Source organism: Leguminivora glycinivorella, chromosome 18, assembly GCF_023078275.1.
Source record: "Leguminivora glycinivorella isolate SPB_JAAS2020 chromosome 18, LegGlyc_1.1, whole genome shotgun sequence".
NCBI lineage: Eukaryota > Metazoa > Arthropoda > Insecta > Lepidoptera > Tortricidae > Leguminivora > Leguminivora glycinivorella.
In genome coordinates this window covers 11672211-11744299 of record NC_062988.1, presented here as the reverse complement: position 1 = coordinate 11744299, position 72089 = coordinate 11672211, and the positions used below count along the sequence as shown (strand labels likewise).

The following is a 72089-nucleotide window of genomic DNA, read 5'->3' as shown; positions in this document are numbered from 1 at the left end:
CATCAAGCCAAACAATAAGTTTCCTGCCCGGCATGACCACGCCGCCGCCACAACCTTTCACCTTTAAAGCTACCGACTGGGAAAATTGGATCATCCGTTTTGAACAATATCGTGAAACAACTCGTTTGAAGATGCTACCAAGCGAGACACAGGTAAACTCATTACTATACATCATGGGTGCTCAAGCCAATAACGTCATCACTTCGATGAAACTGAGCGAAAGCGACATGAAATCTTACGATATCGTCAAAGCCAAATTTGAATCCTACTACTCAGCCCGAAAAACTAAAATGTATAGTAGAGCAAGATTCAACCAACGCATTCAAAATGAAAACGAATGTATAGACGACTTCATAACAGACTTACATAATATAGCAAAAAAATGTGAGTTTGGAACACTCGAAGAGGAACTTATACGCGATCGTATCGTCGCCGGCATGAGGGACACGGAGCTCTCGAAGGCTCTTCAAAACCTTGAAGAAGAACCAAAGCTGGAAACTGTAATCAACAGAGTCAGACATGCGGAGATCGTAGAAGCCAATAGAGCTACACTTAACCCAACAACACAGACCCCAGAAGTAAATTTCATTAATAAAAGGGTGAGTGCTAAAAAGCCTATAAAACAAACGGGAACCTCTGAATCCTGCAGAAAATGTGGACGAACACCGAAGCACAAATTCGCAGACTGCGAAGCTGCTAATTCGACCTGCAAAGGCTGTGGACTAAAGGGACACTGGCTGGTTGTATGCAAAAAGAAAAAAGAAGGCAAGAAAGAATATAAAACTGTCAACGAAGTAACAGAAGAAGATTTTTTCTTTGGAAGCATAGAAACTTCAGAAAAGATCATCGACTCAGTAAATTCTGCACCACGAGCAGCCCGCTCCAAACCCAAATATGCCACTATATTTGTAAATAGCCAAAAAGTGAAATTTAAAGTTGATACAGGAGCATCAGAGACCGTCATAAGTCCTGAACTGCGTATTAAGCTACAACTGCCTCAGCCAATTGTAATAGAGGAAAAATTGTTAGGCCCTTGCAAAATAACACTCCCCTCAAGAGGTGTATGCCGCAACATTAAATTGACATGGCAGGGCAAAAGTATGCTCACAGATGTGTATGTGCTTGCCGACCAACACACACCATTACTAGGTCTTACAGAGTGTGACAATTTTGGCATTGTGAAATGGCATTCTAAAATCGAAATTATGCAAATATCCAACCAGATACTACCTGAAGAGGAATTCCAAGAACTCTTTACTGGACTAGGTGTCATGAAAGGCCAATACTGCATAAAATTGAAAGAAAACGCCAAACCATATGCTGTTACTACTCCACGGCATATCTCCATACCAATAAGACCAAAAGTAGAAAAAGCACTGCAAAACCTTCAAGACATAGGAGTAATCGAACCTATAACTCATCCAACAGAATGGTGCGCTCCAATGGTACCTGTCCCGGACAAAAATGACAACACCAGTGTACGTGTTACAGTCGACTATACAGAACTGAATAAAAGCGTCATGAGGGAATACCATCCTTTGCCAACCGTGGAAGAGTGTCTTGCACAACTTGCTGGATCCAAATACTTTTCAAAAATAGATGCTGTAAAAAGTTATTTCCAAGTTGAACTTACTGAAGATTCTAAAGATCTAACTACTTTCATCACCCCCTTTGGAAGATATAGATTCAATAGAATGCCAATGGGCATGAATTCATCAAGTGAGATTTTTCAACGAAAAATGGCAACAATACTAGCAGGAGTCAAAGGTTGTATAAATCATGTAGATGACACCTTAATACATGGGAAAACTGTACAAGAACATGATGAAAACCTCAAGCAAGTCCTTAAAGCCTTACAGAGAGGAGGAGTAACCTTAAACAAAAAAAAATGTATATTCAGAACTAACGAATGCACATTCCTGGGTTATAAAGTAACAAATAACGGAATACAACCCCTACAGGATAAAGTAAAAGCAATAAATAAACTTCCAATACCTGAAGACTTAACTGCATTAAGAAGCTTCATGGGAGCCGTAAATCAACATCTCAGATTCCTACCAAACATAGCAGATGTGACAAAACCTCTTCGTGACCTGCTAAAAAAGGATTCCTCGAGAGAATGGAATGCAGAACACACTAAGGCATTTCAAGAAATCAAAAAGTTGTTAACTACAGCCCCTCAGTTAGCACACTATGACCCAAACTTAGAAACCAGAGTCTCGGCAGATGCATCACAATATGGAATGGGTGCCGTGATTGAACAAAAACATGGAGATGTTTGGAAACCAGTTCACTTTTGGTCATCCGCATTCACACCTACTCAGCAGAGGTATGCAATGATTGAAAAGGAGGCATGTGCAACAACTATGGCATGCGAACGCTTCAAACTCTACCTACAAGGTTTACCAACATTCACTCTGAGATCTGACCACAAACCCCTACTTGCCATATTAGGATCAAAACCTATAGCAGACCTGCCTACAAGACTTCAAAGGTTCAGAATGAGAATGACTCCATTCAACTATAAAATAGAACATGTCCCAGGAAAATACATGTACACAGCTGATATGCTATCTAGAGCCCCACTTCCAACTGAAGAAGAAGACAAAGACATCCTTGAGAGAAGTGATAAGCTTGACGAGACAACATTCCTGAGCATTCACAAAGAATTGCCTTTCTCTGATGATCGTCTTAAAAAAATAAAAGAAGCTCAACAAGAAGATGAAATATGCAAGAAACTATATACATATATAATGCATGGATGGCCTAATTATAAAAATATTGAAGAAGAAATAAAGCCATTTTGGAAACATAAAGAAGACCTTGTTCTGACCAATAAATTAATTACATGTGGATTAAAAATATACATACCTACAACACTAAGAGAAACTATAATTGAAAAGCTCCACACTGGACACGTCACTGCTATCAAGAGCCAAATGCGAGCCAAACAAGCAGTATGGTGGCCTACATGGGAACATGACATCACCCTATGGTCAAACAAATGTGAGTTCTGTGCTAAAATGACCACACAAAGGCCCGAACCTCTCATACCAGGAGATGTACCTAAATACCCATTTGAAATAATAGCAGCTGATCTATGTACTTACAAAGGAAAAGAATACCTTGTCGTAAGGGATGTACTGTCAAACTACCCTGAAATAGTATCACTAACATCTACTACTTCTATGGCAATAATCAACCACCTAAAGTGCATTATGGCCAGACATGGTATACCCCGCATCTTAAGATCTGACAATGGCCCTCAATTTGCTTCAAAACAATTCAAGCAATTTGCAAGAGACTGGGAATTTACACATACCACCTCTAGCCCTCATTTTCCCCAGAGCAACGGAGCCGCGGAAATAGGAATAAAGATTTTTAAGACTATATTTGATAAAAATCCAGAAGATCCTCTACTTGGACTACTTCATTACAGGACAACACCCAATAAACTAGGAGTTGCTCCATCACAAATTGCTATGTCTAGACTTCTGAATACAAACATACCAACAACATCTTCAGCACTGAAACCAAAAACACAAGATATAGAGCACATAAGAGAACAATTACTGAAAAGAAGAGAAAAAGCTAAAGAAAACTATGACAGAAGGCATAGAGCCAAAGAACTACCTGAATTAGAAACTGGGAAAAGAGTATTCCTACCAAGTGAACAAATATATGGAACAGTCACTGGAAAAAGAGAAGAACCTCGAAGCTACAACATATTGACAGAAAAAGGAAGTGAAATGAGGAAAAATAGGAAAGCAATCATTGAACTACCTGATCAGACTAATGGTTTAAAGAAACAGAGCTCTACCCCTGCTCTCACACCATCTCTGCCATACTTGTCTTCATCACCAAGTCAAGAGCCCGTCATATGTATCATTCCAGAAGACTGCAATCAACCAAATACAACTACAGACCAAACAGAGACTATGAACCACTCGCCACCGACAGAAATACAACGTCGAACATCATCACCTGTAATGAGACCAAAAACACCATCAGCGGAGATCTCAGTAAGCAGTCCCATACAAGAGCCCAACTCTGAAACTGTTTATGGATCACCACAATCAACTCCTGTCAATACCCCAGAGTCATCATCATATTTGTCACTCACAAGTTCAGAGACCTCACCAGAAAAGGAAATCATTACCACCAGATCGGGACGGCATGTAAAACCCACAAAAAAGTGTTTGTGTAAAGACTGTTAAGAAGTGATTTCCCTATTTAAGTTTTAATATTTCATTTAAAATCAAGAACATTGATAGTGTTGTGTACTCAGTGAATTTGTACTTAAATTAGTATACATCGTAAATAAGGAGAAGTGATTAGTAGTGCAAAGTCAAACAGATAATTATTTCAAGACCTTTATTGTTATAAAATACAGAAATATCAATTTTGTTGATTAGCCTATTGTAAACTCTCGCCGCACTAAACTGCTCCTAGACTGAAATTGTTTGTAAATCATTTCTTATAACATCACGTAACAGATTAATTAATGTCCTAATGTTTACGTACTATGATTGTTAATTAGTAATAAAATACGTTGTTTACTACTTAATTTTAGGTTAGAATCTATTGATATGTAATGTCAACTAGTGATGTAACAGTCGTCTTCAATAACCGGTAACTAGTGATGTCCAAATTACTTTTGTTTAAGAAAAAGGAAGATGTGTGACTGAAACTTAGCTTGTAAGAGTGGCAACACTCAGGCTTTATGGAAAATAAAGTTATTATCTATGATCAACATACAGCAGATTCTCGCAATCTGCCACGAGTAGATAATATAATGCTCATGCAATTTATGTGCGAAAGCGATAGCTGTAACTCTGCGGCCGTTCGCGGAACAAAAACCCTTCTTTCTACCCCGAGACACCTACGTAGAAACTGCGATTGGATACGCAGAAGTGAGGAGAGAGAGGGTCATGTTTCGTCAGGTGTAGGGTCACACCCAAACATAACGTTATTCAGTGCTTGCACGAATCAATGAAGCCGAGGATATCATTTTAGATGTCAAATGTGAAAATTGTGCTGCAAGAGAAGGAGGATGCAAACACTCCGTTTGTTTCATCATGTGGCTGATCAAGCGGACCGAAGAGCCGTCAGTCATATGTCACATCGGGTCCGATGTTACTGGACTCGACCCAAGTTAAGTGAGACTGTGTTTCCACGAACGGTCTCATAGCGAAGAGTCTCAACCAACATCTTGAGATTTTCGCTAGGTGGTTGGATCAAGGGTCAGATGCAGAAGGCGGTGATCTTGGACACAGGACACTCTGCCGTTGCAACCAACATCGATATATGAAAAGCTGTAGTCATCGTCAACCACGGCCATTAGCATAGTAATAGCTTCCTGCTTCAAAGGGCGCCTTTATTACTATATGCTTCCCATCGATAGCGCCAGAACATCTGGGAAAGTTCCATTTATTTTTGAAACCCTCTTCAATTTTCTTCCACTGGTTTTCATCGCTTGGAACCTGAGACAGAAATTTTAATAATAAACATACTTTTCAGAACTCAGCGAAGACTTCGATGGAAGGGATCGCTTCAGGTGTCGATGAGTCTACCAGCCAGGTAGTTCCAGGTTCTAGCCAAGATTCTCAAGATACTCCCATTATACATGAAACAGAAGCTGCTAAGAAACCTGTGTATAGTCGCAAAAGAAACATCAAATGCTTAGAAAGTTTGGTGAACAAAGTCAAAGCTGTTGGAGAGATAGTTCAAACTCCAATGGCAAATAACGACAATGAGTTCGATATTTTTGGGAGGAGTGTCGCTGCACAATTGAATGCCATGCCTCTTATGCTGGCATTACGAGCGCAATCACATATTCAAAATTATTTAACATCTCTTCGGATGCATTCAATAGCGAACCCGTTAAACCTACAAGCTTATTCCCCTCCTCCTCCATCTCACACGACATAATATATTTCTGTACCTTCGCCAACGATAAATAGCTCCGTTTCAGGAGTTTCTATGGACAATAATAGTGTTCAGCTTTGACCTTGCATTTTCATTTTATAGGATTATTTTGCATTTATCGTGGCAACACTAACATTTTTGAATCGCTGTCAGTTGAAAACTGACAGTCAGTCTGTCACCGAACGACTTCCAGTGCACATCTCTCGCTATCGCTTTCGTTACTAACTTTCGCGCCGTTCAGTAAAAGTGCTACTGCCAAACATTTAAATTAGCTAGAATCAGTGTAGTGTATCAGGAGAGGCCAGGAGACCGTCGAGCGGCAGAATCGAGGGCTAAGTTGAACGACTAGAGGTAACGGTTCTTAGCCTACTTTCTAGCGAGCGACAAAGGACAGCCAGAATCCAGCCCGAGGTCTTCAACAGTGACCAGCGATTCAGTCCCATCATCGGCGCGTCGAAAGGTAATCTTCGCGTTACACTATTTCACACTTAGTTCATCCATCTAGTAACACCATTTTCGTAATATACCTCAACTTTCTTGCCCAACTGACTCCCTAAATCTTGACTCCCTGTCGCCCCCCAATTTTCTCGAATTTTCCTACAGTCCACTTAATGACGATAGATTAAACATTTTGGTCTTCGAACCGGATAATTTTTATATTTCCTCGCTTCATTGTTCGATATAATTATTAAGTTTACATTATTGTAGTTTATTTAATCTACTGGCAACATATTGCACGCTTATTTTAGAGATTTATAAAAAATAAGTATTTCAATTGGCTCTAAACCTTCCCCCCCACCCTCAGGTCGGTGTCAACCGGCGGTGGGATCCTCATTATTTTTTCGTGCACGGCAACAGACGCACGCGTCCACTGCACTATCTTTTGATACTAAGTTTATCTTGGTTGTTGGCAATGCCAAAGCGTAAAACGCACTAACCAAGAAAAACAGTGGACTAGTATTTTTATCATCATCTACGGATGATCACACAACGCGTACTTTTAACAAGACGCGAGCCTGGGGGTTGACCGTGAGTCAACACGAAGGCTGCCGGGGGTTGACCGTGAGTCAACACGAAGGCATAACTCATGTAAGACATGGTGATTCTATTACGAACACATGTTGATATGAACATTAGTTACTGAATGTTATCCGCGAGATAACACTAAGTAAGACGCGCATTCGCGCATATGGGTGAAATCTACACTGAGAGAAATTTGCATTGTGAATTTAACAAGTTCGACTTGTTGCGGTTTATCCGTTTGAATCAGCCAAACGTATGTTTAAAACAATATGTGTCAGGTTGTTTTTATAAAATCGACTTGTTGATTCAAATGACAAGTAGCTTGTTGTTTGAACCAAAAAGCACGTAGGTGCTATTTTAACCAAAAAATTTGTTGAACGAACATGAAACTGGTTGGTTGTATTTTCTCTCAGTGTACCCACAATTTTGGTACTATTTTTATTTTAGTTTTTATAAAACTAAATTATGGCTTGGTTTTTTGTTCTGTTCAGAAAGCATCGTTGCTTTCTCGAACAAGAAGTCACGGAGACCGAAATGGTACATTCCGGACAACCAACTCGATTACCAGGACTCGAATTCTCCATACATCGAGAATGTTCCGGAGATCTTACCTGAAGACGCAACACCTTGCGGGTACGGCGCCAGGCTCAACTCCTGAAAATTCAGCTCCAAAAGTACCTGATTTGGACCCAGACCTGGTTACCGTGTTTAGGTGAGGCTATATACCGAACATACACCCATACTTGGGGAAAAATTCACGGTAACTTAGCCTCCCTTTGGCTATCATTAGTCCGCAAGGGTTTACCAAATATTTGAAGGATAAGATATTAAAAGAATACCTTATCTCCGAAAATTGTACGCATTTAGATGCTTCATGCAGAAATTTCTGCGGCCATTACAGCCATGCTGTTTGTGGCAGCTGCCAGTTGGGTGTAGGCATTACAGCCATAAACCGAGCTATTACTGTTCTATTGACGTCTGATGATATATAAGATCACTGCTATCAAGCTGTTAAGCGACAGTTGTCGCATCTTATCAGACTTGCATTATTGCAAAACCCAAGCACGTACAAGGCTTGTCACACCCAGGTTATAAAAACCCTTCTTGACCATAATTCAAGATGCGGGCGATTTACTCTATGGAAGTAAACTCCCGGAAAACATAAAAGCCTCAAAAGTAATTGAGAAACAATGGCTACAGATAAAAAGTCTGTATATTTGGGAAAGAGCAACACGGCTCCATCAACTTCGACAACAACGTCGGCGCGCAACCAATACCAGTTTCAGGGAAACGGGTCAGGCCCTCCTCATTACCAGTCGAAAGGCGGGGGGGCCCAGAGAAAGGACAGCAGTCAACCAACCCCGAACCCTCCAGCTAGACCAGCGGGCCAGGGCAAGCCCCGTGCCACTCCTCAACAATGAGTCAGTTACCTCACGCTGGTAAAATAAAATATTTTTTATGATTGCTGGTCAAAAATAACATCAAATGAAGTTATTTTAGATTCGCTTAAAAACGGTTGCTCTGTAACTTTTGAACGTCCGGTTTTTTCAAGACGTTGTACCCCAAAAATAAATTTGAGTAGTGGAAAAGCCGTTATGGAGGTACGTCCAAAATTTAATTCAGCTGGATGCAGTTGTCCCTTGCATCCCACAGCATGACCAGTTTATTTCGAGAACGTTTTTGTCACAAAAATCTATGACACCAAACGTTTTATTCCAAATCTCGAAAAGCTGAACAAATTTATTCCTAGAGAACATTTCAAAATGGAAAACTACAGACCAACTGTTAAGCTTATACTTACCAACAGGTAGCTTCATGGCTACAGTTGATTTGAAGGAAGCTTACCCACTGATTCTTATTGCGAGATATTGCCGCAAATATCTGAGCGTCCATTTTGAAGATGAAAACCCTAGTTTATTAACTTAAATGAATTTACGGCTTTGTCTTATGGTCTTTTTTAGCGCGGTATTTTATGTGTCGGTATACTCTTATGTAGAGTGTTTACGAAACGTAAACGTTAACCTACTAGAATGCTTGTGCTTTGTCATAAACTATACTAATAGGACATTAAAACCACGACAGGTTTGTCGAGACTTAGGTTTTATGTTCAAACTCAGTCGATTTTTTTTACCTACGGGAAAAACGAAAGAAAATCAACGTGATGGTTAGAAAATCTCTGTCACTACACTCTTGTTCCGTTAGAGAATTATCTCAACTGATCGGAGTACTTATTAACGCATGCCCTGCAGCTAAATTTGGGTGGCTATATACTAAAATTCTAGAACGCCAAAAATTTCTAGCCTTGCAACGCGACTCAAACTATAGTAAGAAAATTAAATTACCGAAACTAATATTAAATGATCCGAACTGGGGGATGAATATTATATTCTCTTGCACACGGAGCGTCGAGATCCGAGGAAAAAGCTTTCCACATAAACCATTTGGAAATGTTAGCAGTATGTTTACCTCTTAATATTTCTCAAATGACCGTCGTTGTGACTGTTTTATATTAATTCGTATAGACAATACGAAAGCTATAACTGATATAAGCGATGAAAATCGCATGGGCAGCGTTCAATTTCGAAATTTGAACGACCCTTTCAGACGGATTTGGCAGTGGTGCGAAGAAGCGAAACCTTTGGTTTTTTTTTTGCATCGTATATAAATATTAAATATACGAAAGACAATATAGAAGTAGACCGGGTATCACGAAATGTGAATCTCGATACTGAATGGTAACTATCTCATGAAGCGTTTATACTGCTACGCATAATGTATACTGCTGGTGAGCTTGATATTGATCTTTTCTCTTCTCGCTCCAATGCCAAATGTACACTTACTTATCATGGTGGAAATACCCAGATGCATCAGCTGTAGATGCTTTTACACTAGACTTTTATAGTTTCCCTCCATTGCCGATCATTTAAAATCTTTAAAAAAGATAATTTATGACAAAGTAACAGGAAGTTTAGCTTCCCCGTCTGGCAATCCCAAGCGTAGTTTCCTTTGTTAATGTCACTAGTAAAATCCGATATTATTTACATGAGCCCCGAAGAACATAAGGTCTGTTCTGATCACAGCACCAGGAATCCGTTCCACGAGCGCCTTTTCCTGGGTGCAGCGGTGCTCTCCGGTAAAGGTTATCTGAGGAAACTTCATGTGATCGCATCTATTTCTAAAAATACCATTCAGCAATATAACGTTTCGTTTAAACGTGATTTAAACTATGGTGGACATTTTGATCACAGCAGGATCGTCATATTATGGATCCATAAACAATCATAAGGTCAGCATTATCCCTGTTTCGCAGGACAAAAAAAAAAAAAAAAAAAAAAAAAAAAAAAAAAAAAACAGAACATGTTAAACGTTTGTTAAAACGCATATTTAAAATGAGACCTAATTTTCCAAAATATACTTACTCACTCTTGGGATCCAAAAATAGTATTGGATTACATTGATGAATGGTATCCAAATACGACTATATCTTTAGAGCAGATTACCTAGGTACTAAAAAGCTTGTCGTATTATTGGCATTATGCACTGCCCATCGCGTGCCAACATTCTTACTGATTAAATGAGTGAATATACACTACCCAAATGGGGTAAAAATTATCGTGTCAGATATAACCATCTGCCCCGACATACTTATACTGTTCCTTTCGTACCTTAAAGAAACGTGTCGCGCGACTTCGGTCCTTCGCGAGTATCTCACTCTAACAAGCGATAAAAGGCCTCCGAACTCAGAACACCTCTTATTAACTGCGAAGCGCCCTCACAGGGACGCGATGGCACAGTCAATAAGCAGGTGGATAAAACAAGTACTAGCGGAGATCGGGATGGACGTGGCAACATTTAGTGCACACAGGCACTCGCCATACTACCACGTCTACTGCCGTTTCGGCATGGGTCAATGTTTGACATTATCAGAAAAACTGCGGGTTGGACCTCAACCTCGCAAATATTTCCTAAATTCTGCCATCGTCAAATAGTTGACGAAGACCTATTTGCAAGATCAGTTTGCTATAATTAATTATGAACTGTGTTACTGAATAAGACTGATCTTGTGTATAAATTACATAATTATGTAATTGCTAGTTGTTTAGTAATAATTATGTAACAAAATTTAATGATAAATATTTAATTTTGTTTTCACAATTGGCATCCGCAAAACTTTGTCTCTAAACAACTACAATAATGTAAACTTAATAATTATATCGAACAATGAAGCGAGGAAATATAATATATGATCAAACGAGCTTCGCAAGCGAAGTTCGATCGATATTATATGACTCGCTTCATTGGAAGATATAATTACCCTCCCCCCCGATACACCCAGATTCCAAAGTTTTGCTTAGAATAATCTCTGAAAATAATGAGGATCCCACCGCCGGTTGACACCGACCTGAGGGTGGGGGGGAAGGTTTAGAGCCAATTGAAATACTTATTTTTTATAAATCTCTAAAATAAGCGTGCAATATGTTGCCAGTAGATTAAATAAACTACAATAATGTAAACTTAATAATTATATCTTCCAATGAAGCGAGTCATATAATATCGATCGAACTTCGCTTGCGAAGCTCGTTTGATCATATAGAATAGTGACCGTTGGTTTTGTCGTTTCTCGTTTGTTGCTTATTCAAATTAGCTTGGTCATATCATTTGTTATTTTTGTTTAGGGTAGACTTATAAAAGTCATAAAAAAGTCGAGGGTGAGCAAGAAAGTTGTAGGTCGTGTAGTAGCGCCTTTACTGAACCATTCGTTCACCATAATTAATACTGGCAACATTGTCGCAGTTGTCAACGTCAATCAACTGTCAGTGTCAGTTGCTTCGCGGTGTTTTGTCGAAAGGTTATAATTGCTCTGGTTTATTTCTGCCGTGTTTGTGTTATTTACTGCAGTTTTAATTAATATGAGTGACCGCGAGGATACTGATATCGAGCCCGCGACAGTGGACATGTTCCGTGTAGCGCGGGGATATGCAATTTTCCGTCTTGAGAATATAGAGGCGTCGGGTTTGGAAGGTTATGTTATGACGAGTCCGACATTAAAGATCTGGAAAGAGACTTCCACAACGCGCAGTTACGGATTTTGCGGGCGTTGTTACCCGCCAAACGGGAAGAAGAGTACGAGGTCACTAAAGAGTTCGAAAGTAAGTTGAAATTAGTTAAGTGTAGGTTAAGGCAGTTGGCTAGAGGGAGATGACGTGTGGGGTTCCACAGGGGTCGGTTCTAGGACCACTCCTGTGGAACATTGGCTATAACTGGGTCCTAAGGGGGGAAAACTTGCGTGGAGTCTCAGTCATCTGCTATGCAGATGACACGCTCGTGACGGCCATGGGACCCAATTACCGCGACGCGGCCGTGCTGGCAACAGCGGCTGTTGCTCACTGCGTGAACAAAATCCGTCGGCTGGGCTTAGAAGTAGCGCTTACGAAATCGGAAGCCGCCTGTTTCTATGGACCAAGAAGAGCGCCCCCTGCTGGCGCAAAGATAGTAGTGGGAGGAGTTCCTATTGCTGTCAAGCCCACACTTCTCTATCTCGGTGTCACGCTTGACAGCAAGTGGAATTTTAGAGCACACTTTGAGCGCCTGGCACCCAGGTTGTTGCGTGCGGCTGCGGCTTTTGGGCGTATACTGCCAAATCTGGGAGGGCCTAAGGCATCTTGTCGCCGCCTGTACACGGGTGTCCTGCGCTCAATGGCTCTCTACGGCGCCCCGGTGTGGGCTGACGCCCTCAGCGACCGGAAGAATACATCACAGCTACGACGACCGCAGAGACTGATGGCCCAGCGAGTGATCAGAGGGTATCGGACTATAGGTGCTGACGCAGCATGCGCACTAGCGGCACTAGTAGTCGAGCAGGCTGGAACACCCTAGCGCAGGAGTCCGCACCATTGAGGCGATACGGCCAGTACTACATCAATGGTTAGACCGTGAGCATGGCGTGCTCACTTTCCGACTTGTGCAAGTACTCTCGGGCCATGGCTGTTTCGGCTCGTACCTGTACAAGATCGCTCGGAGAGAGCCGACGCCGGTATGCCATGCTTGCGGTGCGGGCGAAGACACGGCCCAGCACACGTTGGCAGAGTGTCCGGCATGGGAGGCGGAGCGACAGGAGGTGATAGCCCAGGTGGGGCCGGACCTGTCGCTGCCGGTGGTGGTGCGGGCCATGGTAGCCAGCAAGGAAGGGTGGGAGGCTCTGCTCTCTTTAAGCGAGCACGTCCTCAACGAGAAAGAGGCGGCGGAGCGCGAACGGGAAGCCCAGGCCGAGGCACCCCCGATGCGCCGCCGCCGCACAGGTCGCAGACGTGCCGCTCACGAGCGGAACCTGCCACCCTAAAGACAACCAGCGGGCGAGGGATGCATGAGAGCGCCCCCGCCCAATACGCTGGCTCTCGAGTTGGAGAGTGCGACCCTTGTGTCCGGGAAGCGCTCCCACAGTGAGGACCGGTCGACTCATGGCCCGACCAGCGAGGGATTCTGATCCAGGATGGCCGCTGCGGGGCCGCGGATGCACTTTACAGCTTCCCGGGACCCCGCACACAAAGCGGTGAGAGGACACCGTGGGGTTTAGTGGGTAGGGGGGACTCTTTACAGCCTCGAGCCCCACATAACCGACCGGGTCGCCCACCACCTCAGACCCGGCGGTATGCGTAAACGCATTCCCCACGAAAAAAAAAAAAAAGTTGGCTAGGGTAGGTGACACGTCGGAAGTGAAACCATTGGCGCTTGAAACAAATTTAGCTAAGCTTCCAAAGATAACTATAAAACCGTTTGATGGGAAATTAGAAAATTGGATCTCTTTCAAAGAGTTGTTCGACTCGCTTATCCACACTCGGAACACAATAAGCAGTGTGGAAAAGTTACACTATTTATTATCAAGTGTCCAGGGTTCTGCATATAATTTGATTAAGAGTTTCCCTCTGTCAGGGGATAACTATGGGTGCGCTTATGAGACACTGTCCAACTATTATGACCGGAAGAGGCAAATAGCTGCCATGTATTATGAAAAGTTGTTGCACTGCGAGCCGGTTAGGAATAAAACGGATTTGGAAAGAGTCGTCATAAACTTTAATGAGAACTTGAGTATTCTATCGAAATTTAACCTCCCAGACAAAAACTTTATGCTATACTACCTGCTGTGGTCAAAGTTAGATGTCGCCACGCGTGAGGCATTTGAGTTGCAGCTTGCGTCTAACAATGACATCCCGAAGTTCGAAGAGTTAAAGGTTTTTATTGAAAAGCGGAGTAGGGCTCTGGAGAACTCGAACCTTAGTGGTAGGCTTCAGGTCCCAAATGTTAAACCGCAAGCTAAGGGGAAAGTTGCGCTTGTTGTCGCTACTCCATCAACATTAAAATGCATTTGTTGTACGGGGCAGCATAGCCTCGACAAATGTGGCAAGTTCCTTAACTTGGGTGACGAGGCTCGGTTTAGCTTCATAAAGGAGAAGGGCCTGTGCATCTTATGCTTTTCCGATTCACATAGGGTGAAAGCATGTCAGGCTAGTCGCTGCAGGGTGTGCAACCGTTCACATCATGAACTGTTGCACTTCACAAAAAAGATTGAAGCGTCAGCAAAGGCTGTCGATGCTCCACCTAGTACTAGCAGTAATAGCAACACTAATAATAATACTGTCTTAACTGCAACGGCAGAAGACAATACCATTTTCTTTGCAACTGCCAAAGTGTTAATTCGGGACAGTTCTGGTATCTTTCGACCGGTGCGTGTACTGCTGGATGGGGCTAGTGCATGCAATTTTATGTCAAGAGCATGCGCAGAATGTAAAAGATTTTAGGTCGAAAAAAAATGAAAAAATTATAAAAAGTCGAAAAGAAATAGTAAAAAGTTGTATTAAGGGCAAAATAACAATTTGCGACTGTTTGCGAAGGTTAAGACAATTACTTAAGTATCGTTAGAATAAGCTCATTGAGTTTTTGAAAAATTTTGTAAATAATTAAATATTTTAAAAAATAACCTAAGTTTTTTCTGTCCTAAAAGGCCGTTTTCGCCCGAAAAAAACAGGCAACAATTTATCCTGACGAAAAAGGAATCTGACGAATGTGTCTTCTCTGTCCTAAAAGGAATTCCGTTTTCGTCAGAAAAAAACCAGGCTATAATTTATCCTGACGAAAAAGGAATCTAACGAATGTGTCTTTTCTGTCCTAAAAGGAATTCCGTTTCCTCAGAAAAAAAACAGGCTATAATGTATTCTGACGAAAAAGGAATCTGACGAATGTGTCTTACATCGTTGTACACAACTACAATCAATATATGGGAGGCGTGAGAATATATTAGAGCGGAAACGAGGTCTTAAGTGGTACGTAAAAGATTTTCGACGTTTCAGCAATTCCCGTCAACTTTGTACAATGCCACGTCAGCAAATTTTAATTGATCCTATTTTGTTACCAACATTTAGTAATATAATTCGACTTTCGTAAGATATATACAGGATAATTGTTCTAATTAAGAAAATATAGATACTAGAGAACCTTAATGACGAAATAAAACTTAATAAAATCTCAATTCATCAACAAAATCTTGGTAACAAAATAGGAATTAATAAAAACAAATTTAACTTTTCCCTTAATTTTTGTACAAAGTTGACGGGAATTGCTGGTTTGCTCAATTTTAGCATCCTCAATAGTTATATTATATTATATCTAGATGCAATGACAGAGGACGTAAATTGGACCATAGGCAGTTCCGCTTTAGCAGAGAGCCTATCTTTGGATAGAACACGCACACAGCGAATTAGACCTGCTGCTAACTTTGAACATGACAGGTATAACGGTGACCATTTTCCTGCTCATTTGGATATTGAAGACAATAGCCAGAAATGTAGATCAAATAACAGACGCACTTAGGTGAACATTATTTGCACTACATGCAATGTCTTCCTATCCTATGCGTAGGCCAATGCTGGCGTCAATACCATACCCCACCTAATTAGCATTAAATAATACCTCTAAATTGGCCTGCTTTTTTATGAATCTTATGATGACAAGTAAATTGTCTTAACTGTGTTAATGCACGATAAGTGAAAAATTGAAATAAAATCGATTAAAAAAAAGTTTATTTTATTACGTCAACCTAAATGTAGACCTATAGTCATAGAAACAAAACGGATTTTCAGGATAATGCCTATGCCTATGTATATCTGACATATCATCAGTTGACAACGAAAACTCACTATCATAACTATCACTACCTACTCTTGGTAATGTCACAGTATAATAAAGAGTACTATCGTACAGTATGGCCACTCTCGCTCCCCGCTGAAAGCGCCGCCCACCCCCTCTCGGTTACCTCACAGTTACCGCATGTCAAAAACGTGAACAGTCAACCTGTCATATCTCACTCATACAAGCATGGTAGCGTTCACCTACACGAGCTTAGAATGTGTGCCAGGAACGCGCATCTTTCATATATTTGATCGCCAGTTTCCGAGATGTGGTAATGTCGTATCTCGATATAAATCGGAACTGAGATAAGAGAGTTACTTCAAGTAGGTATTTGTTACTTAGTGAGTATTGGTTGTCACCTGACGATATAACCTGGCCTTAAATTATTTTTGTCATAAATTACAAGAAATAATAGCCTTTTTATGTTTTATTTCAAGATATAAATACACCCTGTACAGGCTATACATAAAGAAATGTTGGTTTGTGTTAGAACGCGGATACGCGCCGGCATATTGTAATTCCAGCAGCCGCGGCATACCAAAGGTTAATCAGATAGTTGTGATACACAAAATTAAATGAAGACTGAGTTTTCCTAAAATGCATTTATTTCTTCAGTATTAAAGTGGCAGCAGTTATAACAGTTAATTGTTTTGCGAGGGGGCAAAGTTGTTGTTTAACCGTGCACGTGAATATTTAACTTGAACAGGTAAAATGACTTGTTTTTTTCTTGGTTAATCTTGGTTACAGATTGCGACACGAGAATTAAGGAATTACTGAAGGAATTAAAGAAAGCTAAATCCACTAAATCCAGCATACAAAGTTGATAGGAAACTTGGAGTCGCCATTCCCGAAAGAAATTGTTAATTACTATGGCACTCCAAAACCAAAATCGCAAACCTCGACTTTGCCGATGGACAGCAAAATATAAAATCTTCTGTTTATCCATATTTAAGAGGTCTCTCCAAAAGCATATTGACATCTCCAACATTTGGTGCCAATACCTAGGTATTAAAAACGATTAAAATACTTAAAACGATACCAAATATTTTGCAGAAAGTCCCAATCTGCTTGGTGATGTATTGGAGTTTTTGCAGGAAACTGCGGCTTTCAAATGCATAAATACTGCTCATTAGTATTCGACGAAATAACGATAAACCGCGATTAATTTACAACGTAGGGAATGATAACGTGGACGGGTTCACAGATTTGGGCCACGGTGAATGGAGCGGCCTGCTAGCAGATCACGCAAACTCTGGAATTTTACTTTGTCAAAGCCAATATAACTTTGGATAAATTTGCTGCAATAGTGAAATCTAAAATAAAGGTTATAAACGAGACAGGGTTGCATGTGCTTGCCACTGTTTACAACCAGGGTCTAACAAACATGGGAGCGATGGCAATACTAAAGCAACAATCACGGATCACCTTCTGAGCAGGGCCCATCCATCGAAAATTATTTCCATGTAGGACTTTCAACCCCGCTGCCGAGTGCTCGGGCGCTCCGTCCTCTAGTGACGATGGCCCGCCCGTCGGCCAACGCCGCCTCGCCGCTGTGATGTAGTATGTATTTACCTATGTCAGTAGTACGTAAGCACTGCCTATATAATCGTGTACCTTGCCTAATATCAGTCAGAATAAATCATATATTCATCGAAGCTGTACTACCTACTAATGTAATATGTGTGTCTGCATTACTTAGAATACCCAATGTGAAATGTGATTTTTTTTTCTAAATAATCATTGTATGTAAATAATTGACGTGTAAATGTGAATATTTTACCAATAAACATCTATATCTATATCTATATCTGTTGTTTCTCTAATGCAATCCGTACATGGCGACCCTGCCAGGATGATCCCTAAAGTAGGATTTCGCAACCCGTCGGTGAACCTTTTTACCTAATGCTCCTAGCTGTAAGACAAATTGACCCTAACGTTGTAATCATAGTTAAGGATAAAGAGGTGTCGGTTCATAAAAACCGTACAAAGTTGTATTCACCTTAGCAAATTATGTTTAAGTACCTACCTTTCTTTTTTGTTTCTTTATTTCTGTAATGTTGAAAGAAAAAAAAAAAGAAAAATAATAATTTTCTTTTTTTTTCCTTTTTTGGTGGGGCGTGTGATGTAGTATGTATTTACCTATGTCAGTAGTACGTAAGCACTGCCTATATAATCGTGTACCTTGCCTAATATCAGTCAGAATAAATCATATATTCATCGAAGCTGTTGTTTCTCTAATGCCATCCGTACACCGCGCTCAAGTCCGGGGGTCTCCGGCTGATAATTACCTCCGTCGGCTTATGCCGAAAAGAGCAGCTAGCTTCTCCCGTCACCCCCATGACGCCCGACTCGGCGCAATCCAAGTCGTCCTCCTGGGGGACCTCCCTTGTTCGCCTCTGTCTCGCAAGATGCAGACCCTGTACCGTCGCGGCGCACAAAGGGTAGCCAGTCCTGCCAGGTCCCCTGCTGCCCCTGTCCTCCCCGCTGGTCCCTCGCCGCATAGCTGGGCATTAACTCGTTAATCCGTTAATCGTTAATTAACGAAGTTAACATTTCGATTAACGGATTAACTTTTAAGTTAACTTTAAAAAATGTTAACGGATTCGTTAACTTCCGTTAAATTTCACCGAGTCCGTTAATCGTTAATCCAGCACCCCAAGCGGCTCGCTGCGCCGCGAAAACCACGTTCTTACTGCTACTGTAAAAGCCCGTAGTACGGCAAAACCTAGGATTTATCGGTAAAAGTAGATCCGTCGGTTATAAACAGTCTAAAAACCAATTGGCAACTTTGGATCACTTATTCGAGATCTTCTAAATCTTATTAGGCGTGCTAAGATCGATCACTAACCTGGGAATAGAGTGCAATCATCAGGCATAACAGACAAATCGCGCAACCGACGCATCGAGTTAGAGTCCGGCGCGGGCCTTAGGTTACTCTACCAAATTATCGTGGCCCACAGCATCGAGTTGTCATCTCAAATCTCAATCTGAAGAACCGACGCATCACGATCGCGACCGCATGAATGACCCAATAATTACCAATCCGAAGTAAAACCTAGGATTTAGCCAACCAACGGCGGGAAAAGCCAGAAGAGACCGTAATTATTACATTTCGGTTTTTTACCGATTGGCGTTACAGGTTTAATGGTTTTTGGTGGATACTTAGTAAATACAAATACATAATACCTACAGTGAAGTCCTATTTTTATGACGTGTTAACGGATTATCGATTAACTTTAACTTCCGTTAAATCTACCGAAATGTATCGCTTTAACGATTAACGAAGTTAACTTTTTAAGTAACGGATTAACGATTATCGAAGTTAACTATTTGATTAACGGTGCCCAGCTATGCCTCGCCGGGTAAACGTCGTGGCGTCCCAGGGGGCCGACAAGTTCCTGAGGGGCGTCAGTGCGCTATGCCAATATTTCACTAAGAGCCGGCCCGTGGACCGCCACTTCGGGAGTCGGCATAACAAGGCAGGGAGGCTGAATGCCTCCGAAGCTAAGCTCTTCCTGTCCGTGTACGGTTTTTTCAGAGTGGACTCCCCGGCTACCACGTGTCCTCCGGACAAGGTGCCCGACCGGTGTTTTTTGTCGAAATTAGACAATGTTGATTACGGGTTACGTACCCACACAATGTCGAAAATACGAAGTACGAAATTCCGAAAGACATGATATCGAAAATCAAAATTGCTAATGTACGAAATTCCTAAAAGATGATGATGATGTTAACGCAAATCAAGTAGACTTTTCGCTGGTAAACTCATAACTCAAACACGGCGAATGTAATAACATGTCGCTCACTTCATTCGGTCAATTTGTTAAGTAAATTAAACACGCGAAGTAAAATTCAGTGCGTCACTTCATCCGTACGGGGCACGGACAACCCGTGAAGGTGTCGGGGCGACATTCCACCAATCAGCATTTCCAAGCTGAGGTGGGCTCGGGGCGGTGCCACAATCGTCGCAGCCGACGGGGACAGCAGGGGGCTGAGCTTCGAGGCTCGCGACTGGTAGCTCAGATACACGCAGTCGGCTGTCTGAGGCAGAGCGGCCTGGTGCGCTTCAGCACCACGTTGAGACGGGTTTGGCCTTGGAGGCAACATTTTGGTGGCCCATGAGGGGAGAGCGAACCAAGGCAAGATCATTCAGTGAATTCAGTGGGCATCGGTCGCCACTACAGTGTCATTGCGCGTCATTATAATGATTAGAATATGTGGGCGTCGGCCGCCATTATATTAAAATATCAGTCCAATCGGCCATTACTGGAAACATCAAACATTCACTCATTCATTCTATCGGTCATCATCTGCCGCGAACATATGTTAGAGACTTTAGTTAATTTAATTGTTCACTCATACTTGCCCATTCATTCGCTCACGTCAACATTTACTTGACACTGTCACTCACTCAGTTGTTAGTTGTTGAATTGTAAGATAAACTGAGACCGCCACTTTCAATCAATTAGAAGTTGTTGCAACAAGTAAATAAACATGTCCCTAAAATCAGTTAAGGTGCAGCTCCGCGCAAAATACCAAATGTTGACAGATTATGCCGGGACGGTGACTACGCGCCAGGGAAGCACAGTGGCGTCCGTAGCGAGACGACACTTTGATACCATTCACAAGGAATACGTCAAAGCATACGAGATGCTGCTGACGTTTGAGACCGAACTCGTGGAGGAGCTGCTCCAATATCAACCGAGCGAGGTCAACCGGCTGCTGATCCAGCTAGACGAGGCGTCGCGCCGGCTGGTGAAGCAGGTTCGAGATCATCAAATTCACGTGGAACCCCATGTAAGGCGAAGCTGCTTGCTGTACAGTTGCCAGGATTCAGCGGCAACTTACTAACGGGGTGCGAGAGATTTCTGGAACGCGTGCCACAGGGTCCGCATTCGGGGAAATTAAATAGTAATAGTAACTTTCATTGGTTGTTATCTCGCCTGCGGGAAGTCCCTGTATGCTGTATACCGAACGAGTTATCGACTAATGAAATTGCGCCATAAGGTGCGTCTTATGTATGCGTCTTACGTCTTTCCTATACAAAATGAACTGAGGAGACGTTTTTTAAATTACACTCAAGAGACGCGGCGCAGGCACGCAAGCGCGTCCGTTCCACGTCTTACGTCGCTCGTGTGTGGATCACGCTTTAGTTCAGTATAAAAAGTACATATTGTAAACTTCTTAGCTGAACTCCCATAAGCTTGTTCCCTAACTGCAGCCTTTGATTTTAAGAATGAATCGCTGGCTGTTTTTCACCTTCGATGGACAACATTTACTGTAATAACACGAAATTGTCAAAATAAACGAGTTTGCAAAAGTATAATAATTAATACTTACTTGAAAGAGCTTTGCCCACATTGGGCACCGAATTAAACTAAAAAGTAAACTACAAGATTACTTAGACTCAGTTTCTGCTACTGAAACTGCATCTTCCTTAGGAGATAGACAAAAGCAGTGGACTTATTTAGTAAAGTACGTCAAAAAGTTACCCAAAGCTAGATGTCTTAATCAGGACACTCCAAACAACCGCAAGTTTACTTACAAATATCATTTGCCTCTAGTTGGGAACTCCGATAATTTGCAAGTGTCTACTATCATATGGACGTTTGTAAAACCATGTTTATTACGTGACAGAACTGTATGAGACAAATACGATGCTATGACCGAAGTAGAAGAAGACAGAAGAGGTCGCAAATCATAGAGTTGTAATTAACGAAAGTATGATTCAAGGCGTCGATGACCATGTAAGGGCATTAGCCCCAGTAGAGTTTAGTAGAGCCCCATTTACGCAAATAGACAAAAAAACTGTGTTTAGAGGGAGCGCCGACTATTCCCTGTATGTTCCAGCTTTATACGGAATGGTTCGACACTGAAAAATACGACACAAAAGCAAACACAGAGACATTTTCCGTAGGGCGTTTTATTCCAAAAAAAGACCAGTGTAAAGTTTGCCATATCTTTAAGAATAAAAAAAATCCTACTGACAAAGAAATTTCTGGTCAGAACTAACGCCTCGAGAATAAAAATCTGGCGCGTGACAAGAAAGATAAAGATAAGCAGGAAGCTATTTCATCCAATGGAAAGATCTTGACTGCGGTTTTTGACTTTGAGAAAGTTTTGGTATGTCCTCATGCGAAAGTAAGTCTTCTGTATTATAAAAGGAAATTGGCATGTTTAAACTTTACAGTTTTTACTTTTTGACATGGGCAATAAAAAAGCTCTGTGTTACATGTGGGATGAGACTGTAGCCGGAAGGGGATCGAATGAAGTAAGCAGTTGTTTACTGAATTATATAGACACACATGTTCAAAAAGGTGTTGAAGAGTTAGTTAGGTTCTGGTCAGATAACTGTACTGGACAACATCTAAATCGCTTAGGCAGCTAATAAGTATGTATAACATTGATACATCACATACTTTTCTTGAGGTGTGACATACTCAGAACGAAGGTGACAGAGTTCATTCAACAATTGAGAGAGCCTCAATCACTAAAGACTATTTACACTCCTGAAGAATGGAAGCTTCTTGTCAGATGGGCTAGGGCCAGTGGCGATACAGCCATATAAGCCCAAAAGCCGGGCTTGCCCTAATAGCCGCTGTACACATGTGGCCAACGGTTCCCCCACCAACCCTTGGTGGAACCCCTTGGCCAATATAAGAGCCGCTGTTTACACATTGGCGAACCAATCACTTGGCATTGGCTCTTCATGAAAGATGGACGTGGAATGGAAAAGGCTAGGAAATTCTAGGTCATTTACGTTGTCAGCAAAATTTGATTAAAAAATAATAACCCCGTAGTAAAATTAAATTATTTGAAATATTATCAAATTTTTGAATATTCTGATAAGCACATTTATCTTTTTTAGGCAATACATTAAAAATTTGCAAGGTTATTTTATTTCCTAAAATCAACACTATTATTGGCATAGATAAACTTATTATTTACGTAAATATTTCACTACTGTCCTCTCTGACGGCTGACGACAAACTGAATGAAGCGCCAACGTGTAAACGCAGTTAGCCATTGGAGCCAAGATCCTTTGATGTGTGGACAAAAAACCGACACCAATTTGTTGGCCGGCAAGCTCTAGCGCCAACTGCCAACATACGGCCAAGTAGCCCTCTACACGCTTGGCCAAGAGGTTCCACCAAGGGTTGGTGGAACCGTTGGCCACATGTGTACAGCGGCCACCATTTTTAAAACCGCGCGCCAATATTAGGTATGTATTATTATGGCCGCTGTACACATATGGCCAACGGTTCCACCAGCCCCCTTGGCCAAGCGTGTAGAGGGCTACTTGGCCGTAAGTTGGCAGTTGGCGCTTGCGCTGGCCGGCCAACCGATTGGTGTCGGTTTTTCGTCCACACATCAAAGGATCTTGGCGCCAATGGCCAACTGCGTTTACACGTTGGCGCTTCATTCAGTTTGTCGTCAGCCGTCAGAGAGGACAGTAGTGAAATATTTACGAAAATAATAAGTTTTGTCGCCACCCTTCTCCTAGCCGCCTACGGTACATTTACGAGTCCGTAAAGGAGAAGGATGGCAACTTATTTGTGTGTGTGTGGTCAATATATATACTGACCACCAAACAGAATGCATGGTATACATACCTGACTTTTCTATAGATGATTCCTCATCCACGCTCACGCTGTCCCAACCTTCTCGGGGCCAGGTGAGCCTCTAATCTGCTTCGCTTGCTTTTATGTTACGGCGGCTGATTGTCACTCCGTGATCTGTGGGTTTTAAGTACTCATGAATATGGTATTCTCCTAACAACCGTCCCTAGAACATACATCATCGTCATACTACTCATACTAAGGATTGATCTTATTCAACCAGACAGGGTACACCAAATACAAAGTCCTCGGACGCCTACACGCCCAAGTGGATAGTCGAGACGTACCGCTACACTACGGCACGTCTGTCTGGAGCTCGGCGGGTGTGAGGACGTGCTGAACTGTCAACACCCTCGTACCTATCATACCGACTCTTCTGGAGAACTCGTCTTCCAGGATTGATAACTGTGAGGGCCGTCGGCGTACCTCTCGACCCCCGGCGACCTCGTCTTTCCGGGCTGAGCTAGGTACGCTGCCGACGTGCCCCTCGACCCCCGGCGACCTCGTCTCTCCGGGCTGAGCTGAGCACGCCGCGGACTTGCACCTCACCCTCTGGCGATCTAGTCTTACCAGGATTGAGAACAGTGAGCCGTCGACGTACCTCTCGACCCCCGGCGACCTCGTCTTTCCGGGCTGAGCCAGGTACGCCGCCGACGTGCCCCTCGACCCCCGGCGACCTCGTCTCTCCGGGCTGAGCTGAGCACGCCGCGGTCTCACCTTGATTGAGCATGCATGCTTACTCTAAGTGTGTCTACCTGTCACTTACTGGCACCTTTAGCGTGCCTTGTCTGCTCGTGCCTCTGGAGAACTAGTCTTCCAGGATTGAGTACCATACTTACTATTTAGATAGACAACTTGGCACCTAGTGGCACCTTTAGTGCGCCTTGTCTGTTACTAAGATAATCGAGGTAATAGCCTTTAGTTAGATATGGAAACAATTGTAAGAGATACCATTACACCACTGCGAGCCACTAAGTATAAATAAATACTTAGCTTTAGTCGTCTCTGCAATATCTGGATAGCACGTGGATCACTTCACTGTGTGTTACACTTTTAAGTACTGGCGCGTTTCTCGCGCCTCGTGGAATGTCTACGTGGCACGTAGTTTGACAACTTTGAGATACTTACTATGGCTCCACCCAGAGGGCGCTGTACAGTGTTGCCGCAGGGGAATATTCTTAGGGCTTTATAGTTTCGCGTTGGTCGCGACACTCCCCACTACAGGCAGCAAAACTGCGACTAAGTTGCTGGTCCACTCCTTAATCTTCTCAAGAGCACGAAGCGCCGCTGTTCTCTTAGGTCTGGACTCGTCGTGATGTTCAGTCGACGCGATGTTCTCTAGGTGGTGCGTTTCAGGATCAGTGTTCTCGCAGAACGTCATGTCTGACTGCGAGTGGGTCTGGTTCGGGTATGGACTTAGGCTCAGGCTCGTGTAACTGACTAGATGCAGGCTCTAATAAGGCTGAATCAGACGGTATTTCTTCTGACTCGTTTAATTTTGTTAATTGATAAGATTTCTGCTCAGAAGTCTTGAGAACGTCGTTAGTGGATTCTTTCATCACGTCGTCCCTTCTTGTAGGATGTGGGACATCAGGAACCTGTACAGATTCTTCTACGCTTTCTTCGTGTGACGTTTGTTTACACTGTTCCTCTCCATCTTCGATCTCTAACGGGTAGAGATGCGCGATAGATCTTGTATATATTGTATCTCCTACTTGGACCGTGGCTACTCTACATAAACCATCGGCGCCTTCCTTTAAAGATACTATTTTCCCAACTTTCCAATTGATCCTATTCTTCGTGTCGCCTTTTATTTGCACTATCTGTCCTATTTTTGGCGTTAATTTTGAAGTCACTCTAGGCTCCTTAGGATGATGGGAGTATCTTTCTCTCAAATTTAGGAGATACCTATTCTCAAACATCTCTTTGATTTCTCGTAGAATGATGAGCGCTTTCTTCCAACCTTTAATTAGATTGTCTTTGGTTACTGTCCCGTGTGACGTACTAGGATCCATGCTCGACGTTTCCATTACGATACATTTTCCCATGGTAAGAAAGTCTGAGGGTTTTAATACGTGGTCAGGTTCTGAATCCACGTAGGTTAAAGGTCTTGTGTTAAGTACTGCTTCTATTTCCTTAACTGTTGTTGCCAGCTGGCTGTCATTCAATAAGTGTTTTTGTAAGGTTTTCTTCATACAATTCTTGGTTAAGCCAATCAACCTTTCGTAAAATCCTCCATGCCATGGGGCTAGTTGCGGTATGAATTTCCATTTAATTTCTTTTTCTATGCAATATGGGTCTTGAAGAATTTCAGAAAGTAACTTGTAATGGGCTGCATTGTCAGATGTAATTAAGGTAGGCACGCCTCTCGCTGATATCATCCTTTTTAAGGCCAGAAGACCTTCTTCCGCTGTTAGATCCTTTACCACTTCTAGGTGAATGGCTCTTACCGCTAAACATGTATAAAGGCTAATCCATCTTTTACAACTGCCATTCCCGTTGTTAACTAGAAGTGGTCCCAGGTAGTCTGTTCCAACGTACGTAAAAGGAGAGCTGTAATTGACTCTCTCTTTAGGAAGAGCAGGGGTTTCTGGTAGTCTATAAGGCCCTCCATCATGTTTCATACATTCAGGGCATCCCTTTAATATCCGTTGGACTTTACTTCTTCCTTGAGGAATCCAATACGTTTCTCTTATTTTATCAAGCGTGTGGCTGACACCTACATGTTTGTTCTCTTGATGAGTTTTCATTATTATTTCCTTGGTGAAATCTGACTCTTTTGGTATGAGTATAGGGTATCGTTTGTCGAATGACCAGTTTGCGTTTTTCATACGACCTTTGCATCTCAATAAGTCATCAATGTCCTTTGATACTCCTAAGTTTCGACTTAGATTGGTTTCTTTTCCTTCTACTTCTAGAGGAAAATATTTAGCTTGAATTTCTTTTAATTTATGAAGCTTGTCATCTGTTGACTGGTTATTTCCTATCATCTCATTTGCTGTTATGATTTCCTCCGTTTCCATCGGATTGACATTAACAACTGGATCTTCTTTATCGACCATCTCTATGTCTTCTTGGAACCCAAGACCCTCCCCTGTCAGAAGAGAACTGGTTGGCTCACTGCCGGATGTGGTTGGCCATTTCTGTGGATCTTCTGTTATAAACTGCGGACCATTCAGCCATTTCTCCTTATCCTCCTCTGCACGAAGGGGTCTTGTGCCTACATCTGTTGGGTTCAAGCTTGATGGTACATATCTTATCTCCAGGTCTTTGTTTGTCTTGATTTCTTCTACTCGTCTGGCAACGAAGGGAGGAAGTAGCTTGTTAGACTTACACCATTCGATGACAATCTGACTATCGGTCCATAAGACTTGTCTTACTATTTTCTGTTGTTTAAACGTATCGTCGTATGACATTAAGGTTTCTTGATCCATACGCTTCAATAAACTTGACAGACGCCCAAAGTCGATTCCAAAGTTATTAGGTAAGTCAGGCGGATAAGTTATCCATGGCCAGCTTACCGTGTATCTATTGTTAATTTTTACTGTAGTTTCATTAAAATTTTTAATAGCTTCTTCTTCTCTTGTTGCTTTAGGTGAATCACAAATTCCTATACATTCCAATTCCCAAAGGTTTTTAATGTCTCCCTCACAAAGAGGTGAATCTGGTTGATGAAGCTTCATTTCAATACAAGTCTGAGCATAAGTCACTACATATGATTCCTCTTCAAGCTGTGGTTCCGTCTTGCCACTGACTATCCATCCAAGGGCAGAATCCACTAGAAACAAGTTACTATCTAGTTGTATCTTAGTTTCATAAATGATGTTAAAGTAGTAGTCGTTTCCGATTAGAATCTGCACCTGTCCGCTCAGAGAACCATCATCCGCTAGTACATAAGACTCTGGTACGCCCCGTAACTTGACATTTGGGATGAATCCTCTTGAAATGCGTTGGACACAGTTAGCTTGTATAACTATCTTCTTATTTGTTCTATTTATTAACTGTAGAATCACTATAGGACTATGTATTTCCTTCGGAGGATCTTCACCGAAGGTGAAAATTGTCAAGAGACTTTCTTCTTCGACTGGAAGCTTCAACTCCTTGGCCGCTTGAAATGTGACATAAGAACGTTGAGACCCTGGGTCTATCTTGGTCGATCTTCGCTTTGAGTTCTGCTAAAGTCTCTTCCGCTAAAAGCTGTTGGCCACTAATCAAGAAAATTTCATCTGATGCAGGAGTTGTAGCTAAACGAAAGTATTCTGATAAATTAGCGTTGAGCCTATTCACTGCAGCTTGCAGTCTGTTATAGACGACCTGAGCCTGTCCTATGTTTTCTGACCGAACCGTACTGGGTATTGTTTCCAATTCAGCACCAATTTTTTCACTGGTGATTCGAAGTCTGATTAAGAGAATCTCGTCCATCTTGTCCTGGAAGGTACAGAAATATATACTATAAACTAGTATCTTTTATTAACACTCTTATTGGGAAAAGTCTATTTAATTATCCTTCACAAGGATAGGTTTCTGGCATTTTCTTTAATTATTTTAGAATGCTACTAGAAATGAGGAATTGTTTATTTTTTTATTAATCTATTATTATTATGGAAAACACAACACTCAATAGTTAAAAGTAACAAAAGATTAAAATTTAATTTAATTTATGAGGACTCTTATTTGAAACTTTAATACTTTCACTTTAAAATTAATTTAATTAATGAGTTCTTTTATTTCCAAATTTAAATCATTTCACTTTAAATTGAATATCACTAAAGAAAATTGAAATATCTGTAAACATAACATACGCACAGACATGTTATTGAACTCAAATTTATGTTAAGACTTATCACTTCTTATCAGTGCTTGTCAGTAACGTTGACGTTTACACGCAGGTAACTATAATATAACTTTGCACTGTCACTTTCACTAAACTCATTCACCTTAATCATTTGTTTTATTTTTGTATTTAATTTTTATTTTATTTGTATGACGTATTTTAACGAACACTATTGACACAAATTCACTTCTTATACTAAACCTGTAAAGAAGATGTTAATTCACATACACACACAATCAACATAAAAAAAATGAGGCCTTCTTCAAACTTTCTCAAAGTTCTTTAAGAAATAAGTAAACAACATTGTGAGTTCAGGAAAAATATGCGCAATATGCATAACATAATATCTCACGATGTTAAAAGCTTCTTTAAACTTTTAAAGAATACTAGAATTCGCCATTTTGACTCCGCTGCAAATACATTTCTTCATCCAAGTTAATCTTCGCCAATAACAAGTACAATGTCAAAATATTCAAGATATCTCTAATAAAACGTAATACGGATGTTAAAACTTGAATATTGACTGTAATATTCTTATTTAACTAACTTTATTTCTACTTTTTAACTTCAAACATGCCGTGTTTCTTAACCACGAGGTCGTTTTCGCTAACTTTACGGCAAATTAGCTGACGATTGGTTTTTCTTTGAACAAACTAACTTCATGTGATGACGAAGTAGTTATTTAAAAACTTACCGAGGAGTTTCTTTTCTCTTTTCTCGTCTAATCCGGTGGTGTGTCAAGTCCGTGATGGTTAACGGAGGCCGGTTCGTGTTTTTGTCTTCCTATGACGTAAAATACACATATTTTTAATAATCGTACTCATTCACCAGTTTAATTCTTCTATAAAGCACTTGAAATTGTACGAAACAACTGCATCTTACCTATAAACTGGATGCAAACTTCTTGGGAACCGGCGCTGTCGCAGCTTTTCCTCCGTAAACAAAGTTTCAAAGTAAAGCGTATTCTCTACGGGAATTAGTGTTGCCAGCCTTAGTCAGAACTCCCTGATTTCTGACATATTTAACGAATAAACTAACCGTAACTTGTTCCTTCTTCGGTCCTTTTGGATGCATCGTTATTATTTTTATACAAATACTTAATACTAAAATCTTAATTCTAATTAGGTTTAACAGACATGTATCAAGTAAAATTCAAAGCGGAAAATTCCTCTGCCCCTTCTTATTTACGCTTGTTTTATAAGACTTATAAGATATACCTGCAGTATACCATAGGCTAGTGCTTCTCTTCTTATCCCTGAAAAGATCTTCTAGCTTATATACTAATCAATCCAATATAATTACGAACACAAAGACAAACATCTTACCGACTTATGTCTATACACAGTTCAGTATGACCGTTTGACTTAATTACACATTCATCTTATAAGAAAATTCTCATTTCTGCTTTCCAAGTCGAATCCGCTTGTAAAATAATTTCTTCTCTTCACTGAAGTTATCCGGTTAATCCTTTCGAGTCGTAATTTTCTCCCGACATTTCGGGTAATCTTCTTACTGTAACTGTAGCAACACTACTTCGTGCTATGGCCGCCGCGATGGCGCGATGGCCGCCATGTTTCGCTTTTGGCCAATCAGAGACGTATTCGTGACGTATCACGGAAGCAACTTTGTTCAATAACATGACCTTTTATTTTTGAATAATGAATTTTTAATTTCATAAATTCGGACGAATACTGAAATCTTCATACTTTTATTTTTTAAACATTATTTATAACAATTGAGCCTTTTTTCTTTTACGGGGAATAAAATGTATCTTATAAGTAAGTAAACCATCCTTTAGCCGAGAAAGTACGCCATGATGTATTTTCTCATATCCTGCCGTGTTACACAGTCAATGAAATTACTTTTTTCTTAAAAGTCTTCACTTATTGAACTTTTTAAAGTAACTTTCATAACTAAATGAGCCAAAATTGATGTTGAACCAGACCCTGTAATTATATGATTCCGAACGTGTACTTAAAGTACAAATCTTGCAATTTTTGTTACTATTGACACACACATGTTATTTTTGTTAGAATAATACATTTAATGTCAGGATAGTATACCTTGCATTCATTTTTAGGTTATGCCTTGATTCTTTCTCAATCCCAGCACTAACCACCATTGTCGCCACTCTTCTCCTAGCCGCCTACGGTACATTTACGAGTCCGTAAAGGAGAAGGATGGCAACTTATTTGTGTGTGTGTGGTCAATATATATACTGACCACCAAACAGAATGCATGGTATACATACCTGACTTTTCTATAGATGATTCCTCATCCACGCTCACGCTGTCCCAACCTTCTCGGGGCCAGGTGAGCCTCTAATCTGCTTCGCTTGCTTTTATGTTACGGCGGCTGATTGTCACTCCGTGATCTGTGGGTTTTAAGTACTCATGAATATGGTATTCTCCTAACAACCGTCCCTAGAACATACATCATCGTCATACTACTCATACTAAGGATTGATCTTATTCAACCAGACAGGGTACACCAAATACAAAGTCCTCGGACGCCTACACGCCCAAGTGGATAGTCGAGACGTACCGCTACACTACGGCACGTCTGTCTGGAGCTCGGCGGGTGTGAGGACGTGCTGAACTGTCAACACCCTCGTACCTATCATACCGACTCTTCTGGAGAACTCGTCTTCCAGGATTGATAACTGTGAGGGCCGTCGGCGTACCTCTCGACCCCCGGCGACCTCGTCTTTCCGGGCTGAGCTAGGTACGCTGCCGACGTGCCCCTCGACCCCCGGCGACCTCGTCTCTCCGGGCTGAGCTGAGCACGCCGCGGACTTGCACCTCACCCTCTGGCGATCTAGTCTTACCAGGATTGAGAACAGTGAGCCGTCGACGTACCTCTCGACCCCCGGCGACCTCGTCTTTCCGGGCTGAGCCAGGTACGCCGCCGACGTGCCCCTCGACCCCCGGCGACCTCGTCTCTCCGGGCTGAGCTGAGCACGCCGCGGTCTCACCTTGATTGAGCATGCATGCTTACTCTAAGTGTGTCTACCTGTCACTTACTGGCACCTTTAGCGTGCCTTGTCTGCTCGTGCCTCTGGAGAACTAGTCTTCCAGGATTGAGTACCATACTTACTATTTAGATAGACAACTTGGCACCTAGTGGCACCTTTAGTGCGCCTTGTCTGTTACTAAGATAATCGAGGTAATAGCCTTTAGTTAGATATGGAAACAATTGTAAGAGATACCATTACACCACTGCGAGCCACTAAGTATAAATAAATACTTAGCTTTAGTCGTCTCTGCAATATCTGGATAGCACGTGGATCACTTCACTGTGTGTTACACTTTTAAGTACTGGCGCGTTTCTCGCGCCTCGTGGAATGTCTACGTGGCACGTAGTTTGACAACTTTGAGATACTTACTATGGCTCCACCCAGAGGGCGCTGTACAGTGTTGCCGCAGGGGAATATTCTTAGGGCTTTATAGTTTCGCGTTGGTCGCGACAAGTTTATCTATGCCAATAATAGTGTTGATTTTAGGAAATAAAATAACCTTGCAAATGTTTAATGTATTGCCTAAAAAAGATAAATGTGCTTATCAAAATATTCAAAAAATTGTTAATATTTCAAATAATTTAATTTTACTACGGGGTTATTATTTTTTAATCAAATTTTGCTGACAATGTTAATGACCTAGAATTTCCTAGCCTTTTTCATCCCACGTTCATCTTTCATGATGAGCCAATGCCAAGTGATTGGTTCGCCAATGTGTAAACAGCGGCTCGTATCTTGGCCACCAAGGGTTGGTGGAACCGTTGGCCATATGTGTACAGCGGCCATTGAATTCTCCATATGGCCGCTGTACACATATGGCCAACGGTTCCACCAACCCCCTTGGCCAAGCGTGTAGAGGGCTACTTGGCCGTAAGTTGGCAGTTGGCGCTTGCGCTTGCCGGCCAACCGATTGGTGTCGGTTTTTTGTCCACACATCAAAGGATCTTGGCGCCAATGGCCAACTGCGTTTACACGTTGGCGCTTCATTCAGTTGGTCGTCAGCCGTCAGAGAGGACAGTAGTGAAATATTTACGAAAATAATAAGTTTATCTATGCCAATAATAGTGTAGATTTTAGGAAATAAAATAACCTTGCAAATGTTTAATGTATTTCCTAAAAAAGATAAATGTTCTTATCATAATATTCAAAAAATTGTTAATATATCAAATAATTTAATTTTACTACGGGGTTATTATTTTTTAATCAAATTTTTCTGTCAACGTCTATGGCTTCCCACAGACAGTCTTAAAAATTCATAATCTTAAAAAAAATTTGTATGCAAATTGACACTGACAGATCTGTCAGTGTCTTGTCAGTGTCAGTTTGAACTGTCAGATTGCATACAAGTTTTTTTTAAGATTATGAATTTTTAAGACTGTCTGTGGGAAGCCATAGACGTTGACAGAAAAATTTGATTAAAAAATAATAACCCCGTAGTAAAATTAAATTATTTGAAATATTAACAATTTTTTTAATATTATGATAAGAACATTTATCTTTTTTGTGACCTAGAATTTCCTATAATTTTCCATTCCACGTCCATCTTTCATGAAGAGCCAATGCCAAGTGATTGGTTCGCCAATGTGTAAACAGCGGCTCTTATCTTGGCCAAGGAGTTTCACAAAGGGTTGGTGGAACCGTTGGCCATATGTGTACAGCGGCCAATAAGTAAAGCTCACGGCCGATCGACCACACGGTTCAGACCATACCACAGCATGTTGCCATGTTTTGCCGTGGCTCTAGTGCAGCGCGTAAGGAACGAGACTTGAAGTCGAAGCTGTCAGCTATCTTGCTCGCTCGCACTCGTTGGCTTGCAACGGGGCTTGCTCTTGCATCCTTTTTTTCCCAGCCTTTAGCCCAAGCAACCTATATTTGTAGGTATATATAGCACATTTCTTCGACGATTTAAGCCGGGCTTTTGGTATGAAGTGAGGTGCAGGATTGAGCGCGCGTTTTATAAACACCTTCAAGTGTATTATTTAGTATAAAGTTTTACTTGCGTTAAGTGAATGTGCTCTTCTTCGTTTTCTTGTTACAAACTGCTTAATTCTTTCAAAAACCGATGGATGGATGGAATGGATGAAGTGGTGCCTTGTGACGGTGATAAATGTGTTCACATGTTACTCGACGAAGGCAAGGTAAATTCATTAGATTTTGCCCAAAAACGTAACATTATTTCCACGCCAAAACCAACGCCCGACTTGTGTATTTCTCAAAAAAGTGGTGCGCATAAGAGAAAATTTTGTAGGGCTGTGTACAAAACACATTGGCTAGTTGGTTGTTCCCACACCAACAAATTGTATTGCTGGTGTTGCATATTTTTTTCCAACGATGCTAACGTATGGAATTCTACTGGATACGATGATTTAAATAATTTATCTGGCGCAATAAAGAGGCACATGAATTCAAGTAAGCATATGTGTGCTGCTGATTCTTTTAGCAATTTTAGAAAACAACGAATCGAGGCCTTGTCGCGCCAATTATCCGAAGAAATCTCGAAACACAATATTCGTCTTGACACTAATCGTAGTGTCTTCCAGAGGTTAGTAGACATTGTTTGTGCCATTTAGCCCAACAAGAACTTCCGTTTAGAGGGCATGATGAGTCTAAAACTTCATTAAATAGGGGCAATTTTTTGGAGCTTGTATCGCTTCTATCTAAATATGACGGCGTATTAGAAAAACACGTTCAACAAAGCGACAAACCGACGGCCAGCTCGAGCTATTTGTCTAACAAAATTAAAAATAACATTATTCATTCTGTAGCTGACGTCATAAGAACTCGCATTGAACTTGAAGTAAAAAAAGCTACATTTGTTTCTGTTATAATTGACGCAACTCCTGATGTTAGTTATAAACATCGAGTACATACTCTAATAGAGTAGAAATGTTATTTAAGAGGCCATTCAACGAAAACGTCGTAATAATGTAAAATTGATAGTTTTAGTCGGCAAAATGCTACACTTTCCGTCATCTAAGACTTATTAAGTTCAGGATTTGATTAGGATATCTTCTTAACTTACATGTTGTGAGACTGGATTTTTAAAAACTAGCTCACTTAATTATGATTTTTTTTCTGGTGCATGTTTAGGAAAACCCGCGAAAAGTGCTGAATTAGTCCGTCTAATTTGTAAAATTTGGATAGTTTTGAATGCTTCAAGTGGTAAATTTGTATTATGTATATCCTGTACTACAATCTTCTGAGACTACTTCTTTAGAATAGAGTAAATGAGGATATGATGAATCCAATTTGTTTCAGAAATGACCTCAGAATAAGTGTCAATTTCTTCGAAAACTTACGTGTTTTTGAAGTAGTTTTAATATAAAAATAATCTGCAACGCTTACTTAAACAGATTTTATGCAAAAGTTTTCTATTAATTGGAATTTAATATTTTTGACGATTTTTTAAAAATGCCTCCTTATTACCGGTTACGCGCGCTTGCGATGTCAGTACCGCGGCAGAGCTTGTAGAGGCAGGACGTTTGCCAATCTGCTCCGCACGCGGCACGACGATCGCGAAGTTATTTTGTCATTGTGTGCGGCACCCGCCGTGTCCAAAACCGCACTTGTGTGCGTGTTTGGCTGTACTGTTGCATGTATACTGCGACTGAAAACTTTGATCCTTGGGTTGACGACTTTGGTAACTAACTAATTAACTTGACTAATATTTTTAGTAAGTATTATTTATTATTGAATATCATTTTAGGTTACTGACTCGTCTCAACAAAATCTTTGACAATAGATGGTACTCAGGATCTGATGATGAAGTCAGATGGTAGTCATGAGTTCTCATCAACCAGGTCTTGAAACCATTTCGTGTTTGGGCTCGTTTGATTTGCCTCAACAAGATCTTTGACAAGAGGTGATGGTACCCAGGATCTGATGATGAAGCCGGAAGGTAGTCATGAGTTCTCATCAACCAGGTCTTGAAACCATTTCATGCTTGGGCTCGTTTGGTTCGTCTCAACAAGATCTTTGACAAGAGATGGTACCCAGGATCTGATGATGAAGCTGGAAGGTAGTCAAGAGAATTCATCAACCAGGTCTTGAAACTACTCCGTGTTTGGGCTCGTTTGATTCGTCTCAACAAGATCTTTGACAAGAGATGGTACCCCGGATCTGATGGTGAAGCCGGAAGGTAGTCAAGAGTATTCAACAACCAGGTCTTGAAACTCTTCTGTGTTTGGGCTCGTTTGATTCGTCTCAACAAGATCTTTGACAAGAGATGGTACCCAGGATCTGATGATGAAGCTGGAAGGTAGTTAAGAGTATTCAAAGACCAGGTCTTGAAACCACTTCGTGTTTGGGTTCGTTTCATTCGTCTCAACAAGATCTTTGACAAGAGATGGTAATCACTCTTTTATACTCTGGCGCATCCACTGTCTCAGTGTGTCACCAGTCAATTAAAGTAGGTAGGCGTAGCGTAGAGTTGTATTTCCTAACAAAAAACTAATACATAGATGTGGACCTTCCTGTGCTCCATGCAATTAAAACAACATAATATTTAAAAACCGGCCAAGAGCGTATCGGGCCACGCTCAGGTAGGCAGTTCCGTAGTTTTCCATATTTTTCAAAAACTACAGAACCTATCAAGTTCAAAACAGTTTTCCTAGAAAGTTTATAAAGTTCTACTTTTGTGATTTTTTAAATATATGGTTAAAAAGTTAGAGGGGGGGGACGACACTTTTTTTCCTTTAGGAGCGATTATTCCCGAAAATATTAATATTATCAAAAAACGATTTCAGTAATTCATTTTTAAATACCTATCCAACAATAAATCACACGTTAGGGTTGAAATGAAAAAAAAAAAAAAAAACTCCCTACTTTACGTGTAGGGGGGGTACCCTAATAAAACATTTTTTCCACTTTTTATTTTTGCACTTTGTCGGCGTGACTGATATACATATTGGTACAAAATTTCAGCTCTCTAGTTCTAACGGTCACTGAGATTATCCGCGGACGGACGGACGGACGGAGGGACAGACAGACAGACATGGCGAAACTATAAGGGTTCCTAGTTGACTACAAAACCCTAAAAACACATTTTAAATATAAAAAAAACTACTTAAAATTAAAGAAAACCGATCTTAGTTCCATTATATATATGTACCTAGAAAACATCATCATCTTCCTTGCGTTATCCCGACATTTGCCACGGCTCATGGGAGCCTGCGGTCCGCTTTGACAACTAATCCCAAGATTTGGCGTAGGCACTAGTTTTTACGAAAACGACTGCCATCTGACCTTTAAACCCAAAGGGTAAACTAGACCTTATTGGAATTAGTCCGGTTTCCTCACGATGTTTTCCTTCACCGAAAAGAACCTAGAAAACATATCATATACAAAATGAAATAAAACTAAGAAAACGGATTATATTCATTATAAGCGATATAATCTGATTCCATAAATTTATTTCATGAGTAACTATCGCGGTGACAGAAGACAATATTATATACACAATTTATTATATTATAAAAGTTTTTTAATTTATTTCTTCCAAGGCTACACACGTTTTAATAGAAAAAACTGTGATAAGTTTAATAATTAAACTAAAAGGTCAAGTATTTATGCACGAAATCATGTATTATGCAAATATGTAATATATAATATATATTAAACACCACCCTATTATGGTGGTGTTTTTACGCAAGTATCAATAATGGTTAGTCCGCAACACTACTGACGGCGTGGCGGTACCGACCATGAATGCTATCCCTTTCGCTCTAGCCGCACGTAAGGTTGGTTCGAAGAGGATCGCACGCTATGTCTGTACCGCAGGCTACAATCGTTATGCTTCTGGTTATAGTGTGCGTCTGCACACAGGCGCACGCCAGCGCCGCCGGCGTCGAAATGCGAGCAAGCAGATTTTTTGAAAGCGCTCGTAATTTGTTCGAGAACAATTCCGCCAACTCGCAGCTACGCATATCCCCTCTCACTGCGCTCCCATTGGCTGATACAAGGTCAAGTGATAGGTGCTAGGGATGAGGTAGTGCGTAAGTAAGGTTTATCGATAACGATATTTTAACCCCTTACGCGCTTTATGCACCACCGTCTGTGCAAGCCCCAAAAGTCCGTAACATTACATGCACATACGGTGGAGCAAAAATCTGTTACATAAAACACGGTATACAAAAAGGGAAAACTATTTCTTGGAAGTCAAAATGGTATAATAATCAGATTATAATTATTTTAAGTAAAAATCATGAAATTTTCCAATCCCTAATTATGTATCTTCGATTTTTTCAAGTTGTGTTTTTTATTTCGATTTAAATAGCAATTTATTATTTTACAAATTACTTCAACGTGATATTTAAATTATTACATATATCAGATAGAGATTTTACGAAATCGTGTCACCTAAATATACCCAAAACATATCTAATTACACCTAAGAATTAGGTACCTAATACATCAGTACATATAATCAATCAAGCTTAACATAATCGATAATATACAATTATTCGACATAAACCATTAATTTAATGCAAACATAAGTGCAAGATAACTTTCTCGTTTGTTTATCTAAATAGTGTGATCATTATGTAGTAGGTACACACAATAATATTCCTTACTCATTACTTAAATATCGATACACCACTTGATGCTATAAATTAAGCATGTACAACACTAGTGCAGACTGGAAAGAGATGGTGTGATGTGAATTGAGTTACGTGGAAGCAAGAGATAACGACATACGTCTAGCCTGCGTCATCACCTTTCACTTTTGTTGTCCAGTTTAACTTGATCTCCGGACAAAATTTAATATAAAGTAGTTTATAATTTAAAATCGTAACTTACCGATGAAAAGTTATTCCTTATGTTTTAAAGTCAGATGTTTTGCTGTTTTTTCTACGAAACTGAATAGAAAAGCACGCCATTATAATAATAGTAAAACAAACTATAATTTATTTCGTAATTCGCAGAGACGTACGCACGGATCCAATACTGGTTTTGTACTGTTTTATTGAGAGCGAGCGCTAACATTTATAAGTGACAAATCACATATCCGTTGCGCAGACGGACAGCCCCATATTACCACTCTATTGGGATATGTCCTCGATGGTTATAAAGAACAATTATGTTTAATTTTGAGATATTTCTGCGAAAACGATATCCATGATCGATTCATGGGATATGTTGATGTTTCTTTAAGTCGCACCGCGGACGTACTTTCAAATACCTATAATTATAAAAATGTTAATGAAACATGATTGCACTGCAAACCTTGTGGCACAAAGCTATGACGGAGCGACCGTGATGTCAGGTGTAAGAAATGGGGTGTAACAAAAAGTCAAAGAGATGTGTCCACAAGCAATGTACATCTGGTGCAATGCACATGTCTTGGCTTTAGTATTATCAAAATCGTGCAATAGAATTAAAGAGGTTAGTTCATTCTTTTCGGCCCTGTAATCTTTGTCGACTTTCTTCGGCCACAGCACTAAACGAGCTGCATTTTATGACATTCGCTGCAGAAAAAACTGCTACTCGCTGGACGTATATGTCGCGACTTATTAACACGGTTTTCGATCAAAAAAACAATCTTACAACCGTGTTTGTAGAGATGTGTGACAATCCACAGGACTGGGACTGGGGCAGCGATACAATTTTAGCGGCAGAAAATTTCGAGACCATGCTCTAATCGTTCAATTTTAATTTTTATCTGTCGATATTCCATCGTATTTGAAAGGTCGGATTGCTTATATAACATCTTGCAAAAATCCGAGGTGGATGTCGGATATTGCAGTAACAAAATAAAAGATTTTCAAACATGGTTGCGAGTCAATTTCCAAGCAGAATTTGAAGAAATATATAAAGACACCTTGCAAAACTAAGTACTCGGCTCCTCGTTTGAGACGCAATGCCGGCTGTACACACTCGCCGAGACACCCCGAGACTGACCGAGAAGGAGTGTGTACATGATGCTCTCGCCTTGTCTCGCCCGCTCGGTTCTCGCCTCGGTTCGCCTCGGCCGCGTGTCGGTTTTTTGCGGCCGAGTCAAAGGGTCTCGTCCGCTCTCGCGAGGTAAACGAGACCAAGCATGTACACACTCGTTCATTTAGTTGCCCGCTTACTGTATTTGTGTAAAGACGTGTTCGCTATCGGTTAAAATGTGGTCTAACGATCGTGAAATAGAATTTTTAGAATGCTATCAAAATGAACCTGTGATTTGGGACCCAAAGCATTTAAAACATAAAGATAAACAATTTATTCATGATGCTTGGGTGCGAATAAGCAACATGATAGATATTCCCATTGAAGAATTAAAGAAGAAGCGGGATTCGCTTATGGCCACGTACCGGAGCCTTAAAAGAAAAATTAAGGTATCCATTCAATCCGGAGCTAGTGCTGATTCCGTGTATAAACCTATATGGTTTGCGTTTGAGTTTATGGACTCGTTTTTGAAGGAAACCGTTATTGGAAAAAAAAACAATAAATACAGAGGAACAGGTAAGCTTTATTTATTTTTTTATTCCACAAATTCTATAGTAAGTTAATTAGCATTATTTTTGTGCAAGTTGAAGAAATAATTTGTAAATTCATCTCTTATCTGATTTGCATTCAATGAGGATCTTCTTGGTATTACTTGTAAGGGTCTGATGGCACATGTTCCATTCCATACTCCGTCCCCTCTTGTTCGGGCTGATGGTTAACGACTTGGAGACAGTTGTAAAGAACGCAAAATGTCTGTTGTACGCTGACGACCTGAAGCTGATCTTTGGGGTGAAAAATGGTGCAGATTGCATTTCCCTGCAGGAGGACATTGACTCCGTGATGCGGTGGAGTGTTGAAAATAAACTGCTCTTCAACGTAGCCAAATGCTGTGTATGCTCATTCAGCCGAACTGCAACACCTATACTTGCGCCTTATACCCTTGGACTGGATAGGATTGACAGGGTGTCCTCTGTGAAGGATCTTGGCGTTGTCTTCGACTCACGGTTGACATTCCACGATCATATACGTGAGCTAGCTCGTAGCTGTTTTCAAAGATTGGGCTTCGTGATCCGCAATGTTAAGGAGTTCGAAGATGTTGGGGCCATAAAGCTTGTTTTCAATTCACTGGTCAGAAGCAAGCTGGAGACCTCGTCAATTGTGTGGATCCCCTATGAGTCGACTTACGTCTTACTTCTAGAGAAGATCCAAAAGGCCTTTCTCAGATTTCTTTACAAGAAAGTCTATGGCTATAACCCGTTTCTATACCCAACGAAGTTCTTGCTGGGAGCACTCGGTTATAATTCTCTGGAGGTAAGGCGTAACTGCAACCTGTTAGTCACCGTTTGTCGGATGCTGCGGGGTGAATCAGACTGCTCAGATCTGGTAAATTGCGTTCTCAGATTGTATGTGCCTGATATTCCCAGAATTAGTCTGAGACCGCGTGTGCGCCCGCTGTTGGCGGTGCCGATAGCGCGCACAGTGTCACGCAAAAACTCACCGCTTCCTCGAGCGTTGACACTTCTCAATGCGCTACTGACGTCAGCACCTGATTGCGATTTGTTTGCATGGAGATGGAAGACAGTGTATCTTGAGTGTCTGAGGTATTGCGAGACGATGGATGATAGGCCTTCCACGGTCGGTGTATGATATTTTTAAGTAATTGTGTGTCGTTATAATACTTTTTTGTAAATTGTATTTTTTGTCTATGTTAGTTTATTCGGTGTATTGGTGTTTATGCTGTAATGCCGTGTAAACTTATTAAATAAATAAATAAAATAAAAATAAATAAAATGTGTCTTCAATTTCGTTCCTCCATGACCCCGGCGATACCAGTTCATTGTTTTGGTCGTAAACATCTATAGTACCAGGAGGTGTGTATATTGACGATGAAGTAATACTCTTTCTTAAGAAATTGTGTAGTAGTACACAAGTCATAGTAATCACAGTTGTTTTTTCTGGGCTCAGAAGTAAAGGTTTTCGAAATACTCTGAATCTTGAAGCTAGTATCCCAAACACATTTTCAACTGCAACGCGTGAAGACGAAAGTTTCTTATTAAATATACGTTTTGCAGTTTGTTCATTATGCCTTCCAGGATATGGCTTCATCACATGAGTCGTTAATGCAAATGCTCCGTCTGCTAGAAAAACATATGGGACTTCTCTTGTTCTACCAGGAAGTGGTCGTGGTGTTGGCAAGTTTAAATTATTTGAGCACATTTTTTGCCATAGTCGACTATTTTGAAAGACACCACCGTCACTAATTCGACCCTGACTTCCGATTTCAGCAAAAACAAAATTATAATTGCCATCAACTAAAGCAAGGAGTACAATGCTGAAACTCCTTTTATAGTTGTAGTATTCTGTACCACTATGTACAGGAGATTGCATGACGACATGTTTTCCATCCATAGCTCCCAGACAGTGTGGAAATTTGAACCCTTTTTCTAGTTGTAGCCATGATTGGGGATCCTGTGGCAGCTGTAAAATAAATATTCTTTATTACTTTCAGACTCCACCTACACCGGAAAGTCAAGACGAAAACAGTCAGAATGCAAATACAGGCAATGATGGTCAGGCTGAACATGATTTGCCTCAGATGCCTACTATACCACGTCGTCGAAAAAATCCTATAGAATTAGAAGAGGCTGGTAAAACAATGAAGGAAGCTATGAGTTCTCTTAATAAAGTTCTCAATAAACCGCAACAGTCTGAAGACGACTATGATCGTTACGGGAAAATCTTGGCAAATAAACTACGTAAATTATCAGAAACAGAAAGTGTGCAAATGATGTACGAAATAGACGGATTATTTATTAGACGACTTCCAAGTATATCTCCACACAACATACAGCCATCATTGGCTTCCGGTTACGCAGCACCCTATTACCAAAGGCGACCATCCTCAACTTGTACATCATATTCGGAACCAGCTAGAGTTCAAGTGTCACTTCCAAGTACATCTCCACACAACAAACGGTCATCGTCGGCTTCCGGTTCGTATTCGGTGCTAAGGGACGAAATTGCTACCGAACCTCCTACTATTCGTATTTTATCTAATCAAATTGTTAACCAACCAATAGCTCCAGAAATTTCGGAATCTAATATTAGTGATATTTTAAGTCGGGCATTGTATGAGGCTTAATTAATCTGCAGTGTACAATACTTTTTTTAAATATGTTTGATTGATAAAATCTTGTTGATTTTGCTATTGTTTTGTTTGTACTTGGTTTAATTAGTGATATTATAGGTCAGGTATTGTATGAGGCTTAATTTATCTGCAGTGTACAATTAATACTTTAAAAATATGTTTTAATAAAACCCTGTGTTGTGTTTGTACTTACCTTAATTTGATCTTTCAATACTGCGTTTAACGCAATACACACTTCAGGTACAATTATTGATATTATGGAGCTAGAAACTTTGAACAGAAAATGCAGACTTTCGAAGCTATCACCGCTGGCCAAAAATCTCAAAGTAATTGCCAAGCGAACTTTGGCTGGTATTGCGTCTCTTTTAGGTGTATCCTTCTTCGATATTAACGGAGAAACTTTTTGCAACAAATATTCAAAGTCTGTTACGGACATTCTTGTAAAATTGTGAAATTGACCAGAAGGTTCCACTACTAGTTCCGCCAATTGATTTTCCATCGTGGTTCTGAAAAAAAAAACATTATTTTTTGTAACATGATTCGCAGCAGTAACTAAAAAAACCTTGATATGTGAATACTTACTGGGTTCTTTGCGGTGCATAGTAATCATCCACCACCTTCGTTTTCGCCATGGTTTAGTAATTTTTTTTTTATGATATATGTGTAAGTAATGATAATAACTAACAGCACAAAGACAAACGGCAGCAGCAGTTTCCAAGTCCATCGTGGCCGATATCCTCTGTTCAAATGACGTGCACGAGTGTGTACATGGTGTGCATTCGTCGAGAGCTTCTCGCCCAAGACTCTCGGCGAGAGGCGAGAGGCGAGTGTGTACAGCCGGCACAACATAAGTTGCGCTCAAACTGAATATAAAAGAATGTTTATTGAAATTATAGACAATATTTATTTTGAAGTTGAACAACGATATGCAGAAATTCTTAAACTGATTTTTTTTCAATTGGTAAACAATAAGAAATACGAAAATTATCGCTCCAATTTTCCGTCAGAGGCACTAAAGTCGCTATTTGAAACCTACACGGAAAAAATAAATTTTAACAATACTACCAGAACGTTTAGTAAAATAGATTTATCGTAACTGATACTACAATCTCGTAAGAAAAACAACTGTATTGTTACGTTTACTATATCTTGAATTCAATAGAACTAAGCAAACATTAATATGCACTAAACAGTTCTGTTTGAATTACATATACGAGAACTCTAGTTTTATTTACAACTAATTGAATAAAGGTTACGATAATTCTATTAACAAGAAGCTTCTTGTAATGCCAAAAAAATAAAAATTATCTTTACAATCTTAATCTTAGCGGTTACTATCACAGTATACTTCCTGTAACTTTTTTATACGTTGCCATTACTTTGTAGTTCTCGTAAAGAAATAAAAAGAATATTCTTGTAATGTAAACTCAACGAAGAGTTATATTTAAAAATATTAAGTTTGTATAAATATGTGCGCATCGCTGTCAACTCTTTTATTTGTATCGTAGCGAATGCCATCGCAGTATAGTTGATATGACTGTTTTATAAGTTGGTATTACTTTGCAGCTCTTGTAAATAATGACAATAATATTCTCGTAATGTATACTGGTGAACAAATAGTTCTGTTGAAAGTATTTAGTTAGTATAAATATGTGTTTCGTTTTTGTAACGAAACGCCATGTTTAAGTACCATTGTATATCTTAGTGAATGCTATAGCTAGTGATGGGTAGGACATCAATTTCAAATGAGTTTGTATGAGTACCTCATTTCCAAAAATGAGGTGTTACAATGTCTTACTTCAAATGAGGTGAGGTACTGATCTGTATATATATATAATTTCTAGCATCGGCTGTTTGACAAAATCCATCGGTAACAAAAACTAGTATGTGTAGTTGTGTACTAGGTAAATATCCTTTATACATACTAAATTTCATTAGTCATAATGAGTACTTGAACATTTAACAAGAGAAAATAGATAAAATTAAAAAATATTTCAAGGACTGTCATAGAGGCCTGCATAACAACTTAATTTGATGTTTTTATGGAACTGGGTCTAATTTTGCCATTGAATAATATTATTTACAGTTTGTTCCATTTAAATTACTGCTACAAATTACAGTGGTTTCATATTATTAACAACTTAATAATAACATACTTTGATTAGCATAGTAATAATAGTTGACCGGTAAGTTTGTTGCAATCGATGTTGGCGTCACAAAAAAGAGTGCAATCCAAACGTACCATTTTTTAAGGGAGGTGTGCGATGTAGCTGAAGCTCACGATCGGGAATTAATAGGCGGTACCGACGACATTGTAGAGGTGGACGAAACCCACCTCTACACTAGAAAATATAATCGTGGCCGCCTATTAAAAAGCCAGACGTGGGCTTTTGGCTGCATAAGCCGCCTCTCTAAAAAGTTACATGTCGAGGTAACAGAAAACAAAAGTCGCGCAGTGCTAGACCCTATCATTGAAGCTAACGTAGCTCCAGACACCTACATAATGTCCGATATGCATCGGGCATATGTAGGTGTTAACTTACGGCTTGGGATGCGGAGGCATGCGACTGTCAACCATAGCGTCGAATATGTTGCAGGAACTAAAGATATTCCAGCCAATGCCGCTCTTGGTGACCCTGTGCCAGGGTCATCAAATGTAAAAGTCAAAATACATACAAACACCATAGAGCGGCAGTGGCTGGAATTGAAAAAACACTGCCGGACCTGTCGAAGCGACCGAAAAATTGGGTGGTACATGGGTGAATATATGTACCGGCAGAACATTTTGCGGTCATTGCCATCAGATGCCGCACGATTCCGGCGCCTCCTTCGGGATATCCACCGGGTATATCCAGGATTAAGGAGGCGCGGAATCAAACGCAACAACTGCCGGTGCAAACGAAACTGTCCCCGCCACGCTCCGCCCCGCCCAATACAACAATGAAATGTCCCACTCCCGCAAATTAAAAAAAAATAAATTAAAAGTTAGTAATACACTTAGAATTAATAGTGACTTTCCGCATCTCCGGCGCTGCGTGAACAGCAGCCCTTCCTTGCAGCCCTTGCGGGCGAGGGCTGCTCTCCCTCCGCGCCTCCGGCTCTATAAAAACACTCTAGGTGTCATAATGATACCACTCCCATCAAAAGTCCTGCGTACCATTATGAAACTGTTTTAAATTATGTTTGATTGTAAAGTTTTGCTTAAAAAACAATTTCTTTCTGGCAGCTCCTACTTCCGCTCTGGGGGGTCATCAAACAAACCTAACCTAACCTAAAAGACCGGATTTTGTTCGTGACAATAACCTTTTACCGCTTTGTTATTCGGGGGGCTCTGCCCCCCGAACCCCCCCGGGGGGCTCCGCCCCCCCGTCCCCCCTTCTTTCGTTTGTATGGATTATTACATACGTTAAGCTCAAAAGCTTCATAAAAAATAGGTCTTATCATGACACCGCTCCCGTCAAAATTTGTCCAAGTCCCGTAACTTTTGTACCCATTTATCTCGGAAATTATTAAGTTTAGAGAAAAGTTGCCCATACAAAACGTGCTTATTTTAGCGTCCTCTATACGATAGCATCATAAAAAGTAGGTGTCATAATGATACCACTCCCATCAAAATTTTTCTAAGTCCTGCGTACCCTTTGCTACACCCCAACCCAATCAAATATACCTGTGATTCTGCCTTAGTGTCATTTGTGTGCAAAAAAATAGTGAAACTGAACTTGTCACCATTATTACATTTTGGCTCATTTAATTAGTATTATCACTGTAGGACAAAACTAAATTTTATGCAAATACACACAAACTAACTTTTCTTCTGTAAACTGTCATTACTGTCAACGTCAACCGCCTGTGAATTACGTTTCGTGTCGGATTTATTTATCATTCTATTGAATTAAGAAATGAATTATTCTTTCTATTACTGATTAAATACTTAATTAAACTACCATGCTTCACATAATTTATATTATATTTCGGTCAGTAATCTTGTAATTGTTTTTAAGCAAGCTTCGTAAACGCATCTTCTCAGTGGTTGGCCCTCTGTGTTGGTATGCTTGGTATTCCGAATATTCAAAACACTTGAGTTACCATTTCAACGTCCAGTCTAAGAGAGCTCCCTGATTACACATAACAATAGCCATACAAACTCTATTGCTGCGGTAGATCACGTTATACTGGTCAATGTGTTAGCACAATAATAGCTATCAAAAAATTCAAAAATGAAGACCTGCCGCGAAAAACAACATTTTGCATCTCAGGTGCATTTATTCATGACTTCACAAATGCGACAGAGACAAAGGATGTGGTTCACGCGAAATCGTCTGATTTTTTGCGCGATTTTTGCGAGCAAGTTAACTATCCTGGGATCAAAAAGGCGTAAAATGTATGAAAACTTGCGGCGCATAAGATTGTTTTCTTTCGAGTCATGTGTAACGTATTTTTGGTGAGGCAAATTCGAAGCCCGCGTGTGTCTGTCTCACTCCCTCTTATGGTAAACGTAACTATCTGTTTCACTTTGAAAGGATTTTTGAAGTGTTGTTGTCACAGTGCCTCTTCTGTCTTTCCGGTACAAAGCGATTTCCGGTACAAACGAGTCAAACGATACATTTTATTTTTCCCCTCACTAGCTCGGAAACACGTGTTTTGTCCTTCAATACCAGCGGGTAAAAACGCATTTTATCCACTAGTGGGTAAAGTAATTTGACCTTGAATAAAGTCAAATTAACTGCTTTAAAATTGATAAAAGTAGGTGAATCTAGTAATAAAGATGATTTACCACCTGTGGAACTACTGGAAGCAGTGATAAACGCATTTTTTGCGTTGTAGTTTCCTCGCTATAATGAGGGGAAAAGTTTTGTGTTACACTCGGGTGCAAATGTATTTTACTTCTCGTGTGTTAAAAAACTCGCAAGTTCAGGATTCTATTCTCGAACCACTCGCTTCGCTCGTGGTTCAACTATAGAATCCTTTCACTTGCTCGTTTTTCAATTCCACACTCGGCGTTAAAATACAACTTTGCCCCCTTGTATAACAAATAACTATTATCGGTGGACCTTTTGTCCCGGCCATAAGGTCTGTAGTTCGGTAACTGAACGTGTGGTTGATCACTTCATTTGAGGTGTCGACTCTCGCGACGGAGTTTGAGGGCCGCGTCTGCCGCGAGGCGCGCGAGTGGATGATGAGTTTTTGACGTTTTGTGACATTTGAAGTATGTGCATGATCTGTGAGGAATGAGGTGTTTGTGTTGCTACTGTTGCGAGCGAGTATTTGAGGGCCGCGAGGCGCGCGTGTGGATGATGAGTTTTGACGTTTTTGTGACATTTGAAGTACGTGAATGCTTTGTGAGGTGTGAGGTGTTTGTGTTGCGACTGTCACAAGCGAGTAAAATGAGGTGCGGTGAGTTGAAGTGTGATGCAATACATTTTTGCCGTGTGAAGTACTGCGACAAATTAACAATATGAGTGGTACAAATGAGGTGCCTCACGAGTGAGGAACTCAACACTAGCTATAGCAGTATAGTTGATTTTACTTTGCGCCTCTTGTAAAAAATAACAATGATATTCTCGTAATATACACCGAAAAATAATTGTTATAACAAAAATATTGTTCGCATAAATAAATGTTTTGATTGTGCAACGAAACGCAATGTCAAAGCGCTTGCGGCGTGGTCGGCGGCCATTTACGTGTCATGAGAGATCACGCGTGGACGCGGATCGCAATAGGTTATATTATTTATCGTTAAACGTACTCACTACGTATTATCCATTCGTTTGGTAGTTTCCATTTTAGGAAATGGATGAAGAGGTGCAAAAACTCTTGCAATGATGGGAGATGGCAGAGTTGGCAAAAGCAGGTGAGTCATGTACCGTACATGTAGAACTTAGTAGATAATTAGAATGGTGAGTAAAAAGGCATTTAATGTTGTATTCATTTTACATTGCATACAAATTCATACGACATTACGTGGGCAAAATCTAAATACTGAACTAATAAGTATATATATATCTGAAGTGGACGTAGAATATTACTTAAGGTACGAGTTCGCAGCCGACCGCAGGCGACAACTGCAGACGACGTGTCGCAACGACACTACTGGTTTCTATGTATTTCTATGAAATTCCCTCCGTAGTTAGCGACATGAAGCTAGCGACGCGTCGCCGAGCGGCAGACGGCAGTGTCGCCCGACCGCAGATCAGTAGTGTCGCTGACGCCGGAGCAACGATACGTCGAGCGTGTTTCATTTCAAAATGGATTTTTCCGATTGTGAAGAAGAAAAACTTATAAACCAGGTTGCCCAACATCCTGCACTGTACGATGCATCTCACAAAAACTATCTAAACACGGTAATAAAAGATAATATTTGGAAAAATATTGGAAAGGTGTTAAATAAAAGCGGTAAGTATTTAATGGTTTCTATTTAGTAATTGTAGTCATATTATAGTCAATATATCATTGAGATAAATTAATTCAGATAAATTCTGATATATTTTTAGTTACTTTTGGACATAGGTACTTTTAAGCCTTTAATACGAAGACCAAAGCCTAAAGAAAAATTTGCGTGAGTTTATGTGTGTTGTAGGTACATATATTATAACGAGAATGAGTGAGATTGGTTGATGTATGTACAGACAGATGAAAGTTCGTTAGTTAGCCAATGGTAACAAGTAAAGAGCAAGTGAGTTTTTATATATTTTTATTGCAATATTTCACAATTATGTGAAAAATAATAATATTTGTGGAAATGTTCTAATTACTATTTAAAATAACTTTTTTGAGGCATAATGTATGAAAATAATGAAAAAGTCTTGACACAATATATTAAATTCTGTCTATAGTGGCTTCTTGCCATGAAACTGCACCATTTTCGCTACAAAAGAAATCTTTGAGTTTCTCTCTAATTTCGAAACCGTCGCTACTAGCAAATCCACCAAAACGGGCTAAGTTTATCATGTTATCCTGGGTATTATCTGTATCATCGCGGCTATGGAATGGCACGCTGTTACGTTCAAGATAACCATCCCGAAGAAGATTATGTAAACAACAAGCTGTTAATATCAGGTCATCGACTACATCTGTTGCTATAGCAATCGGAGTATAAAATACTCTGAATACTTGACTCAATAACCCAAAAGCATTTTCTGTCACCCGGCGGCCTCGGCATAATCTGAAGTTATAAATTTCTTTATTTCTTTCAAGCCTTGCCACTGTTCTAGGATAGGGTTTCATCATGAATCTACTTAATGCAAAGGTTTCGTCTCCGACCAGAAAGTGAGGGAGGATTACATTTGTTCCTGGTAAAACTTTTGGTGGCGGGATATTAAAATTATTGGTCTCTATTTGCCTCCCCATCACTTGAATTTTTGAAATATACCATTGTCAGATTCTTTTCCGTAAGCACCAACATCAACTGCTACAAACTTATAATTAGCATCCACGATTGCTAATAGCACAATTGAAAAGTAGTTTTTGTAATTAAAAAACAATGATCCACTCTTTTTAGGTGCCCTGATTCGCACATGTTTTCCGTCCATTCCTCCTGCGCAATTTGGTATATTCCATTTTTCCCAAAATTCACGTTCTATGCGTTTGAAATCGTTTTGTGATGCAGGTTTCATTAGAATAGGCATTAATTTTTGTCTCATAACTTTAAGAACACTCTTCACAATTTGGGATATGTAGCACTCTGATATGCGGTATGCAGTTGACAAAGATTTATAGGTTTCCCCTGTGGCCAAAAATCTGTAACAACAAAATTTTATATTTTTACTATTTTTGTTTGCAGACGAGGACTGTAAAAAGAAGTGGAAATCAATTCGTGACAGTTATCAGAGATTTAAAAAAAAAAAACAAATTGGGCACTGGCTCGGCTGCCCTAAAAAAAACGAAGCAAAACAGACATCTACAATTGTCATTTTTAGACAATGTTCCACACCACAGAGCCGGAGGTACCAATATAACTCTATCGCAACAGGAACTTGATGTTAATAATGAAAATGTTAGTGTTGATGAACAGGAACAAGGTTCGGATACGACTTTTTCATCCAATAATAATGCAGAGCAAAGTACTACTGACCAAGAAGTTGAAGTTGGCACCGAAGCAGCTGATGTGGTGCCTAATGTTGTAAAGGCAACAACACCCAAAAAAAAAGAAGAAGAAAGACATATTTTTGACATTATGGAAACAAAGAGACGAACAGAGGCAGGAACTATATAAAAATATGGTCAGAAAGATGGATGATGATATTGATCTATTTTGTAAACATATTGGTGAAGTTTTACGTAATTTACCACCATATGAAAAAGCAAAGGCAAAGAAACATTTGGGTGAAGTTCTTTCGGACTACGAGATTATGGCAGCGAGTCACTCATCTGGAAGGAACACATTTTCATCTCCCTCAAATTCAACGTCAAGTTATCGTGCATTGACATCCTCAGAATTGTGCACACCATCCCCACCACATTTTGTACGATCTTACACTCCTCTTGGTGCGATGACAGGTTCACCAGAACTCGCCGGACAAGGCAACGCACCTCGTGATTTCTACTTAGATGCATATTCTCCTATTAGTTCCGCGGCACCGTCACCAGGACCCTCCGGAATAACTAGCGGACTAGGCTATGTACCAGGGCCAGTACACACATCATATCCAATGAGTCCTGAGGTAGGGTCACCAGAACCCACTGATTTATCCTTTCAGATCAACCAAATCGACCGAGAGGAAGATCATAATTTTGTCGACGCAGTCATGACAATGTTTAAGTAATAAACAAATAGACTCCCAATTTCGCTCCAAACGTGTCCGCGGTGCATCTTGATTATACCTAGACGTAATGACGATTGCGTGCAACTGACAATGCACCTTGAACTAATGGCACAAAACTACTTCTCATTATCTATATAAGATAATGTATTCGTATACGCATCGTCGTTTGGATGCATTTTAGTGAAATTTTCTTAGCGATTGTGAGTCTATTTGTTTATGTGAAATCAATAGTAATAATAAGTAAATTACTGACTTACCTTAATGTTAAAAATAATTTTTGCTCAGCATTTATGGCATTTATTTTCATTGGCTCGATTTCTTCTCTGATTAAACTTAGTATAAAATCGAACTGTTTTTCATTTAAACGACAATACTCTCTGAATTCTTTCATATCGCTTTTCAAATGGTTTTTGATCAGTATTGAATAAGTTCCCTCACTTGCTCTGCATTTAATCATAGGACATGTGGCTTGTCGTCTTTTTCTGTATAATAAAAGCAAGTCATCATCATCTTCTTCCTCTTCTAATAAAAGACGTAAAAAATTGCGATCACTATTCTCGAACACGTCAGACATCTTGTTTCACGGACCGCTCGGAATCAACTGGATGCCATCTGCAGTTGTCGTCTGCAGTCGGGATCGAAATCATGACTGCAGCGACAGGACGCAACGACGTGTCGCGACGACATGAAGCGACGACATGTCGTCTGCTGGTGCTGCGTGCGGTCGGCTGCCAACTTGTACCTTTATTGTAAAATTTATTCATAGAAATTTAAATGTCTTTTTCAGATGATTAACAATGGTTGCAAGTTTCCTGTGACCCATGCCATACTGTGGAACAAAAGTGGAAAAATTCTGCAGAATATAAATTTTGGAGGAAATAAAGGACGGTTCTATTAACACTGACGAATATATGAACAAAGTCTTGCACTAAGGATCGTTGAAATATATTTTTTAACTAATTATATAATTATTTTATTTACTTTCAGATTCACCAATTTTCACCGCTCATAGCATCCATTCCATATGCTGGGTGACCCAGGTTTCCGGATCCCAGTTTCAACTCTAGGCTTCTGTCTCTTAGAACTGGTCCTAGCAACCTGCACTTTTATCGGTAGGTACCTATGAATTTGTCTGTGCACTGTATTAGACAACTAACATTTCTTGTAAATGTAAGAAAAGGTTTGTTGTCTATACAAGGTGGTACAGTAGGATAAAAGGCTGAGCCACGCCAGATACGTGTACGTAGACGTGCGCATAGCGTACGCGGTGTAAATGACGAATCCTCATTAGAGATTACACCGCTTGTGTGACGTGTTACCCGTGTGTGTCTAGCGGTGTATCATCTCTTTTGAAGATTCGTACTTTACAGCGCGCACGCCACGCACACGTCTACGTACACGTATCTGGCGTGGCTCAGCCTTTAATCCTACTGAACCACCTTGTATAGACAACAAACCTTTTTTTACATTTACAAGAAATGTTAGTTGTCTATACAGTGCACAGACAAATTCATAGGTACCGATAAAAATATAACACGTTAACGCAATTTTATATTTATTAGAGAGTACCATAAATGCAGTTGCTGTAACTAACTTTCTTGTTCTATCAACCATTTAATAAGTTTACATAAATGAAGAGAATCTAATATATATCAGATGACTTGTATTCTTAACGATACCTATTATTGGCCTAACTAAAGTTTTATAACCTTTACAAGAATTTCTTGTGGAGTTTACATTATTTTGTTTATTTAGACACTCCATTTGTTATAAATACTGAATAATCTAGTAATACACACAATTTGACTTACCCAAACCGCTTTGACGAACACATTAAAAAGCCAATTGATGTGTTTGTATTCCTCCCCCGAATTAAAAAAACTGTAAGTACGTTTTTGAACTGATTGATTTCATTCATGAAAATAGCCTTCAGGATGCCTTTCCTCAGCTTCTAAAATTAGAAAATCTGATCGTAACTATTCCGGCTACAAGTGCTTACTGAGAAATCTACACAAATACACTTATCTGAGAAATACACAAGGTCAAGAGCGTCTTACCGACCTATCAACTATTGCGATAGAGAATTTTTTTTTTGGTAGAGCTGAAACGTTTGCCGACAATCTACAGTGACGTAATTGATTATTTTCTAAAGAAAGACGATTTGAATTAGTGTATAAATAGTTAGTATATGCACCTCATGTATACGTTATGTAAATATGGATCGATCGTTCCTTTAGGATAGTTACTTGTAAATAATAATTGTGTAAATTTGTTGATATGTATATTGTATATAGGTGCACAGGATGTTCACTAAACCAAATGAAATGGCTTTTCTCAAAGCCACCGGGGCACGGTGGGCTGGATAGCTCGAAAAGAGGACATTCGCACTTTTTCCAGAAAATCATTTTTTTTAAAATGCTATCCGATAGAGAATTATATAGGGAACAATAAATGTGGTATACATTTTTTCGAAATAAGGCATATTGACAGCAGAAAAAAATAAAGTCCGTTTTTTTTGTATGGGACCCAAAAATAGGTATCTTGTTTCTCAGAAACTATTAGAGGTCCCGTCTTCTACCTCTCAAGACATTGTTTATCTACTTGTGTAGAGTAGGAAACGATAAGCAGATTTTTTATACAGGTGCTTTTTTTTTGTCCAGTCAAAAGTCCACACATTTTCGATTTTTTCGTTTATGACTTTTTTGGGATTCCACAATATTTTTCGATAGTTTAATTCTATAATAATAACAAAAAGTTACAGATGCGACCTTTTCTGTCATTTTTTTTGGGAAAGAGTTGATTTTGGTTCAAATTTGTTGTTAGTTATTTACAACTCAATCATTTTATGGAAGATAAAATAGTAAGTATTATTTTATCTTGAAACAATTATTGTTCGCAAAAACAAAATGTTAATAATGTTTTACAATTTTTATTTTATTTTTAATTTTTTAGTTGTATGAAAAATCTAAAAAATATGCTTAGGATTTTTGTATAACTTAATAAACGTTACATCCATTATGTGTTGTTATCATTTTAACTTTTAACTATCGAAATATAATGTAAAAACCCAAAAAAAGTCATAAACAAAAAAATCGAAAATGTTTGGACTTTTGACTGGATTAAAAAAAAAAACAGCACCTGTATAAAAAATCTGCTTATCGTTTCCTACTCTATACATGTAGATAAACAATGTCTTGAGAGGTAGAAGACGGGACCTCTAATAGTTTTTGAGAAACAAGATACCTATTTTTGGGTCCCATACAAAAAAAAAACAGACTTTAATTTTTTCTGCTGTCAATATGCCTTATTTCGAAAAAATGTATACCACATTTTTTGTTCCCTATACAATTCTCTATCGGATAGCATTTTTCAAAAAATGATTTTTTGAAAAAAGTGCGAATGTCCTCTTTTCGAGCCATCCAGCCCACCGTGACTAGCTTGCTTCGAAGCGCTTGCAAATGCATTTGGGTCCGAAAACTGAAGATTAGTTACATATTGCCAAAACGTATCCTTCGGCTTGCCTTACTTCAAAAACCCTAGGCACGCCACTGGCTAGGGCACCAGACCATGAACCGTCCATGGTGAACAATATGACACAAGACAGTTTTTTGATGTAAAGAAACAAATCATTAATCGGCAGTGGCTCAAAAATAGTCGAGGCGAAAGATAAATTGGACGTGTGTAAAAGAAATATCTGTTTCCATTTCTGACCCATTTATTCTGAAAGTTAAATATAATTTAAACGAAAATGACCAAAGTGTTAAGACGTGTTTCATTCATTATGTTCGACACAGAAAAATTTATTGCCGAAGTGCATACGCGAGAATGTATTTGGAATGTGAATATCAAAGAATATAGCGACAGGAAGTTACGTCGATTGGCTTGGGAGGAAATAGCGTCCATTATGTATGAAGATTGGGAAACGTATGGTACAAAGAAAAAAAACGAGACTAGTGAGTAGTTTTTTTATTAAGTAAGAATTACAAACAGTTGACACAAAATTGACATTATTTGATTTCAATTGAAATATTTTTGTTTAATACTACACGCAGCTTAGATATATCTATTTTGCCAGTTCAATCTACCCTCATTTACAAAATATTCTTTATAGAATTCTCTCACCCTTTGACCTGATGTGGACACAACTAATCGCGATGTTCGTACATCCCTAAGAGTACAAGTTCTTAACTGATCTTTGAAATTGATGCCTTCTCTTCTACGAACAAAATTGTGTAGTACGCAAGTGGCTTGTATTATTTTAATAGCATTTTTGACATCAGTATTTATACTTGAATGTAACACTCTCCACTTATTAGACAAAATACCGAATGCACATTCAACACATCTCCTTGCTCGAGAGTGCCGAAAATTATATGTGCGCTGTTCTATAGTTAAGTTGCGATTTGGGTAAGGTCTCATTAAATTTGATTTTAAACTAAACGCTTCATCCCCTAGAAACACATATGGTTGTTCAGGTCCACTGGAATTAGGCAGTTTGGCAGATTTTGGTATATTTAATTGTCCAAGAGCTATCATTTTGCCCATGTTACTGTTTTTAAATATGTTACTATCTGCTTCTCTTCCACATGATCCAATATCAACGGCAGTAAATAAACAGTTTGCATCAGCTAAAGCAAAAAGGACTATTGAGAAGAACTTTTTATAGTTGAAAAAGTTTGAACCACTATGAGCTGGTTTCCTTATTCGCACATGTTTGCCGTCTATAGGGCCCAGACAATTCGGATAATTTGTTCTTGTGTAAAACAAATTAGATATGTTTATCCACATTTCTTCTGTGGGCTGCGGTAATTCCAAAGGCATTAATATTTCCCACAAAACCGAGCAGGTTTCACAAACAATCGCAGATATTGTAGACTTCCCCATTAGTAAATCTTCGCTTAAGGTACCAAAGGATGCCCCTGTAGCTAAATACCTGTGAACAATAGTACATTATGATACGAGTGTGCTACATTGGTCATTACACACGAAATTAGATTAGAAATTAGCTAGAAATTGTTATTTTTGTAAATATTCATAACACAAAACCCAATATATATACATACAAATACTGACAGATTAAATCAAATTTTCATTTCAGTCCAAGAACTTCAAAAAAAATGGAAACATCTCAGAGATTATTTTGTCCGCGAAAAAAATAAAGAAAGCAACATGAAAAGTGGAAGTGGTGCCACAAAAAAACGCAAAACACCATTTTTGGATATGCTCCAGTTTTTAATATCTTCACGACCTTCGAATACTACGATCTCAAATGTACAACCACCATCATCACATTCGCCAGAGAGTAACAGTTCTTTCAATATCAATGAAGATGAAGACAGCGTTGATAGTTTGGATAACTCGTCAGAGGTGTCATCTGCTTCAAAAACAAGTAGAAAAGCAAAAGGATTATCATTATTTCAGGAAACTTTGTTGAACTCCATGAAAAAACAAGAAGAAAATAACATGAACCCACATCTCAATTTTCTTTTATCTCTGTTACCAGACATGCAAACGATGTCAGAAAAACAATTATTTGAATTCAAGTTTGAGGTAATGAAAGTTATGCAAAAAATTAAATACAGTGACAACTATTACAACATTTACGAAGCGGGCCCTTCGTCTAGCGCATGTCAACCACGTTATGGATATAATAGTGTGGGTTATGGCTACACGTCATCATCATCAACATACGGTAACCAGCCACAACCAAATTCATTCCCACCACAACAGTATCAAAACAGTTCCTCACCTTTACAAAGCGACACCAATAATCCCTTGGCATCATCGTCATCTAATTCTAACATTTTTCAAGAAAGTGCAACAATAGATGAACAATCGGAGTCAGAATCAATTGAAGATATTGAGCGAATTATGCGAGGGGTTAATAAAACCTATTACACTACTCCAACTCAATACATTCAGTGCTATATTAATTATGTATCCCACTACCCAGACAGATTCTAGTTTTGAACGCACAAAATTAATAAGTCAAGATGTGTCTGTTAATAACATGTTCATATTGTGTGAGAAATTGTGATTTATATATAATTAATAAATGGTGATTTGATACTTGCTATAATATTTTTAATTTACCTACCTTAAAGTAACAGCTAATCTTTCTTCTGGCTCTATAGCACGTCTGTAGTTGGTGTCTTTTTTATACACTTTGGTACATATTAATGACAATAATTCGTCAAAAGATTTTACAGACATGCGATAATGTTTTTTGAATTTATCAGGGTAACATCTGTATTCCGAATGTAAAATGAAACTGACCAAGATAACATCTCTTTAAATTTAAAGGATGTACCCAAATTCTCTTATTCCTTTCTTCATCTTCCTCCAGAGCTTCGTGAATGGCCAATATCTTAGCGAACATTATTTAGTTAGCACCCCGGTTACCAGTCTAGAAACACGAACTGAGATATACTGCGAGAATTTCAAACCACTGAGCTCTTTTATGTGAAAAATAGTCGGCTGCTCAGCGTACGCATGCGGTGTGAACGTATACAAGCCGACTGTTTTGTTCACACATTGGCGTATTGTAAGCTATAAGCGTATTGTCAGCATACTGTGAACGAAACATACCGTTTATTTTGATGTTTACACTGGGGCTCACAGTAAGCTTGCTCACATTCGGCGGCTTACAGTCAGTTTGGTTTGAACACGGCCTAACAGTCTGGTTTCTATAATTAGTATTAATCAAGTATTACTTGAATGAAGATTATCCAAAATATTTATTTTCCTGAGCAACATCCAACCAGAAGAATTCAATTTGCTAGCTGCAAAAATTGTTTCACTTTTCCCAACTGAAAGTATATTATACTTACTATATGAAAGCTGTGCCAACATGCAAAGCTGCTTCAAGAAAATATGTGCCCTCTAAAGGCAAATGAGTGGACAAGGTTCGAAATCTCCTGTACATATCAGGAACAAAGGGCATTAAATCCACTTGCTCTATTAGGGATTCGGAGACAGATGTAGAATATGTGGATAATAATCAAGGTGAAATACATACTAATATCCGTACTAATAATATAAATGCGAAAGTAACTTTGTCTGTCTTTAGATTTTCAAAGTAGGTATGGCAAAGTTTCGATATATTTCTATAGAATTTTCTACAGGCTCCTGGCTTAATCCGGCACGGAACACATATAATACCTGGGATAAAATCATTAATAAATTCATATCTACGCAATCACAAGAGAAATGCAATGGTAAATGGTGATCGCTTACCATCAGGCGACCTGTCTGCTCGTTTGCCTCCTATCCTAAAAAAAACGCTGGACGGCTACAGAAAATACCTTTGCCATAGCAATCTATAAAAACTCCACGCACATACCTACAGGATACAGGCACCATACATTTAGTGGCGTCGCCGAGCATAATTTAGGACACTACAAACCCAAATTCAAAATATTGTCTTGGGACTTGGGACCAGGCCAGACTACTGTGTGTGACCAAAGGCCAAGAAAGAAAGAAAATATATTTATTGCCACAACACCTAGTGAGTACAAGGAAAACATAAAACAAGTTAATTAATGGAAAAAGAAGGAAATAGGCACATCTGACAGACGTAGCAGAAAAAATAAGAGCACCCTGCATTTTAGAAAATTAGCCTCCCTGCACAAGGGTTGAGTAATACTGTAGCAGCTACATTAGAACTCATGGCCGACAAGTACCGCGATGATGAGAAATCTCAGGAGATCTTAGAGACTGTCCATCAAGTCCATCAAGGACAAAAGAGAACTAACCACGTAGAATTGTGGAGACATTATAAACAAATCACAAGTATTTTCAAAAGTCTTGAACTGAAGAACGTACTATGCGTACAGCGATAAGTTACCTACCTTCTTATCATCATTGGAAGTACGTTGAAACAAAAGGGTTCAAATACTTAAATATTCGGCAGCTAAACCAAGACAGTTTTTACAAAACCTTTGTAATGGCATATTATCCATGTTGTATAAAAAAGTACCTACTTTTACAATGAAAACGGGTGGAACAGCAGACCATGCAGCACAAGTGATCTTTCAAGCCTGCTTTGGCACATATCTCGATGACTTAGGGATTCTTTCCACTATCACAACAAAGAAAGCTGTTTGCCACAAAAGGAAAGAGGTAAATGCTGTATTTACATCAAGGGCCACTCAAAAACAAACCATAATTCCACTAATACCCTTTAGATTGTTCTCCAAGATGGCGCAAGCGTTGCAAACGAAGAGTCTGGGAAATGTAGAGCCTGTTTGTATCGGACGCCCTTCATTCACAGGATTTAGGAAGAGGAAATACACTGGAGCTTTTGTCAACTACATGCCAACAGGTATATATAATAACGCTGCAGTAAATTACTCCAGCGACCCAATGCAACTTCAATTTGCATTAAAGAAGCTAAAGGATGCCATCTTCCAGGAGAGGAATGAAAAGAAGATGCTCATGTCAGGAACAAAGGCTTGGCTAATACAAGGGAATGAATTGGTTGAAAGTGACATTATTCCTGAAGAAACTGGTTCTTATTTCTTCGGTGTCTGATTTGTGTTTTCTTTAATACCTCTTTCTTTACCTCTATCTTTAGTACCACTACTTTTTTGTACTTCTTGAATACCATATATGTATGCGTGTTATTTTTATTATAATAGTCTCATACAATCCCTCAAAAAAAAAAAGAAATCCCTCAAAGGGACAATAGTTGCAGTTGTACAAGGCAAAAAAACGAAGAATACGGCTTTTGCTGAACCAAAGATTTCCTTTGGTAGGATTGGTCCTTAGGGCCCAAGAATGGATTTTCGAAGTGGGGCCACCGTGATTTTTGATATTAGTTTTTTGAGGTTTTGGTAGCTTCTGCTCTGGAGGAAAATAGGGTCTCAATCTATATAGTGGTATTCATTATGCTACTATTCCAAGTTGGTACCATATTTGTATGACTTAAGGATGTCAAATATATTATAGGACCCATATGTGCACGAGGAAGATGTTAAACTTCGTAAAATAAAAAAAATAAGTAAAGTACCTATTTATTTAAAAAAATCTAACACAAAAAAATCCGAAAAATTGGCACGATGGTTCCTAGGATCCTAGCCCTCGTCTTCAAATAACTCTAAATCCAATTCTATATCATCTTCGATGAATGCTTCGCGGTCCATTACACTGTAACAAAAAATAAAACAATGATTATCCAAAAAAGTTGAAACAAACCAGCAAGCAAACTAAAAGTGACAGTTATTCAAACACTAATATACCTAGAATTACCACAGTTGCCATTACTGGTCTTGCATAGGAGTGTGCATGGCATTCCTTCTCGTCTACAAGAACAACGGCCTCTACAGCTGTTCTTACATCCACATTTTACTCTCGCTTTTAGTTTTCTTGCTGGTTTGTTTCAACTTTTTTGGATAATCATTGTTTTATTTTTTGTTACAGTGTAATGGACCGCGAAGCACTCATCGAAGATGATATAGAATAGGATTTAGAGGTATTGGAAGACGAGGGCTAGGATCCTAGGAACCATCGTGCCAATTTTTTGGATTTTTTTGTCTTAGATTTTTTTAAATAAATAGGTACTGTAATCTTTACTTATTTTTTTTATTTTACGTAGTTTAACATCTTCCTCGTGCACATATGAGTCCTATAATGTATTTGACTTAAGTCATACACATATGGTACCAAACTTGGAATAGTAGCATAATGAATACCTCTATATAGATTGAGACCCTATTTTCCTCCAGAGCAGACGCTACCAAAACCTCAAAAAACTAACATCAAAATTCACGGTGGCCCCACTTCGAAAATCCATCCTTGGGCCCTAAGGACCAATCCTACCAAAGGAAATCTTTGGTTCAGCAATAGCCGTATAATTTACCCTACAGACGCAACTACAAGTTCGCTTTTGTACTGTTCTTTACTGTAATCACTGTGTTTTTTGTTATTAATTGTACAATAAAGAGTTTACTACTACTACTACAATCGACCCTTTCATACATTTGTTTAATAATATTAAAGGGTTATATGCAGTAAAAATTACTGACGATTTATTTTTACTTTCAGAACAAGCTTGAAGCAAGAACTGGTTTAGACTCAAATGATAGCATAGAAGCTGCAGCTGAGATCATCGCTTTTTTTGACACCTTGTTGGACAGTGTTCGACTCCCCTGGCGGCGCGACAAAAGGGAAGCTGAGAAAAACTCAGCTCATCATAGGTTTTAGTTAGACACTATAGAAAAATTGAACAAAATTCAATATGAGGATGTATCCAGTAAATTGTATAAGGCAAAGAAATCCTCGAACGATTCGAGTAGGCACCGTCACTAGAACGATGGGTAGGTACTACTTAACACTGGTTTCAGGAGGATATCAAATATATTCTTTGACGAATTTGGAGTGGAATATTTTTACCTGCAAAACGCCACTGGAAATCTTTTTTAGGAGTGTGAGGGCTGTCAAGTACGGAAATTGTCAACAGGTTTAGTCATTATACTTCTGTCCAATTTATTGAATACTTACTCTAAATTTGTAAACTGTGAAGTTGATAATGGAAAGAAGATATGGAACAAAGATTATCTCTTAGTTATAGAAAACCTAGATAATGAAAACTTCACAAGATCGTCCAAGTGGGTCTAAATTAGATCACAAAAAAATGAATCAATCTTACAAAAAAACAAAATCAAATGTTCCACTTATACCACTGGTAAACTGTGCAGAAAAACTACAAAAACAATGAACTGCCAAATGAGCTTAATATAGACAGCTCTAAAGAAGAACACCATGCCTATATCCAATACAAGGAATACAAACAACTTAAAAACAAAATAAATAATATGCTACTAAAAATATTATATACAGAAGGAATTCCTATGAACATTTATTGTTTCAAACAAAATGTTGGTACTGACCTGCTTTGCAAGTTAAATAAATTGAGAATTTCTTGACTGGGGTGGTCATGCAAAAGGCAGAAGTTGACCGCTGATGTTGGGTTGAGGACATAGAAAAAGAATAGCTTTACAAGACCGGATCACAGCACTACAAGACCGGGAGAGATGGATAGTAATGGAGGACACCTTAAACTTAAAATTTTTACTTTTGTAGATTTAAACAATTTTTTTTTTTTTTTTTTTTTTTTTTGTCTACCCTGAACATTTATATAAATTAATATTGGGTAGTTTTGTGTTGTTTACATCTCCGGTGACACTTTGCTGGGACGTCAGTCTTCCGCGACCACGGCCAGTGCAACCTGGCCGAAACGTTGGGAAAAAAGGTAAAAATAATGTTAATTAATCGCGTTCAACCTGTGTGTGACTTTGAATAAATGAATAAAGGGATTTTTTTTTTAATTTAAAGAACTATCTTGCCCACATACTTGGAGATGAGACTTCTGAAATTAAGAAGAATAAACAAACTGACATCTGAATGAAAACAATAGTACCAGACTCGCTACAGTTCAGTTTAATACAAATATGAAGGTGTGATGGACCATGGACCTTTGGTTGAACACAAACGCAAGAAGGTGGACTATCAAACAATCAAATGGAAAAGTTTAAAGGAGTGTGACACTGTGACATATTTTACATTTGCTCAACATTCTCAAAGACAAAAAGATAGAATTGCTTCAAATAAGGATGATACCAAACACTTCAAATCAACCTTCTTACAAGATAGTATTATACTTTAAAACCCTGCCATTATGCAAAACTACAAAAAGGCAACATGTTGAAAAGAGATTTTTCAAATACAAACACTCCGAATAAATACGGACCAAGTATTCCATCATCAAACGTTGTCTAAAATTATACATTATTAGATATATTATTACAAATATATTATTGACAATAGCACAGCAAACAGACTACTAAGAAGAAAGCATAACCTATTCCAATCACAAAATAGCCATCCCTAGATTTACAACCGTTAACAAATGTGCCATGGTTTTCATTTTCAAGATTATTCCAATGATAAGAAAACACTACTGTAATTAAAATGTAATATTCCCCGCAAAAAATATTTAATTGAAAACTAAAAGAAAGTCAACAACTGAGGACATTTAGATAGAGTTAGCGTATGTATGAGCCAAGTATGAGCTATGAGTATGGCAGTGAATTGAGTGAATGTGACAGTGACAATGTGACAAATTTGACATTAACTTAAATAGTGTCTAGACGGGCCGATCAAATCGACCGACCGATTTGATTTGACGCCCGATACACGCGCGAGTGTGAAGCTAGGAACATACTACGCGGACGTCCGTCGTAAATCGACCGCGACCGCGACCGATCAGTGTGCACGGAACAAAACATCCAGAGAGCCAGATTTCGATCGGACGTCCGTGCGCTCAAGGCCACGTCCGCGTCCGTCGACCGATAGTTTGCACGGTTATGTGTATTTCCATTGTCCAGATTCCCGTCCGCGGTCGATTTACGACGGACGTCCGCGTAGTGTGTTCCTAGCTTCAAGCTAGGAACATACTACGCGGACGTCCGTCGTAAAACGACCGCGACCGCGACCGAGCAGTGTGCACGGAACAAAACATCCAGAGAGCCAGATTTCGATCGGACGTCCGTGCGCTCAAGGCCACGTCCGCGTCCGTCGACCGATAGTTTGCACGGTTATGTGTATTTCCATTGTCCAGATTCCCGTCCGCTGTCGATTTACGACGGACGTCCGCGTAGTGTGTTCCTAGCTTGAAGCACGCTTCGGACGAAACTAGGGAGTCTCAGACGAAGGATACTATAGACTTGACGCAAGCGTACACCCGTAAGGGACAGATATAGAATAATGGAGCGAATTTAAGAATCACTTTAAAAATGGCTGACAGTTTACCATAAACAACCTACGTAATTTGGGCGGATAATAAGCTTGACAAGTCACGTCCTTATTGTTTGCCACAAACTCGTTTGTGGCAGCGGCGAAAAAGTGAAACTATGACAAAGACAAAAAATAACATTTTGCTCTCTGTCACTCTTATTATAATTTGTATGTGACCATCTCGTTCGGAAGTGGTATTATTATTTGGCTGTCTAGTCTACACTGTCTATAGTATCCTTTGTTTAAGTAGGGAGTAGTCCGGGTCCGGTCAAGTCCGGTCATGGACTTTCAATAGGGATTGAGCTCACACTTTTTTGCCATACTAAATTGAACTTTATCACCGGTGCAGAAAGGCGTTCTTATCAGACTAGTAAAAGTGTGTCTACATGAGAGGGTCAAAGTTGGAGGATATTAATACCTTGTAACCTCAGACGAAGGATACTATAGACTTGACGCAAGCGTACACCCGTAAGGGACAGATATAGAATAATGGAGCTAATTTAAGAATCACTTTAAAAATGGCTGACAGTTTACCATACACAACCTACGTAATTTGGGCGGATAATAAGCTTGACAAGTCACGTCCTTAAGCTAGGAACATACTACGCGGACGTCCGTCGTAAAACGACCGCGACCGCGACCTATCAGTGTGCACGGAACAAAACATCCAGAGAGCCAGATCTCGATCGGACGTCCGTGCGCTCAAGGCCACGTCCGCGTCCTTCGACCGATAGTTTGCACGGTTATGTGTATTTCCATTGTCCAGATTCCCGTCCGCGGTCGATTCACGACGGACGTCCGCGTAGTGTGTTCCTAGCTTATAGCTTTTGTTCCGTGCACACTGATAGGTCGCGGTCGCGGTCGTTTTACGACGGACGTCCGCGTAGTATGTTCCTAGCTTCAAGCTAGGAACATACTACGCGGACGTCCGTCGTAAATCGACCGCGACCGCGACCGATCAGTGTGCACGGAACAAAACATCCAGCGAGCCAGATTTCAATCGGACGTCCATGCGCTCAAGGCCACGTCCACGTCCGTCGACCGATAGTTTGCACGGCTATGTGTATTTCCATTGTCCAGATTCCCGTCCGCGGTCGATTCACGACGGACGTCCGCGTAGTGTGTTCCTAGCTTTAAGCTTGTAACGAATTGGTAAGTCATTATTAAGGTGCGTTTAAACGGCGCGTGTTAGCACGATCTTACGCGAGCCGAGCCGTCCGTGTAGATGCGGCTCGGCTCAATACGAACGCGAGCCTGTGCGTTTACACGGCGCGAGGTAGCACGATCCTACGCGAGCCGAGCCGTCCGTGTAGATACGAACGAAAGCCTATTATATTGTTGCGATTTTTGTGACCGAGATGTTTTGGGTTCCATATTGATGGTTCCTCTTCATATAATTAAATAAAGCTTTGAATCATATCATTGCTCCACTCCATAATTCGAACACATGAAAACGCCGATAAATAAATTTATAGTTTAAAAAACTCTAGAAAAACACGCTTTTATAAATGCACGTAAAAGCCAAAAATAAATTATGGATCGTTCAAGTTGTCTCTATTTCTGGGATGAAGAGTAAACTATGTGCTTTTTTATAATATTTGATTGTAAAAGCGTGGGGCGCTGCAGTCGTGCTGCAAGTCCAGTTAGCGCGCCAATCTGTGTAAAGTTGTAAACTGCTTCTCGTAATATAGTTTAACTTGATTTCTCAGCAAGTTATACAAAAAGATTTTCCTGTTACAGCGCCCCACGCTTTTACAATCAAATATTATAATTAAAAGCACAGAGTTTACTCTTCATCCCAGAAATAGAGACAACTTGAACGATCCATAATTTATTTTTGGCTTTTACGTGCATTTATAAAAGCGTGTTTTTCTAGAGTTTTTTAAACTATAAATTTATTTTATACTTTTTAGTCGTTAATAATGAAATATCTTTAAAATTTAAACATAAATTTATTCCAAGTAGGCGAATTTCGCAAGCCATTTGTGGCTAACACGTATTGCTACTTAATAATAATTAATACCACCTGATGTATAGGTACCAAGCTTATCGCAATTATGTTTATCATTGATTCATTTAATTTTTATTTCAATTTCTATTTTATTGAGCCCACATTCTCTCCATCTCCGCCAGTGTGTCTGTATTGCATGGTGTTTTACCTTTCAGATTTAGAACAATCTAGCTCTTCTATCTGGAGAGCACTAAGTAATTTTACTCTACTCAGGGCCACATGAGCCTGTCCAACCGCAAAAGTAAGGGACCCTAAATACACCACTGCGTAGTGCCTTGCATCTTGTGCACGGTATTTATATTTATTTGAAGATTAATGCAATACGGAACTTAAGGATTTCATCTTACTCTGTAAGAGGATAGAGATAAAGGGTTGAATTTTCTCAGTCACACTCTAGTATATTTACGTTGGGTTGAACCTGGATATGGAACGTGGACGCGACATTTTGCTAAGCAACTAAAAGACTGATAGTGGCTCTGGGAACTGTAGACCTTCGCGACATGCTTAGCAGTAGCGTGGCGTGAAATTTTCGTTGATAAAGCCACCCCCCCACCCCCCACCTTATTTTCGCTCTTAAGGGTCGCAAGAAAACCCACACCCACCTTTTTTATATACTACGTTAATCTTTCTTTTTTTCGGGGCCGAGCCCCCTTTATTTACTCTTAAGGGTCACAAGAAAACCCTAACCCAACTTATTTTTAATATTACGTTAATCTTTCTTTTATGCGGGGGCTTCGCCCCCGAGCCCCTCTTACTTTTGCTCTTAAGGGTCACAAGAAAACCCTTAACCAACTTATTTTAAATACTACGTTGATATTTATTTAGGCAATCATGGTCGCGCGATAAATGATAAAACAGCAGGCCGTCCCTATCGATGTCCGATGTTTTATCGTTTATCGCGCGACCATGATTGCCTGGCTGGGCTGCATATTTAAGGGTCACAAAAAAGACCCTAACCTGACTTAGTTTAGATATACTGATTCGGTCTTTCCTTTTTCCGCTCATAAGGGTCGCAAGAAAACCCTAACCTAGCTTAGGCCTCGCTTCGCTTCGGTCAATAATAGGTTTGTTATAACGTTGAAAACGTAACGTTCGAAGTTCATTACGTGGCCTTTCTCACAAGCGCAAACAGAACTATGATACGATATGCCATCATGGAATGCCAGTGCCTATCTTCGGGCTTCATTATCAGACCTTGAAACCTAATCGTGGTCAAAGTTCATAATAAGACTTTTCTAAGAAACCCAAAAACAGCTATGATAAGAAGTTCCATCATGTAGTTCCAGTTCATATCTTCCGGCTCCAACATCAGACCTTGAAACCTAATCGTAGTCAAAGTTCATTACAATACTTTTCTAAGAAACCCAAAAACAGCTTTGACACGATGTTCCATCATGTAGTTCCAGTTCATATCGTCCGGCTCCATCATCAGACTTTGAAACCTAATCGTAGTCAAAGTTTATTACAAGACTTTTCTAAGAAACCCAAAAACAGCTTTCATACGATGTTCCATCATGTAGTTCCAGTTCATATCTTCCGGCTCCATCATCAGACTTTGAAACCTAATCGTAGTCAAAGTTCACTACAAGACTTTTCTAAGAAACCCAACTTAAAACTTAAAACTCGACTTCCGTCGTCGCGCGCTTTGTACCATCTGTTTAGACGGCGCGTATTAACACGAGCCGAGCCGATCCTTGGAAGATGGCGCGCGCGTAGATTCCTTTGATCCGTGTCGAAAAAAAAGCCGACAAGTGATGGATCGCGCCATCTGTTTAACGGCGCGTTGCCGAGCCGAGCCGAGCGAAAAAACGCGCCGAGCGTAGCCGAGCCGAAAAACGGCGCGTGGCGCGCCAGATCACGAGCCGAGCCAGGCTATAACGAATAGGCTATAGGCTCGTGATCCGGCGCGCCACGCGCCGTTTAAACAGCTACGCTCGGCGCGGCTCGGCTCGGCTCGGCAACGTTCGCGCGACGCGATCCATCACTTGTCGGTTTTTTCGACACGGATCAAAGGCGCGCGCGCCATCTTCGGCTCGGCTCGTGTTAATACGCGCCGTCTAAACAGATGGTACAAAGCGCGCGACGACGGAAGTCGAGTTTTAAGTTTTTAACACGCTTTTATTAGGTCGTCGTGTATGTAACTAACTATTTGTAATGGAATCTACGGAGGCTAATTTAACCATCTTCCAAGGATCGTAGCGTAATGAAAATTGGCAGCTGTATGCAGTTCCTGATGACAATACAATAATATGGTACTGTTGAACTGATCTGATGATGGAGCCGGAAGATATGAACTGGAACTACATGATGGAACATCGTATCATAGCTGTTTTTGGGTTTCTTAGAAAAGTCTTGTAGTGAACTTTGACTACGATTAGGTTTCAAAGTCTGATGATGGAGCCGGAAGATATGAACTGGAACTACATGATGGAACATCGTATGAAAGCTGTTTTTGGGTTTCTTAGAAAAGTCTTGTAATAAACTTTGACTACGATTAAGTTTCAAAGTCTGATGATGGAGCCGGACGATATGAACTGGAACTACATGATGGAACATCGTGTCAAAGCTGTTTTTGGGTTTCTTAGAAAAGTATTGTAATGAACTTTGACTACGATTAGGTTTCAAGGTCTGATGTTGGAGCCGGAAGATATGAACTGGAACTACATGATGGAACTTCTTATCATAGCTGTTTTTGGGTTTCTTAGAAAAGTCTTATTATGAACTTTGACCACGATTAGGTTTCAAGGTCTGATAATGAAGCCCGAAGATAGGCACTGGCATTCCATGATGGCATATCGTATCATAGTTCTGTTTGCGCTTGTGAGAAAGGCCACGTAATGAACTTCGAACGTTACGTTTTCAACGTTATAACAAACCTATTATTGACCGAAGCGAAGCGAGGCCTAAGCTAGGTTAGGGTTTTCTTGCGACCCTTATGAGCGGAAAAAGGAAAGACCGAATCAGTATATCTAAACTAAGTCAGGTTAGGGTCTTTTTTGTGACCCTTAAATATGCAGCCCAGCCAGGCAATCATGGTCGCGCGATAAACGATAAAACATCGGACATCGATAGGGACGGCCTGCTGTTTTATCATTTATCGCGCGACCATGATTGCCTAAATAAATATCAACGTAGTATTTAAAATAAGTTGGTTAAGGGTTTTCTTGTGACCCTTAAGAGCAAAAGTAAGAGGGGCTCGGGGGGCGAAGCCCCCCGCATAAAAGAAAGATTAACGTAATATTAAAAATAAGTTGGGTTAGGGTTTTCTTGTGACCCTTAAGAGTAAATAAAGGGGGGCTCGGCCCCCGAAAAAAAGAAAGATTAACGTAGTATATAAAAAAGGTGGGTGTGGGTTTTCTTGCGACCCTTAAGAGCGAAAATAAGGTGGGGGGTGGGGGTGGCTTTATCAACGAAAATTTCACGCCACGCTACTGCTAAGCATGTCGCGAAGGTCTACAGTTCCCAGAGCCACTATCAGTCTTTTAGTTGCTTAGCAAAATGTCGCGTCCACGTTCCATATCCAGGTTCAACCCAACGTAAATATACTAGAGTGTGACTGAGAAAATTCAACCCTTTATCTCTATCCTCTTACAGAGTAAGATGAAATCCTTAAGTTCCGTATTGCATTAATCTTCAAATAAATATAAATACCGTGCACAAGATGCAAGGCACTACGCAGTGGTGTATTTAGGGTCCCTTACTTTTGCGGTTGGACAGGCTCATGTGGCCCTGAGTAGAGTAAAATTACTTAGTGCTCTCCAGATAGAAGAGCTAGATTGTTCTAAATCTGAAAGGTAAAACACCATGCAATACAGACACACTGGCGGAGATGGAGAGAATGTGGGCTCAATAAAATAGAAATTGAAATAAAAATTAAATGAATCAATGAAAAACATAATTGCGATAAGCTTGGTACCTATACATCAGGTGGTATTAATTATTATTAAGTAGCAATACGTGTTAGCCACAAATGGCTTGCGAAATTCGCCTACTTGGAATAAATTTATGTTTAAATTTTAAAGATATTTCATTATTAACGACTAAAAAGTATAAAATAAATTTATAGTTTAAAAAACTCTAGAAAAACACGCTTTTATAAATGCACGTAAAAGCCAAAAATAAATTATGGATCGTTCAAGTTGTCTCTATTTCTGGGATGAAGAGTAAACTCTGTGCTTTTAATTATAATATTTGATTGTAAAAGCGTGGGGCGCTGTAACAGGAAAATCTTTTTGTATAACTTGCTGAGAAATCAAGTTAAACTATATTACGAGAAGCAGTTTACAACTTTACACAGATTGGCGCGCTAACTGCACTTGCAGCACGACTGCAGCGCCCCACGCTTTTACAATCAAATATTATAAAAAAGCACATAGTTTACTCTTCATCCCAGAAATAGAGACAACTTGAATGATCCATAATTTATTTTTGGCTTTTACGTGCATTTATAAAAGCGTGTTTTTCTAGAGTTTTTTAAACTATAAATTTATTTATCGGCGTTTTCATGTGTTCGAATTATGGAGTGGAGCAATGATATGATTTAAAGCTTTATTTAATTATATGAAGAGGAACCATCAATACACGCGCCGTTTAAACGCACCTTTAAACGCACCTTTATGAAGCCATAAAACCAAAGATTTGCGCAATTAAAAAAAACCTTTAATTCGGTATTAGTAGATTTGGTAGTAACTTTGAATATTGACTGGTATCCCCAAATAATGACAGTGATGGCGTCATTCAAATAATTTTGACAATAAGTGCGAGAGGGACACCAGCCCCAACTTTACCCTCTCATGTGGACACACTTTTTGACCTAACAACTCAATCTAGCTTAATAATATATAAATCTATGAGTCCGGTAGATTCGTCTGTTAGGCCCCGCGCACACGGGCAACTGTTGCCGGCGACTTTTTTGTCGCGGCCATGGCCTAGTATGAAAGTGCGCATACGAGGCGACGCAACTTTTCATACAAATACGAAAGTCGCCGAGCAACTTTGTCGCCCGTGTGCGCGCACCCTTAGTGCGTTGACAGTATGTTGACAGCAACAGGCAACACTTTAGCTGTCAAAACTAAGATGATGTCAATGTCATCATTGTCATCAATCAACCCTATTAAAAGGAAGACTAATGAAATTAAAACAAGAAGAATAAAGGAAAATAGAAATACTTCACTCAAGACGAGGCGGTATGGCCTATGGTCCTAGCCTGTCCAGAAGGACGAAGAAAAAAAAAAAAAAAAAATCAATCAACCCTTTCGTTTCGTGTAGTGTTGATTGTAACGCAACGCATCGCAGCGTTACGCACTTGATCGTGCATTATTAGTTTAAAGTGATCATCATCCTCCTAGCGTAATCCCGGCATTTGCCACGGCTCGTGGGAGCCTGGGGTCCGTTTTGACAACTAATCCCAATATTTGGCGTAGGCACCAGTTATACGAAAGCGACCGCCATCTGACCTTAATTTAATCGTGCATTTGTTTAAATTATTAGTGTTTATTTGTTATTCGTTGTCGTCTTTGCGTTATTTTCTAGACGCTGGGATCTTGGCCGTTGTTTTGAACTTAGTCTGCTGTGGTTACTATTGTAATGCAAAGCGTGTCGAAATCAATGAGGGGCCTGTGCTCAAGACAACTTTATAGGAATAGGGGTCGCCTTCGGGTCATATCTTGCCGTCATGCCTGCTTTGTCTTCTTATAGCTTCTAGCCACTGTTTGTGAAAATAGTGCTGCTTTTACCAAATGTTTTGAAGTAGTAATATTATTATGTTCTGTCAAGCTAATAATTTTTTTTTATTAAATCGGTTAGAATGAGTGTTTGTTGTCTAATTTAAAAACTTTC

General features: G+C 39.7%; 4 protein-coding genes across 5 annotated transcripts in view; 1 reads left to right on the top strand and 3 right to left on the bottom strand.

Annotated features, from left to right (window-relative positions):
- The window catches only part of LOC125236139 (uncharacterized protein K02A2.6-like), a 7700-nt gene extending 91 nt beyond the window's left edge, over window positions 1-7609 (top strand). The window contains exons 1-4 of the mRNA XM_048142839.1: window positions 1-4178; window positions 5521-5654; window positions 6306-6388; window positions 7443-7609. The exon at window positions 1-4178 is cut by the window's left edge and continues 91 nt beyond it. Of these exons, the coding sequence (XP_047998796.1) occupies window positions 1-4178; window positions 5521-5654; window positions 6306-6388; window positions 7443-7609 (4562 nt within the window). The remainder of the gene's footprint in view (window positions 4179-5520; window positions 5655-6305; window positions 6389-7442) is intronic.
- A 17502-nt stretch (window positions 7610-25111) lies between these two features.
- On the bottom strand, window positions 25112-29661 carry LOC125236138. The gene is made up of 3 exons (XM_048142837.1): window positions 29626-29661; window positions 27883-28181; window positions 25112-27692 (listed from the first exon to the last, which is right to left on the bottom strand). Exons 1-3 carry the CDS (start codon window positions 29659-29661, stop codon window positions 25112-25114), a joined length of 2916 nt encoding a protein of 971 aa, XP_047998794.1.
- Window positions 29662-41293: 11632 nt separating this feature from the next.
- Window positions 41294-43258, bottom strand: LOC125235926 (putative nuclease HARBI1). The gene is made up of 2 exons (XM_048142567.1): window positions 42877-43258; window positions 41294-42013 (listed from the first exon to the last, which is right to left on the bottom strand). Exons 1-2 carry the CDS (start codon window positions 43180-43182, stop codon window positions 41294-41296), a joined length of 1026 nt encoding a protein of 341 aa, XP_047998524.1. The 5' UTR covers window positions 43183-43258.
- Window positions 43259-55396: 12138 nt separating this feature from the next.
- LOC125235953 (protein ALP1-like) lies at window positions 55397-62548 on the bottom strand. 2 transcript variants are annotated; one of them, XM_048142613.1, is made up of 3 exons: window positions 61838-62548; window positions 57543-58949; window positions 55397-56378 (listed from the first exon to the last, which is right to left on the bottom strand). In XM_048142613.1, exons 2-3 carry the CDS (start codon window positions 57656-57658, stop codon window positions 55499-55501), a joined length of 996 nt encoding a protein of 331 aa, XP_047998570.1. In that variant the 5' UTR covers window positions 57659-58949; window positions 61838-62548; the 3' UTR covers window positions 55397-55498. The 2 variants fall into 2 exon arrangements, with proteins under 2 accessions (XP_047998570.1, XP_047998569.1); XM_048142612.1 differs by lacking the exon at window positions 61838-62548 and having other exon boundaries at window positions 57543-60267.
- Between the last annotated feature and the right edge of the window lie 9541 nt (window positions 62549-72089).

Excerpts from the sequence above, each read along its gene's own strand:
- LOC125236138 (XM_048142837.1), bottom strand. The coding sequence starts at position 29,661 with ATGCATCCAAAAGGACCGAAGAAGGAACAAGTTACG. Across the intron at positions 28,182-29,625 it reads CGAAGAAGGAACAAGTTACG|GACAAGATGGACGAGATTCT; the intron begins GTTAGTTTATTC and ends TGTACCTTCCAG. Across the intron at positions 27,693-27,882 it reads GATAGACCCAGGGTCTCAAC|AGGATTCATCCCAAATGTCA; the intron begins GTTCTTATGTCA and ends ACGCATTTCAAG.
- LOC125235926 (XM_048142567.1), bottom strand. The coding sequence starts at position 43,182 with ATGGAAAATCAATTGGCGGAACTAGTAGTGGAACCTTCTGGTCAATTT. Across the intron at positions 42,014-42,876 it reads TATTGAAAGATCAAATTAAG|CTGCCACAGGATCCCCAATC; the intron begins GTAAGTACAAAC and ends TTTATTTTACAG.
- LOC125235953 (XM_048142613.1), bottom strand. The coding sequence starts at position 57,658 with ATGTCTGTAAAATCTTTTGACGAATTATTGTCATTAATATGTACCAAA. Across the intron at positions 56,379-57,542 it reads AGATTAGCTGTTACTTTAAG|GTATTTAGCTACAGGGGCAT; the intron begins GTAGGTAAATTA and ends TATTGTTCACAG.